Source organism: Citrus sinensis, chromosome 2 (assembly GCF_022201045.2).
Source record: "Citrus sinensis cultivar Valencia sweet orange chromosome 2, DVS_A1.0, whole genome shotgun sequence".
NCBI classification, from domain to species: Eukaryota; Viridiplantae; Streptophyta; class Magnoliopsida; order Sapindales; family Rutaceae; genus Citrus; species Citrus sinensis.
The window spans coordinates 32,277,255-32,328,004 of NC_068557.1; the positions used below are offsets into that span (position 1 = coordinate 32,277,255).

The 50,750-nt window shown below is 35.6% G+C and overlaps 11 protein-coding genes, 1 non-coding gene and 1 pseudogene across 14 annotated transcripts; 7 read left to right on the forward strand and 6 right to left on the reverse strand.

Annotated features, from left to right (window-relative positions):
- The first annotated feature begins 522 nt into the window (after positions 1 to 522).
- LOC102611528 (1-aminocyclopropane-1-carboxylate oxidase) lies at positions 523 to 2,530 on the forward strand. The gene is made up of 4 exons (XM_006467301.4): positions 523 to 854; positions 988 to 1,214; positions 1,308 to 1,641; positions 2,014 to 2,530. The coding sequence occupies exons 1-4, from the start codon at positions 750 to 752 to the stop codon at positions 2,302 to 2,304; spliced, it is 957 nt and encodes a 318-aa protein (XP_006467364.1). The 5' UTR covers positions 523 to 749; the 3' UTR covers positions 2,305 to 2,530.
- Positions 2,531 to 3,562: 1,032 nt separating this feature from the next.
- On the reverse strand, positions 3,563 to 6,538 carry LOC102611248 (hypothetical protein). The gene has a single exon (XM_006467300.4). It carries the CDS (start codon positions 6,154 to 6,156, stop codon positions 3,826 to 3,828), a length of 2,331 nt encoding a protein of 776 aa, XP_006467363.1. The 5' UTR covers positions 6,157 to 6,538; the 3' UTR covers positions 3,563 to 3,825.
- Positions 6,539 to 8,092: 1,554 nt separating this feature from the next.
- LOC112497377 (small nucleolar RNA snoR111) lies at positions 8,093 to 8,222 on the forward strand. Its single transcript, XR_003064175.1, has one exon. It is a non-coding gene; the product is annotated as a small nucleolar RNA snoR111 (small nucleolar RNA).
- Positions 8,223 to 8,605: 383 nt separating this feature from the next.
- On the reverse strand, positions 8,606 to 11,148 carry LOC102610945 (tyrosine-protein phosphatase DSP1). The gene is made up of 5 exons (XM_006467299.4): positions 10,716 to 11,148; positions 10,493 to 10,586; positions 9,351 to 9,408; positions 9,212 to 9,255; positions 8,606 to 9,123 (listed from the first exon to the last, which is right to left on the reverse strand). Exons 1-5 carry the CDS (start codon positions 10,928 to 10,930, stop codon positions 8,938 to 8,940), a joined length of 597 nt encoding a protein of 198 aa, XP_006467362.1. The 5' UTR covers positions 10,931 to 11,148; the 3' UTR covers positions 8,606 to 8,937.
- Positions 11,149 to 11,929: 781 nt separating this feature from the next.
- LOC102610638 (E3 ubiquitin-protein ligase COP1-like) lies at positions 11,930 to 16,818 on the reverse strand (annotated as a pseudogene). Its single transcript, XR_008052254.1, has 13 exons — positions 16,435 to 16,818; positions 16,175 to 16,252; positions 15,887 to 16,042; positions 15,359 to 15,712; positions 15,122 to 15,279; positions 14,961 to 15,026; positions 14,493 to 14,571; positions 13,837 to 13,992; positions 13,590 to 13,688; positions 13,083 to 13,187; positions 12,673 to 12,852; positions 12,430 to 12,540; positions 11,930 to 12,349 (listed from the first exon to the last, which is right to left on the reverse strand). The product of XR_008052254.1 is annotated as an E3 ubiquitin-protein ligase COP1-like (transcript).
- Positions 16,819 to 18,227: 1,409 nt separating this feature from the next.
- On the reverse strand, positions 18,228 to 22,237 carry LOC102578048 (ubiquinol oxidase 4, chloroplastic/chromoplastic). Its single transcript, XM_006467296.4, has 9 exons — positions 21,981 to 22,237; positions 21,721 to 21,898; positions 21,546 to 21,639; positions 20,903 to 21,018; positions 20,306 to 20,414; positions 19,328 to 19,396; positions 18,893 to 18,964; positions 18,761 to 18,808; positions 18,228 to 18,615 (listed from the first exon to the last, which is right to left on the reverse strand). The coding sequence occupies exons 1-9, from the start codon at positions 22,109 to 22,111 to the stop codon at positions 18,383 to 18,385; spliced, it is 1,050 nt and encodes a 349-aa protein (XP_006467359.2). The 5' UTR covers positions 22,112 to 22,237; the 3' UTR covers positions 18,228 to 18,382.
- Positions 22,238 to 23,629: 1,392 nt separating this feature from the next.
- On the forward strand, positions 23,630 to 26,828 carry LOC102610018 (hypothetical protein). Its single transcript, XM_006467297.4, has 5 exons — positions 23,630 to 24,166; positions 25,010 to 25,459; positions 25,553 to 25,850; positions 25,938 to 26,063; positions 26,306 to 26,828. Exons 1-5 carry the CDS (start codon positions 23,762 to 23,764, stop codon positions 26,317 to 26,319), a joined length of 1,293 nt encoding a protein of 430 aa, XP_006467360.2. The 5' UTR covers positions 23,630 to 23,761; the 3' UTR covers positions 26,320 to 26,828.
- A 1,525-nt stretch (positions 26,829 to 28,353) lies between these two features.
- On the reverse strand, positions 28,354 to 29,022 carry LOC107175444 (non-specific lipid-transfer protein-like). The gene is made up of 2 exons (XM_015526855.3): positions 28,633 to 29,022; positions 28,354 to 28,528 (listed from the first exon to the last, which is right to left on the reverse strand). The coding sequence occupies exons 1-2, from the start codon at positions 28,968 to 28,970 to the stop codon at positions 28,516 to 28,518; spliced, it is 351 nt and encodes a 116-aa protein (XP_015382341.2). The 5' UTR covers positions 28,971 to 29,022; the 3' UTR covers positions 28,354 to 28,515.
- A 1,773-nt stretch (positions 29,023 to 30,795) lies between these two features.
- Positions 30,796 to 33,341, forward strand: LOC107175443 (RPM1-interacting protein 4-like). The gene is made up of 4 exons (XM_025094823.2): positions 30,796 to 31,723; positions 32,042 to 32,554; positions 32,687 to 32,887; positions 33,093 to 33,341. Exons 1-4 carry the CDS (start codon positions 31,718 to 31,720, stop codon positions 33,129 to 33,131), a joined length of 759 nt encoding a protein of 252 aa, XP_024950591.1. The 5' UTR covers positions 30,796 to 31,717; the 3' UTR covers positions 33,132 to 33,341.
- Positions 33,342 to 35,078: 1,737 nt separating this feature from the next.
- On the forward strand, positions 35,079 to 39,286 carry LOC102610333 (EH domain-containing protein 1-like). 2 transcript variants are annotated; one of them, XM_006467298.4, is made up of 16 exons: positions 35,079 to 35,325; positions 35,406 to 35,485; positions 35,771 to 35,839; positions 35,924 to 35,981; positions 36,205 to 36,260; positions 36,370 to 36,412; positions 36,495 to 36,562; positions 36,761 to 36,874; positions 37,036 to 37,138; positions 37,240 to 37,289; positions 37,568 to 37,696; positions 37,787 to 38,038; positions 38,131 to 38,210; positions 38,498 to 38,624; positions 38,745 to 38,888; positions 38,963 to 39,286. In XM_006467298.4, the coding sequence occupies exons 1-16, from the start codon at positions 35,241 to 35,243 to the stop codon at positions 39,146 to 39,148; spliced, it is 1,644 nt and encodes a 547-aa protein (XP_006467361.2). In that variant the 5' UTR covers positions 35,079 to 35,240; the 3' UTR covers positions 39,149 to 39,286. The 2 variants fall into 2 exon arrangements, with proteins under 2 accessions (XP_006467361.2, XP_052287829.1); XM_052431869.1 differs by having other exon boundaries at positions 35,087 to 35,305.
- A 2,212-nt stretch (positions 39,287 to 41,498) lies between these two features.
- Positions 41,499 to 43,873, forward strand: LOC102609432 (short-chain dehydrogenase/reductase SDRA). Its single transcript, XM_006467295.4, has 6 exons — positions 41,499 to 41,873; positions 42,027 to 42,143; positions 42,387 to 42,521; positions 42,951 to 43,076; positions 43,186 to 43,287; positions 43,581 to 43,873. Exons 1-6 carry the CDS (start codon positions 41,736 to 41,738, stop codon positions 43,728 to 43,730), a joined length of 768 nt encoding a protein of 255 aa, XP_006467358.2. The 5' UTR covers positions 41,499 to 41,735; the 3' UTR covers positions 43,731 to 43,873.
- A 104-nt stretch (positions 43,874 to 43,977) lies between these two features.
- LOC102609143 (tropinone reductase-like 3) lies at positions 43,978 to 46,400 on the forward strand. Its single transcript, XM_006467294.4, has 6 exons — positions 43,978 to 44,761; positions 44,921 to 45,037; positions 45,309 to 45,443; positions 45,682 to 45,807; positions 45,918 to 46,019; positions 46,106 to 46,400. The coding sequence occupies exons 1-6, from the start codon at positions 44,624 to 44,626 to the stop codon at positions 46,253 to 46,255; spliced, it is 768 nt and encodes a 255-aa protein (XP_006467357.2). The 5' UTR covers positions 43,978 to 44,623; the 3' UTR covers positions 46,256 to 46,400.
- Positions 46,401 to 46,491: 91 nt separating this feature from the next.
- On the reverse strand, positions 46,492 to 49,853 carry LOC102608853 (hypothetical protein). Its single transcript, XM_006467293.3, has 4 exons — positions 48,962 to 49,853; positions 47,601 to 47,756; positions 47,289 to 47,500; positions 46,492 to 47,129 (listed from the first exon to the last, which is right to left on the reverse strand). Exons 1-4 carry the CDS (start codon positions 49,661 to 49,663, stop codon positions 46,937 to 46,939), a joined length of 1,263 nt encoding a protein of 420 aa, XP_006467356.2. The 5' UTR covers positions 49,664 to 49,853; the 3' UTR covers positions 46,492 to 46,936.
- Between the last annotated feature and the right edge of the window lie 897 nt (positions 49,854 to 50,750).

Below are 50,750 nucleotides of genomic sequence, written 5' to 3' on the forward strand. Positions count from 1 at the left end.
TTATATTAGATTTTTTTTTTAAAATTTCATTAGTTCATGGATTGGGGAGAACTAAAAATTTTTAATTCAGAAACTAATACGCAAAATAGTGTATTGAATATGAATTAAGTTAAATCCGCATCCGATCCGCAGACGTATGAATTAGATTTGGATTGAGTTTAATCAATCCGTGGATTGGATTAAATTAGATTAAAAAATTATAATCCATAAAATTGTGGATCGAATATTGATTGATATCTAATCCGTAAAATTCGATCCGCGAACACCCTTACTGAGTTACTGGCAGGGCAGGGCCTCACGTCACAATCACAGTTGTAAAATGTAAAAGAACAAAAACGAAGAAAGACACTCATATTTTCATTAATTCAACAGATCACACACAGCTTCTCAGACAAAGATGGTAGGGGTCCATCAGGATGTGATCTACATACATGCTCCACGAGTCCTTTTTATTTTTTTTTCATTTGGGTTTTATTAAGTTCTAACAGATTCGATTTTTGTTTCTCACTGTTTGAAACTTGAATAAAGGTTTTTTTAATTTCTCAATAGCCCCCCACCTTTTTTTTATTGCCACTCTTGCTTCCATTTTTTTTTTTTTTTTGATAAGCACTCTTGCTTCCATTTTATTGCCTATAAATAGCACCCCTCAATAGGCTCATTTCACACGCAGACACAACCTGGCTAGAGTTTTTTAAGTGATCATAGAGTAAGAAGGGAGATTGTGGGAGTTAAGAAACAAACAAATAACAATGGAGAATTTTCCAATTATTGACTTGTCAAAGCTCAATGGTGATGAGAGAAGTGCTACCATGGAAATGATCAATGATGCCTGTGAGAACTGGGGTTTCTTTGAGGTACGTAGTAAACAATATAACATATATGCTACGGCGTGTATTATCCTGTTTATATTTGAAGTCTTGTTCAAGTTTTATAATTTGCTAATAATGAGATTGCTTTGTTTTTTTGTGCGTTTGTTTTAAAATTAAGTTGGTGAATCATGGGATATCACATGAGCTGCTGGACACTGTTCAGAGGTTGACAAAGGAGCATTACGGGAAGTGTATGGACCAAAGATTCAAGCAAATGGTGGCAAGCAAGGGCCTTGAAGCTGTTCAGTCCGAAGTTAATGATTTGGACTGGGAAAGCACTTTCTTCTTGCGCCACCTTCCTGTTTCAAACATGGCTGAAATCCCCGATCTTGAAGATGATTACAGGTCACGTACAGTATGTACATATACAAAAGCTTTTGATGATTTTGTTGTTAATAAGCATGTATACTCAATATGGCTTCATGTTTTATTTAACAGGAAGGCAATGAAGGAATTTGCCGTTGAATTGGAGAAGGTTGCTGAGCAACTTCTGGAATTGTTGTGTGAGAATCTTGGGCTGGAGGAAGGGTATTTGAAGAAAGTGTTTTATGGGTCCAAAGGACCAACCTTTGGCACCAAGGTCAGCAATTACCCTCCATGCCCAAAACCAGATCTGATCAAGGGACTTAGGGCCCATACTGATGCTGGTGGCATCATCTTGCTCTTTCAAGATGACGAAGTCAGTGGCCTCCAGCTGCTCAAAGATGACCAATGGGTTGATGTTCCACCCATGAAACACTCCATTGTCATCAACCTCGGTGACCAACTTGAGGTAATAAATTAAAGCAAGATGATGATTTCAGAAAAACATGTAAATGGTCACTGTCTTATTTTTTGTTGTTAAAATATTAATTTGGCAATATGCGCGTAGGAAACACAACCTCTCTTTTTTTTTTTTTTTTTTAAAAAAAAACTTATTGCCTAGATGCTAGATTCTAGCTTAATGAGTACCCTGAACCCACTTGGGTAAAAGTGCTTAATTAAAAATATGCAGAGATTTTACTAAGTTACAATGAACGTAACTTACAACCCACTTACTAGGTTACAATATATAGATGTGGGAACGCTATTCTTTTTCTCTTGATTTTTACTATAAAAGCCATGATTTGTTTTGTCTCGTCTTTGTCTTGTCTATTTGATATAGGTGATAACCAATGGCAAGTACAAGAGTGTGCTACATCGCGTGATTGCTCAAACAGAGGGTAACAGGATGTCCATAGCATCATTTTACAATCCAGGCAGTGATGCTGTGATCTACCCGGCACCAGCATTGGTGGAGAAGGAGGCTGTGAACAGCCAAGTTTATCCGAAATTTGTGTTCGAGGATTACATGAAACTCTATGCTGGGCTGAAGTTTCAGGCCAAGGAGCCAAGGTTTGAAGCCATGAAGAACATGGAGACCATTGTGAATCTGGGTCCTATTGCAACTGTTTGAGTTCCCCTATGGCTCTTTGGTGTTAGAGCTGAGTTGTTTGTGTTGGCTAGTGTGGAACATATATAGTTTTTAAAATAAGCCGAAAGCTCGGACTGATCATAGTTCTTGTGGAGTCAAAGTCGACGGTGGTTGTGGTGTTTCAGGTATTTATTGTAGAAAGTGACCAAATGGAATACTGTATTCCTCCTGTTTCATATGAAATTATATAAGATTATATTTGGCCTCATTATGTAGGAATTATGATGTGCTTTATTTTTCTTTTCTGTTGGTCTCCCTCTTCAATTTCCTTGCGCTTGTGGGTTCACATCCGAAACTAAAAGACAAACGCAGTTGGCTCGTGCGTCCATTTGAATCCAAGAGCTAGAATATTCAAACTGAAATAATTGCTCCTCTATCTATCAATTATTGAAATAAGATGACACAAACAATATTTAAAGAAAAGTGTGGATGACCCATTTCCATTTTCAGTCGCTCTTTGCTCTGTCAAGAAGAAAAAAAAAATTTAAAGCAACAAAAATTTGGACACTATTTGAAGCACAAACAAGACGCATGTAAATCAGCTTTCCACTTAATGTTGAACTAGTACTCTCAGTGGTTTATCTCTTCTCCGTTTGGCTATCTTCCTCTAATGGTAATCAACAAATATAATATGCTAATCTCATATACTGCATTATCGTCCACAAAATAGCCTCTAACTTCTGTAAGTGGAACACCAATAAACTCCACTTACTGTAAATTTGGACATGGTCCAGAATGCCAGATCATCATAAAGATGAGTTGATGTATATTACCCGAGGCAAACATACATATACATTGTCATCTAAAATGAAATTCTGTCAGCTTTGATTGTATTAAATAATTGGGAAATGCCGATGTATCACTAGTCATAAATTTGCAATTTCACATTCCAGCATCCACAACCTTCTTCCTATCTTAAATCTGAACTATATAATAATTACCTAAGTTTTCTGCTGCTGCTAGCCTAATCAGAATCCACATGTGTGATGTGTCTTTAGCAGTGTCAAGGGGCAGATGCATCAAACCAAACCTTCTCTTGTATAATATCTTCATTTAAAAATCTCTGTTTTTTCTCAAGTTTCATATGTATGGTCAATGCAAACCAAGCACGCTATTAACATGCAGCATCAACCCCAGAACAATAAATAAGCTATTCCTCATACAACAAGAAAGATAGCTACAAACCATGTGACAGAAAATATGCCGGCGGCAAGGCCAAAATCAAAGCCTACACACAATGTAAGTGTTTTTTTGGAAACTCATCACTGTTGCAAACGATTTATAAAACTTTCGCCCTGGAAATTAACATGGAGACCTTAGATCCAAAATCACAAAGTACACCACTTTAAAGTATTGGCACCAAAATTTTCAGTTCTAAAAAGAAAACCACCTTTGGTTGGGGAAAGAAGTAAAAAACTTTCTTTTCCAAGTAAATTCTCATCATTAATGTGAATGCATGAAAAACAGTCAATGAAGCCACCGTGCACGTGGAAATCAGAGCTATTAATTATTTGATATTTGATTGGCTTCATTGTTCTCATCTGGTTCAATAGTTTTATTAGTGCTTTGATTCTGAACCTTCTTTTCCTCTCCTTCTACAGCATCTCCATTGGAGCAATGATTCTTTAGAACCATTGACACATCACTCTCAGAAGCTCCAGCAAGCTTAAATCGGTCAATGGCAGCGTCAAGATTTTTGTTCCAACCATCCAGCCCCAATTTGCACTCGACTTGGGATCGCTCAAAAAGCATGTTACCCCAGAAGAGATGTATCTGGGATCTCATTACTGCTGCTTGTTCTGCTGCTTCATCAGCTGAAATCTCACCCTCACCAGTTCCTGAGGGGTCTCCATCAGAACCACTTCCTTGTTTCTTCCTCCTCTTCAACAGTTCATCCCTCTTGCTTGGATCTTTCTGCTCAATGGCTCTCTGCTCCTCCAGCTTCTCCCACATCTCGGTTGCAGTTTTCATCTTTTCCTCTGCACTATCAAAAAGTTGAAGGGTTTCTGTAGCATCCCATCCTGAAAGATCAATTTTCTTAGCAAGTGCATAAGACCAATGAAGTTTGGCCATTTCAAACTGCTGTTGCCCCAATGCCAGCAAACCCTCATAGAAATCAGGTTTGATAAGAAGTGCCTCCTCATACTTCTCTTTGGCCAAAGAATATTTTTCCTTTACCCAGTCATAAGCTGTTTGAAGCTGTGCTGCCACCACCTCCTTTCCAGCAGACTCATCTAAGGGGATCCGTTTCCTTGCTGCACACATATGAACATTTCCCCAATTGAAGAAAGCCAAAGCAGCCACCTCCTGGAACTTTAAGGCAGCCTTGTCAAACAGATTTTGGGCTTCTTCACTGGTCACTGTCTCCTCAAGAGCCTCTGAGCAAAGCTCCATCCCAAGCTCATGCAAGTCAATATGAGCATCTGGGTCAATACCAACATGGGTGCGGAAAAGTTGGGCAAACTCAAACAACCAGTCATCCATCTCTACTTCCTTGCTCAGATCCTCTGACCCAGGTTTCTCCTTCGCAGCATCTTTATCTGTTTTATCAATCTCAGTATCAGCAGCTTCAACCACAGACTCAGCAAGAGAGGAATGAGATCCGCTTTCATCTCCCTTAGTTCCCTCACTCTCAAGAGGTTTCTCCTCCTCTTCTTCCAGCAAAGGTGGCTCTTGCTCTGGGCTCACATCAACGATATGCAATCTCAACATCCCAACTGAATCAGATTTATCTGCTTCTGGCTCTTTTGTCATGAGGCTGTCTGAAGCTGATTCTGCCAGTCTAAGTTCCGCCGTGCAGGTAATTGTTACCAAATCTCCATCATTATCCTTATACTTGATCAAAACTGACTTTGATGAAGGAAAACGCTTGCTCACTATCTCCCTTAATGCTTTGAAACTGCAATTCACTGGCATCTGACCAAGCCTTATGTCGTGATCATAAACAAGCTTCAATGGCCTCCATCTTACGGGGACCTCCAAAGGCTGCCCACGAGTGTCCAATGACACTGCTGAAGATAGTGACTGCTCTCTGTGGCTATCCTTACTCGGATTACCACAAGATCTTCCATTTGATGGTTTCAATGCAAGCTTTGAAAATTGGGTTTTGTTCTCCAGACCATTTTCAGCAGTTACATTCATCAGTGGCCTGTCTTGCTTGTAACTAGGAGATACCAACAATCCCCCTGCTGGAGCTCCAGCCTTCTTTCCCACTGGACGGGCAGGTAAACAAGGTCCTAGGCCAGCAATTGGGGCACCACGAACTGCAGAAGCCCCAAGGGCAGCAGGGGAAGGGCGGCTTTGGAGGTCCTGCTGGGCCTCCTGGCGAGGTCCCAAAGCAGTCCTCAATCGCCGAGCAATCTCTAAAGCATCTCGATGATTCGGCTCAACCCCTAACAACACCTGAACATCCTGCATCGCCATTTCATACTTTCCTATGGCATCAAAAGCTCGAGCCCGCCTAAGCAGAGCTCGAACAAACCTAGGCTGAACCTGAAGTGCCATAGTACACTCAGCAATCACAGTCTCATAATTTATAGGTTTCATTTGCATCAAACAAGCAGCCCTATTGCTATGAAACACAGCTCGGTCCGGATGGGTTTTTGGAGTAAGCCTAAGAGCATTATCATATTGTTCAAGAGCACCCACATAGTCCTTATTTTGAAACCTCTTATTCCCTTCTTCCTTCAGCTCATGGGCTCTCTTCAGAAAGATTGAAGAGTCCAAATCAACACCACCATTAGAATTTGTACTTATATTTGCATTAGAATTATCAGCTGCAACTTGGTTTGCATTTGAACCACCCTTCTTTCTTCTACCTCCGGATTTCCCCATATAACAATAAACTTATTTGCTCTCACCAAAAAACAAAAAGCTAAATTATATCTTTATATATAAGCTTGTATCGGATCAAAATAAGATTAAAAAAACCAGTTTCTTAAGTATTTTCAAGGTAAAAATTTCAACTTTATATGATGAAAAAATTAGTTGTACTTACAAATGATAAAGCTTCGATTTGAAGCTTTTCTTTGAAGACCGTGAATTTGGGACTGCCCAGTTAACGCTTTAGAGGCGGATACCGAGAGGACAAGATGGTGATTTGAGGAAATGTTTGAGAGCTCAGTTAATGGGAAGAAGTGACAATGGTAGATATGGGTTCCTGGGGAGAGAGTCACCAGGAGTTGAAACCCTAGATAATCTGTTTATTGATTTTGATTATCTATGCTGGATTCTAGTTGTAATAGTTTTACATTATTGTGGACCGTTTGATATGTTGACTCCTTAGGGAAAAGTCTTTGATTTAGACCTTTCAATTTGGATATTCAATCATCCATGTCGTGACTGATGACTCATTACTGGGCCACGGGATCTCAACGAATCCACGTGTTGCTGTCCAACGTGTGGCACCCAGTACAAATCATCAAAATTTCCATCCATACCACACTATATTTCCCTTTTGCAACCAACAAAGTGTTGACTCCATTGGCAATTAAATCTACTTAAGTAGCTTGATTGAGTTTGTTCCTCAGTTCAAGTCGTAGAGAAGTCGCATTTATTGGGAAAACATGTGTCTCTCGATTCAAGCGGGTACTTCTAATATGGGTTGTGGTACGAGCTTAAAGGTGCCTTCCACAGTTAAGATCTTCCCCAAAATACCTCGTGATCAAAACCAAAAAAAAAATATTTCCCTTTTGCTTTGCATTTTATTTTAATTTTCCACTAAAAAAATCAATTTAAATCAGATATGTACTGTATAAATAGGCTTAATTTTGAATTACTCTTTCATGAACTAACTATCTTCAAATCATTTGGTTATTTGAATGATCTATAAATACTAACCAAAAAAATTAAAAAATAATTGGGCCAAAAAATTTTCAAATAACAAATCCATAAAATTCATAAAATAAATACTGAAAAAAGTATTAGATTACCTTTACAGGTACATATTCGAGTTTAATTTGTAAAGATTCTAAAAAATATAGGGATGAAAATCTAATTTAATTATATAATCAAGTATAATTTCATTTTTTTGTGTTCCTCGTCAATGATTTTGTACCTGGATTATTAAATGTGTTTTTTTTTTTTGGAATCTTCAGAATAAAAGATACTTCTAATAATAGACATGGCTTGCTTTATAAAATAGAATTACAAAAGTATTGAATTATGTTTTATGTATCCTATAAGAAAAGGTAATTTAATGATGCAGCTTGGTACATAACAAGTGAAGCTTTTTTTTAAAAAAAAAAAAAATTATTACTTCTTAATATAAGTCCCACTTTTTTTTAAAAAAAATATTAACCGTATTTTATTTGCAATAAATTTTGAAATTTGTAGCATGTAGGTTTAGTGTTTACTTATTATGAATATCTAATAATGTTAGAGATTTCAATTTTTAAATTTTAATTTGTACCTAATATTATGTATCACTTATTGAAAGATAAATATAAAATTACTTATAACTTCATTATATTACTTAGAATATTTATGTAATTGTAAATAAAAAATTTAAAAAAAGAGTTATATTAAAGTAGAAAAAGAAAATGGGGGCCCCAAAAGAATTGAAAAGCCCAGGTATACAGCTGCAAAGGGCACTGCGGTCATTTCGCTGATGCTAGGGTTTCAGAGAGTTCTCTATAAAATGAAAACCCCCACAGCACATGTACAACGCTTTCAGCATTTGTCGCGTCGACTTTCTTTGTGTTTGTTAGTGAAATTTTTTTTTGTGGGTTTGCTGGTTTTAAGGGGAATTGAAATGGCAGCCTCTGTTCTGTTAAGTGAGTGGAAGACGATTGTGTCTCTCCATTTTGGAAGAACATTGAGGTATAACAAAATCAACGGCCGAGATATCGTTTCAGTCGTTATTTCTGTTGATTGACGATTCGATTGTTGCTCGTCCACATTAAAATCTCTGCTTCCTCTTATTTTAGCCCAACCTTGATTCTTTTTTTTTCCCCCCCCTTAATTTCTAATTTTTAATCTGGCAAATTTTCAGAATGAAAGAGAATAATATAGATAACCATTTTAGTCAGTATTAAATGGAATGGAAGTAATATCTGTCATAATATATGGATTCTTTCACTTTGAACCATTGGAGAGCAAACATACCTCTTTCATGATGTGTTCTTGATTAAGTACTCGATCTCGTTCATATTCATAAATATGTTGCTTACGGGTTTGGTAGGATTTTGGGCAAAAGTTTATGAGCTCCAAATATTCAAAATTATAGTTTACTTCCATTCCCAACAAGCCTGCGACTGGAAACAATAGGTCCTTTTGAATGTCATTAAGCAAAATATATCACATCTATTAACCATGAAACAATCTCTCTGGGAGAAAGCCAATGCTTTTGCCTGGAAAATTAGCAGAAGAAAGTTAATAACAAAACAGGGTGATATATTCGAGGACAAGAGAAAGGTAACTTGAAAAAGTGAAAATCCTAAATGTATGATCTTCTATTATCTAAAGAAAATAAAAGAAAGAACTGTATGCAGCTATCTTCTAAAAATAATAATACTATGTTTATCTATACTCTGCTCTTCATTTGTGTTCCAGGAAAAGACTGCTCTTGTTTGGTATTCCAGAAAAATAACACCATTATGTGCAGCTAATGTAATGTTATCTTGCTGAGCATGAAAATGACATGGGCAAGCGTTTGAAGCTGGAAATATCAAACAACTCTATGAACCTCTGATCTGATAATCTAGCTTTTGCAGCAGCAAACCTCTGGTACTCATCAAAAATAGAAGACAGGCACCATTTTTGCAATTTCCTCAAGCAGCCCACAAGACAACCAGTACGGTGCTGCACAAGATATTGATGAACCATAATTGGAGGAGAATTTAACTTGAAACTTGAGTAAGGAAACAGGAAAAATGACATAATAAAGTACCTTTCCTCGTTTGCAATGAATTAGAAGCGGGTGGTTCCTTTCATCTGGCATGGTATGGCAAAGTACACAATGAGAAGATTGTAAAATTATAAATTACATTCTGGGCTAAATAACCTGTAAGTTCAAGTATCTAAAATACCAAGGACTACTTTCAGTGCTTCACGAATTGTTTCTTCTGGGATGTTTACAAAAGGCTCCTGTCCACATCGATATGGATTTGATAAACAAAATGTCAGTTGGAATAATTCATGGATGAACATTTTGGTGGCTATTGCTGCAACAAATGAACAACAACTGGCTACTGATAAACATAGACCAATGCACTAACAAGTTTGTATTCAAGACTAATACTGCACAAAATTTGGCAGAAGACTAGAAGTTACTAATTGTGGTACGGTGACAGCTAACAAGCCTATTTGATCCCTTTTCTGTGATCTCATGCCTTATCTCTGCCCACCATAAATTAGTATAGATCAATCTAAAATCTCATAGTAGTAAAGTTCTATTTCAAGAAGCTGAAACAATTCAAAAACCTTGAAGGTGATTAATGATTTATCCAACACTTCTATTTTTGAACCTCTAGCGTATAGTCTGACTGATTCCTCTTACTCACTATATAAATATATTTACTTTTCCAATGATGTCATTAAAAAAGCAAAGGAAAGTGCAAATGGAGAAGAAATAAGAGGCAAACATGGGGTAAAAACTAGTGACTTGTTGTGAGTAACAGCAGAAGTGTTGTCAGGGTAGGAAGTTGGAAGGAGGGCAGAAATCTTGGTGGAACTTCACTAAGACAGCAGGCTGGTTCTTACAAAGATAATTTAAACAATAAACTTATTCCAGTTTTCATATTCCAACCTTAATATGGCACTTAATAAATAAAAAAGTTTGCAGTGCTAGACTATGCAGCAATTTAATGTTTAGACATAAAAATCCGACCACCCAACAATTCGGACCTCACAGAACACAAAGCAGAGTAATTTCCTCAATAATAGAGAACACACAGCATAAGGATCATATAGCAGGCATTAGGTTTAATGACAGTGCAAAAGCTAATCTAAACTATTAGCTATTTGGTTACTTGAAGATGCAACAAATATCAGTCATGATCAAAGAATGAACATATATACAGGAGAGATCAGATAATTAGGGAGATAATACACATGATTGTCAATCCAAACATAAACAAGGCGCTTATTAGAAATTCAAGTAATTAAAAGTGTCACTGTTAGCAATAGAACTTCAATATTAACAATCACTATAAATTAATGAAATTTTTACCTTGCATCCATCGATTCCAAACTGAAAAAGCTGAATCCCATTAGCCTTCAAGAACTCTAAATTCGAGTCTGGATAAGGTTCGGGGCACAAATATCTAATAGAACAATAAAATATGTTAAACGTTAAAAGTTTCAAGCCATGAAATAAAAAATTAATATATAACTTGATTGGATTAATAGAATATCTCTAATGTGAATGTGTTAATTTTAGAAAATGAACTCACATGACAGAACGGAGCCCTAAAGACTTCAAGAAGCTGAAATTGGCAGAATCAGGAAAGCCTGACCGGAAGATGCCGTTATCGACAATCGCGAAGTTAAACGGCGGAACGAACAGCTCTTCACCGTCTCTTGAGCCATTCTCGCCTGTTCCATTTATCGGAGCCGGCGATTTCTCCCTTACCGTCCGAATCTCTCCATCACAGCCGTTGACTTTCATTTATTTCCCGCCAAAAATTAAAAAAAAGTAGCAATTGGATTCCAAATTAATATATATATATATGTATAAATATAGTTTTATAAGAGATTCAGTATTATATTGATATAAAAGAATCTCCTATAGGATCTCTTGCTGTGAATCTCCGAAATCCTAATCCTCGCTTTTTATACAGTGAGGATCTCCGCGTCCTAAGAAAGTTTCTGTTTAACAATTTAATATTCTTATTCTTTAAAAAAAAAAATTACTTTATTTTCGCGGTAGATACGCTGACGCAAAGGGTGATCTCATGCCTCATGGTCAATACTCAATAGGGTACCCGAAAAGCAAAATCCTTCAAAACCCGTGTAAATTAAAATTGCGATTACGTTGGGGATTAAGCAGTCAGCAGCTGGTTTCAAAATGTTAACAAATCACATGTAGTGGATTATTGGCGGTGGATGCGTCACTGCCAATATGTTTTATTTGGTAATCCCACGAAAATTTAATGGAAGCTGCCGTTAGTCAGGCCATGGCAAATCCCCGTTGTGCCCTCAAGCCCACCATACGAGCAGAGTATATAATGAATTAGGATAAAAATTTAGGAGGTGTTCTAATAGACTTGATTTATTATACAATGAATAGGATTGGATATTCTTTCCTCTAATATAAATAGAGTAAACACCCCTTCATTATGGAGCGTGTAACAATTTAATTTGTGTCGTAACATCCTAATAATTTTAAGCATATTTAAATTTCATATTGTAAATTTGTAATACGCATATTGATGTAATAAAAATAATCACACAAAAAAACACATAATTTATATAAATTTTCTTTAAAAGTATTTTTCTAATGAAGAAATTTCATTTTAACAAAATAAAGATCCAATTAAAATATGGAAAAATACAATTTTAATTTTACAAAAGATTAAAAAATAACTATTTTGAAATATCTACTTTTTATCTTTAGTTTGATCATCATTTGTCAAAATAAAGGATTCTTCATTTGAAACTATATATATACTGAGTGAAAGCTTCATAGCTCTATAGGTTGGCTCAATTAGAAATATACAGAGTTGATAGTTGATACATGATGGCTAGTATAAGCAAACGTTATTAACAGTGCAGAGGGATGAGTATAAAGACTTCCCTAATCTACCTATTTGACATTTGATGGCATATACAGATTATTAATTACCAAAGTATGGATAAACAATGTTGTAGTTCAGACATCCATCAAGAACTTGATTTTGATTGCTTTTGATTTTACCATTTAGGCTGCAAGAACAAGAACTTTAATCGCTCCTTTACGGTTTGCTGTTAACATTGTTGGGCTATCACTCTTCCAGCACACAGCACTGATGAAATATGATCCCATATCATCGTCAACATGATCCGCATCAGAACCAAATCTATGTGAAGCTGCAGGTTTGGAGATTGCCTATAAATGTACAGATAAAACAAGTTATTAATTGATCTTATGCCAAAATACTTGACCATTTGTTTTAGATGTTTTCCAACCTTGTGATACACAAACACTTCATTTGTTTCACTGCCACAGGCTATGTATTCATTGTTTACTGTAAGACCCACAAAATTCTTCTCATTTGTATGGCCTCTAAAAGTGTGCAGCTGAGAAAATTACAATACATGAAGATAAAAATTAAATTGTTGCATTATAGAAACTATATTTCCATTTATTTGAGGAGTCATAATGATCAAAATCCTCAAGTGGAAGAGATGGTTATGGGCAGATTAACTTACTGGGAGATTTTCCTTTACATCCCACAAGCGCAATGAGCTGTCAGTAGATGCAGAAGCCAGTTCATTGTTGGACAAAAATTTTACATATGAGACAGCTTTCTTGTGCCCATTGAACACATAGAGTGGTTGGCTGATATTTCTCAGGTCGTAGTAGTGAATGTGATGATCTGCAGAACCCACCTGTAAAAAGTTGATTCATAACCTTCTGGGTTGAATTACAATTACAAGTTGTTGAGCAAAAGTTTCAGAATTTTAAATCACACATAGGTCAAAGAAAATATGGACATACATGTACGTTAGACATCAAAAGATGGTTATGCTCATATCCTTTTCAAGGACATGTCTATGAAATGCTCTAGAGAGAAAATGTAAGTGCACTTCCTAACAGTAAAGGATTTAAGGAGACACACCGCCACATAATTGCTGGATATAGGATTATATTTGACAGAACAAATATTTGCCTTCATATCAATGTTGAGAGCACAAGCTTCTTGATTGGTGCACCAAATTTTAACCTGCTCAATACACAAAAGCAGAGAACTAACTAGATAAGCCTCTAATTTTGGGATGGTAGTAATAAATCTTTAAGTTTGTAAACATTCAGCTATTGTAAATAAATAATAAAAAAATTACTCCAACATTGCTGCTTTATATTATTTTATAAACAATAGCAACCCAAACCGTTTAAAGATACAACTAATGATGAAGAGGGCAAGTAGCTATATTCTTAAGTGCTTTGACTGCCACCAAAAGGAGAGAGATCAACAGTCTTTATGGATGAAGTCCCTAATTTCAGTTTCATCTTCATTATTTCTTCCCTTTATATAAATCATAGATCGTCAATATCATTCCTTTTGAGCCGAAGATTCAGATGACTCAGTCCTAAAATATTATGTTTAACAGAACATCCACTCTACCTTGCAGTCATCACTTCCGGATACTAGCATTGAAGGTTCAGTGCATGAAAAATCAACACTCCAAGCTCGTTTTTCATGCTCCTCATATTCCATCACACTCTGGAAGGAAAAGAGGCTCGTTAGTGGTGATCAATGAACAGAAGATAACAGAAATATATAATTTATCACAATAAATGCATGTGAGATCAAACTGCCTGAGAACGTTGCATGCATTGAGGATAAAAGAAATGAAGGGCTAGCACTGTACCTGACTAGTGGTTACATCCCAGATAGTTACTATCCCGTCATAATCACTGCTAGCAATAAGGTTTTTTGTGTACTTGTTCCAACTCAAGCAACTAAGTTTAGATCGAGTAGGCATCTCCACCATGGGATAATGCACATCTCTTGGTTCATTCACCACCTGTAACAATGACAAAAGCAGATGTAACAAATGAATTAGAACAAATGATTAAATTTCATCAGCTAACCATAGGCACGAAACAAGATGCAAGAATCTGCAAGTTAACCGTCCAAATGTACTACCAAGAAACTGTTAGACCCATGAAAACTTATGTTAGGCGCAAATATAAAGAGGCAGGGGCTGTTTAGTAATTTTAAGGGCAGGGGCAATTTAGTAACTTTATTATTAATTAGGGTTCAGCTATAAATAGGAGATTATGGAGTCATTTAGGGTTTATGTTGAATTTTGTCCAGTATTAGGAACCATTAGAGTTTTGGGAGAGATTGACCTAACTCTCGAATTGTAGGTCAGGATTGATTGTTTGTTTTCTTTTGATTTAATCAATAAAAGTATGCCCCAATTTAGCCCTAAGTCCTATCAGAAACATGTCAACTGATTTCGAAAGATTGAATTCACCAATGCCACTGCACAGATAGAGGTTCTATATGTCCACTACGTACCGAGGAAAACTCAAAAATCTTAATGCGCCTTGAAACTCCAGCACTAGCAAACAACTCGTCATCACGATCAAATTCTATACTGCAATAATAGATTCAAAATTATGGAACCTCACAGTATGAGCTTTATGAAATGAATGTTAGAAAGGAGTAGTAGTACTTTTGAAATAGAATTCAATTAATAAGATATATGCAAATTATAGTGAAGATAAAATTTCAGTCCTCCAGTGACCAATATACACTGTAAGATGAACATCTAGAGTAATGAAAGTTGCAAAATTTAGTAATCATTTTACTTTCACTATCTTTAAAACTATAAATACATACAAGGACACTCATACACACATAAAGAAAGCATATTGCCAACGCAATTGAAGGAGTCTCACAAAAAACAGAGACTGGAAATTTTTTTTCTGAACTAAAGATGGTAACTTGAATGAAATTTCTTAGAATGATACCATTTTCACTAACCTGGAGATAATATTGGCAGCATGGAACAGGTCTCCATGCCTAAGTTCAGCAATGACCCTCAGTCGACTATTTGAACAAGAAAGTGGAAAAATTAAGCAACTAAAGCAAAGTGTCAACATATGCAGGCAAAAAGTGATACCCGTAAAAGAGGAATTATTCACCTGTACTGAGTAAAAGTAGCAAGGACGGACCGGAAATCCTCAAGACCAGGATGATAACCTTCTCTACTTACTGCATATAAGTCCCCTTCATCCTCTTTATGCGATTGTGCGGTCGATTGCCGCCGCTTTTGCAAGTAATACTCTTTTAAGTCATTTAACTGTATCAAGTACAAAAATTTAGGGGCAACTAAATCATAGAAATAACAAAAATCACTTTAAATTTACAACATCACTGACCTGAGCACGGACTCGTTGCTTTCTTGCTGCAGTCAGACCAGATTGAGATGCATATGGCGAATCAGGTCCACCGCAAGCATCCTTCATTAGCAGTCCTTGAGAGCTTATTTGAGCCTTCTCATCAGTCTTCTTGCTCTGTGCATCAGATGAACCTTTCCAGCCTTGTATGTTGCAGGGGTTAGAGATAATATCACTGCTGTGTCAATCAACTAGTGAAGGGAAAGGTTTTACTGCAGTGAAATCATCAAAGGTCCTTAATTTTGCTAAGCATCTTCCCCTTGCTCTGTATAATTCTATTTTATGTTTCTCTACAGCATATACATCCTCCTCAATGCATCGAAGATCAGCTTGAATCTACAAACCCAAAAAGGAATATTAAAACTAACAATTACTTGCTTTTAAAACCAAATAAGGGAGATTCAAGAATGAGATTAAAAACGAAAAAATGGAAATTATGCTGAAAACATTTTTGAAGAAGCTATTAGTTTAAGAATATGACATGATATACATAAAATCAAGTCCAAGAACCTCGTTAAGCTCTTCAAGCTTTTGCTTCCTAAGGCAATGCAAAAAGTTGAGTAGAATTTGCATATTGGTCTCTGCTTCTTCTTGCTCCAACTTCCTCTTCTTTGCCACAAGGAGAGACAATAGCCCATCTAGCTCTTTAACTGACACCTCACAGCCCTGTCTAATAATGATCACCAAGAAAGAGTCATTTTGTTAAACGATGCATGCATGCATGCTCAAATAGAATGGTAAGCAAAGTCATACGCAGAACATGCAACCATATGCTCTTATGATCATAATTTAACTGACCTGTTGTAATGCAAGACGAAGATGTTCAATTGGAGACGCAGCATTTGCTACTTGACGAGCAGAAGTTTTCTTCAACAACTACGAAGTCAAAACCAAAATTCGAATACAACAATTAACGAAGAAGAAAACAGAGGCCAAAGAAATTAGGATATAAATTTTGCGTTGCAACTGATGTGATAGATAAAACATGGGGCTGATACTGATTGACTAAATTGCTACATAGTTGGTTACAAAACAATAGGAAATATAAACGAAGTAACCTTATTGAGCAACAGATTAGGAAAAATGTGCTTGCAAGTGAGGTGGCAACCACAACAAGGACAATCACTCTTGTTTCTCAAATGAGTGAATATACACGTGTAACAGAAACTATGCCCACACGCCGTCATAAACGCATCCGTCATCAACTGCTTGCATATCGGACACAAAGTGTCCCTGTCCACCTCCACCTCAGTGTCCCTGTCCACCTCCACCGCCGTTCGCAGAGAAAATGGAGGTTCCGATTTCAAGGGCGGAACCACTGCGCCTGTAGCAGTTGAGTGCTCTTCCATTCGTTCCTTTTACTTCGTTATTTTTTTCCTTTTTATTTTTTTAAAAAAGATCTTGCGTTTCTAGATGCAAAATTGTTTTGTGTTGCGCAGGTTTATAAGTACTGGTCGTTGAAAAAGAGAAGTTTGTGAGGGTGAAACTGAAGACGGACCACGTGGCAAATTCGTGTTCATTCGGTTAAAATGAGTTCGTTTGCAGAATAAAACGACGCCGTGGAATCTTTGACCAGAGGCATATTTCAGTAGAAGTAATTCGACCAGTTTTTTTTTTGTTTTTTATTTTTTTCTGAACCACCTCTCTGAACCACGAGGTGGTCCTGAGTGGGCTCCAATTATGAAAAATACTTTTAAATTCATACTATAACCCAAATTAATTCCTCCTCGTACCGAATCGGTCTGTAAGAGATAAAGTATTGGCTAAAGTGGTGGCTTCATACGAGAGCGATGTTTGAACCCCTGACCTCTCTTAAGGAGTGAGAATGCCAAACCACTCACACCAACCTAATTCGACCATTTATGTGTTACCTAAAAGTTACATAATTTTTAAGAGTGTATTTGTTATTGAGCTCTTTTTATTTTTAAGACATGTTGAGAAAAATAACATGTAATTAAAAATTAATAACGTATAGTAAATATAATTTATAATAATTTTGATAAAAATAATAAAAATATTATAATTTTTTTATCATATAAGTATAAGATGAAATTAACTTAATTTATAAATTATAATAATTTACATGTATTGAATATTTTAAAAAGTTACAATTGTCCAACTCCAATGTCAAATAAGACCTAATTTACATTAACTCAAGAGCTGTATCCAATAACCCAAAAGTATTTGACAATTAAATTACAACCCACAATTTGTGTGGTTCTTGTGGGTTGTGTATGTTACATTAAATGTAACATAGGGACTCCCACTACTTTTATATCAATTTATTTATTTATCTTCCATTCATAAGTCTCATTTTTCATTTCTAAAATTTATTTTTTATTTTTTCCTTAATGTTGATTTATTAACTTTATGTTACATTTATAATTTTTATTTTATTTACTAATAATACATCAATTTATCATTCTTACATTTATTTTATTTACTTCATTTACATCATTTATGTTTTATTTCTTATTTAATGTTGATTTAACTTTATTTTGGTTTAGTTTAGCTAGTGATTTTCAACTTTTAATTTTATAAATTGTCTCTCTATTCACATATATTAATATTGTGAAAAAAATTCAAATAAAATGTGTGTGTGTGTGTGTGTAATATCGCATTACTGTGGTTGCACCTATAAACTCTAGCAATTGGGTCGCCTTGCACGGATAATCTTATTAATGCAGGATTCCTTTAGAACTAATAAGTAAATTTAAGATCCTCGGAAAATAAATGAATGAACGAATAAATTTACGAAATACAATTATGAAGAAATAATTTTAACCAAATATAATTCCCAAAAAAAAAAACCAAATAACAAAATTTAAAATAAAAAGCATAAAGCCAAACGTCCAAATGATAACCGCAGAAAACCCGTGTAGATTAACTTTGTATGGATCTATATGGTTTCTTTTTGTGTATACAACACAGCCCTGTAACTGTTGGTAAATTCTAAGCCAATTTTCATCACATTCTTCCTTCTAAAATAAAGAAAAAGAGAAAAGATTAGTTTTGCTTTACTCGGGGAGTACTAACAGCTACAGCTTTCTTTATACAATCTACAATTCCTTCACAATCTGCTTGAGCAACTATGCAGCCAGACTCATCTTCGCAACCAAAATCATCCTCTGAATAAGAATGAGGTGACCGAAGGTTTCCATGTGTCTGACAAGCCTTCATCGTCTTACAATGTTCAGCTTCATCATCTCTAATGTTCAAAAACACATCATACAAATTCTCTGAAAACAAACAAATCAGAAAGATATTTCAATTTCCGTCAATATGTATTCATAATGTATGTCTGGCAAGTTGCAATTTAGTATTGTTGTATAGAACTTGAGTAGCTTCTTATAGGCAGTGCTAGAAACAGTACACGTTCTTTACCTATTTTTGGTCTTCGAGAATTTGGGAGTCTTGCAGTTTGAAATTCATCTGGGTAGAAATGAAGATGACTCAGTTAAAAGCTAGATCTTGTTTTACATGACAGTTATAAAGGTTGCAAGAAGACAAACTTACCAAATAAGTACAAGTCGCCTCCAGTATAGTACTTAATGGCAACCGCCGGCGCAGGCATCTTTTTCAACTTCTCTGTAAAAAGAGGGGACAGAGCAGGTGAAACCTAGTGAAAATGGACTGTACTACACATGCAGAATATGAAGTTCATTTGATCACACTAATCCATACTTAAAAGACACCGATTATCCGTTTGCATTTGAAAAAATTAACGGCCGATTAACTAGCATCCTCAGAGTAGAGGTCATCAGATTTACATAGCCAGTGTTATATGAGAATTGAACTTGCTTGGTGGCATTATCAGGGCCAAAAAATGTACCATGAGAACTGTAAGCAAGATAGTAATCATTTAACTATTTTGCTTCAATTCAATGTCAAATAGAAGTATATGCGCAAGACAATCAAACTAAGCTTTCCAAAACATTAAAAAAAATTTACCTCCTTGGGCCTTGATAAATTTGTCATAAGTTTCAAAAGCATGGCTCTCCACACATTCCGAAAAGTGATCTGCACAAGCAATAAAATGAATACATTAAAATTGATCTGCAGTTGGATGAAACATAAACATACTAGCTTGTTCTTAAACTAACTTGTTCTATTTGAAATTCAAAAATACCTTGGAGCATTGCATGGGAAAAGCATCAAATGAAGGAAAAAGATTTATAAACATTCAGGGATGACTAAAATAACAAGATTCTAGTAAGCATGAGAAAATCTAGGAATATATGGTAAAACCTCGATAAATTAATAGCCTTGCGGGACCATGAAAAATCTATTAATTTAAGTAATATTAATATATCGATAAATTCATAATTATTAAAAGATAATATTACTTTCAAAATTAGAATTTTTATAAAGTACAACGATAGTATAATTAGAGAATGCAGTGATTCTGTCAAGTTGCATGATACGATTTCGATTTGATCCAGATTGAGCAAATAAGTCACTTGATAATCCTTTGGTTGGATAGCATGACTGGATCACAGTTATATAGTATCTTATCAAAGAAGACTTTTTTGAGGCAATATATTAAGTTAGTCTCTCTCTTATTTCTCTTAACATAGCACGTAAAATACAAAAATGACTTTTTATTTGAAAAGTGTAGAGAAAACAACAATGACAGATGAAATGCGTAAAGCATTATGCTAGTACCCAAAAAAAATAAAATCATAAACCTATCATATGTGTTTAGTTTCAAATTAGTTAATAATTAATTTATGTATAAATTGGGCCCTATAGAAAAATAAGTTTTTTTTTTAAATTTATTATGTAATAAATTTATTGTTTATTGATTTACTACATTGGTCCAGAATCAAGACGAACAAAAATTATTATTTAATCAACGTTATAAATTTATTGAATTTTAATCTAACGAGGTTCTACTTTAATATTAAAAATCCAAATGCAAATACTTACATGCCATTCTTGGGCTTATTACATACATGAAGACTGTCACAAAATAATAAGCAACGGCTATATGTTGCGCAAGAAAGCGATCGAACCACCAAGCATTTCCTCCCAATTCCTGCAACCAAATGACTAAATGACTAAGAAACAAAACAAATGTGCAAGTAATGTCTAAATATTTCAGATTATTTTGGACCTGAATAGGCAAGGTGGTTGGATCAGATTAAGAGACAGAAAACTATTAGTGATATCTTTTGCAACTTAAGCAGAGAAACATAATTTTTTTTTTTGGGGGGAACGATAAGGAGGAGCAACGTAATTTAAAATTCCTCCAATGAGTGTCTCATTAGGTGCTATCCATTTTCCTCAATCCACTCTAGTCTTAAGTCGTTGCCTTTAGTTCACAGATGTTAGATTTCCTGCTAGTTGGATTAAGAAAACTTCAACCAAGATATGCATCAGAGAACAGGAAATAGTAAAGAAATTAACATGACAAGATACAGTAATAGGCTTCCTGCCATAAGTAACAGGTTAAGCCTCTCAGCTAACCTGTTTTATAAGAGTACAACATGAAAGTATTACAAACATCTAATAACAGGGCCTTACTTCCATTATGAGCAAGTGATGCATCTCATTCCAGCTCTCAGCAAAATGAACTTTCAGGTAATCTGCTCTTCTCCACCAACCAAAACTCTCATACATGTGCAGAACAGAAATAAATGCTGCAGTAGAAACCATAAGTCACAACTAATAGCGGCATGACCACAGAAGAAAAATCCTTTAATAAGCAAGTAAAACTGAAATAACATTTAAAGGGCCCCCCCACTTACCAAGATGCTATATCAAATTAAGGCCCAGTTTGGTATTATCGTTGGGCAACTATTGGTTAAAAGCCAACAATACTAACGTATTTGGGTAAATACCCACCTCTGTAATTTGAAAGTTAGGTTGATTTAATCCTACACTTGTAAGATGAAAAATTAATCTTTTCTTATTGTTGTTAATATTATTATTTGAAAGTCATACACACACACACAGTCACACACTATCAACTATTATTTCACAATCACAGCTCCCTCTCCACACACCCCCCCCCACAAAAAAAAAAAAAAAGACCACCTCGATACCAAACACCAAACGGGCCCTAAATCACCTTCAAACAACAAATGCTAAATGATGGATTATGCCAGATGAATTATGCCGTCGAAACCAAATAAGGGTAAAAATGTAAAGAAAGAACAACACTCACCAAAATAAGGAACTCTAGCAATAGTCTCCAGTACAAAGAACCTTGCATAATCCCGGTCACGATACAAGGCATCAAGTACCATTATCACAGATTCCTGAAATGATTAATAGAGTTAATAATCTTGCAACACCAAGCACTGCATCACTTAAGCTACAAAAGACATCACTTGATTTACCGTAAGTAAGATATTAACAGATTGTTCAAACTTGATAACCCATTTTTCCAATGCACTAGCTGACCCAGTCTCGGGTGGCTCATCATCATTTGGAAAATTCTTGAGTGGAGATGACTCCTCTACCACCACTTTCTCCTCTTCATCTTGCAAAATTGTGGCTTGAACTCGACAAAAATTCCTGAAACAAAGTTACAGAAAACAAATTCACTCATAAGTTAAGTTCAAAAAAATTTATTAGAGATAATCGTTTGAAAACTAACCTGGATAGCGATCGAGGTGAAGAGGGAGGATTGAAACGCAAAGTCTTGATGGTGTTGAAAGAAGCTACGCTTTCAAGATTTATTGCTCTATTGGAAAAGACCGATACTGTTTGAGAGAGAGTTGTCATCATTTCTGTTACCAATTCTTTCCCACCAAGACGAAGGATGGAAAGATCGAAGAGCAAGTGCTTTGTTTTGTCGCTGTTCGGTTGACCACACAGGCGGTTTTGGGAGGCAGCATATTCCCTCGTTTGAGCCCATTCTATTGTTAAGCTCGACAAATGACTCCATTTTATAGCCCAATGACCTGACTCGGCCGAATCATTTAAATGGACCGTTTCACATTTCTGGAGGATAATGCAGCCCACAAGAATATGGCCCAACGACGAACAACAATCAATCGCTTGATGTCAACACACCAACATTAAAACTGGATTTAAAGTCATAAATTAAATGTACTTGCTTCACGTATAATATAATATAATTTAATTTAATCTTTGTGGACAACAGACGCTTATTCCGAGTCGGAAAGCTTGAACGGTGGATTCCTGTCGACGTCAACTTCAACCGACCTGTCATCCACATTATTGTCCAGTTGCAATGGTCATCCTTATCTTACGTCTGCAACCAAATTAGCTGTAAACAATTTCTTATCCATGCCTGTTGCCTTGTTCAAAGGTTGGTTTTTTTTTTTTTTTTTTTTTTTTTTTAAATTTTAAGCAGTGAATTTAGCTTTATAGAAAGTTAGAAACAGCCGAGCATCATGTGAAGGTTATCTGGACACGCTCGCGCATATTGATTGTATCAAGGGTTCCCTTTTAAAGTTGCCTTCAAAATGTGGCCATGTAGACATCGCGTCTTAGACAATCACTTACAAGATTTTGATGTGGCGTGTTACATTTTTTCTTTTAATCACAATTATAAAAGGATTTTTTTTAAGCAAAGTGTAAAGATTTGACAGTAGATTTTTTTTTTTCCAAAATCAATTAAAATACGTTGTATCCATTTTTTTTTTTTGAATACTAGTGCATGTCCGATATAATTTATTTGATTGTCATCAATATTTTTTTAGTTTTATAAGTATGTTAATCATTTTAATATTGTTTAGTGATATTTTGAGTATAATTTTTGAGACGAAATAAGTTATTTTGTCTTTATTAATAAAATTTAAAATTTAAAATCATTAAAGATAAAAGTTGTACAATGTATTAAAGAGTTAAATTGTCTTAAAGTGTTCTTAATTTATTTTACAATCTTATTCATTCTTTTAATAATATAATTTTAAAAAAAATTATCTATTAAAATAATTTTATTATTTTTAATAAAAAAAATTATCGACAACTAAATAATTTAATTACTTTTAATAAAAATTCTCCGTATAAAATCTCTTAACTAAAAGTTCTGTTTAAATAAATTTTATTTGTGAAAGTATACTAAACGGACGCAAAAAGGGGTAGAAAAAATTCGTGGTAGGGAAAGAAAACGGCAATAAAAAAGCGGCATCATCGCCAGTTTAAAAACAAGTGGCAAAAACTGACTAGTTGTGGGTCACCTTATTCTTGAAGGGGGTCCCCAAAAGGCGAAAACGGCAATGCCAATTATACACGTATTTTAAAATAAAAAGTATTACTAGATCATATTGAACTTCTATTTATGATTCATCGGAGCGAAAGATTAAGAGAGTTTAAACAACCCACCTGTCTAGATCCTCTCGTGGTAATCCTTTTTTATATGCATTCATCCAAGCCTCTGGTTCTGACTTCAAGAAAGTTTCCAAAGCTATGGAAGATGAAAGAAGGTCTTGCATTTCCAGAAACAAAGGAAAAAATAATAATAATTTTAGCCACCTGGGAGTTGAATTGAAGAGCTTCACATCATGTCTCAAATGGGTTTGTGTTGATCAATCAAATATTTGGAGAGCTGGTCTTTCTTGGTCAATCTTCTTTCTTCTTGTCATCGGTTCTCCACTTGTGTCTCATTTTCTTCTTCTGTGTTCAACGTGTGATAATCAACATCAAAGACCTTATGATGCAATAGTCCAAGTATCTCTTTCAGTTTTTGCAATTATTTCCTTTCTGAGTCTCTCTTCTTGGTCCCGTAAGTACGGCCTTAATCGGTTTCTATTTCTTGATAAATTATCGGATGAAAGTGAAAAGGTTTGTCAAGAGTATGCAGCTCAGCTCAGAGTATGTACTTCTTCTTCCCCTCTTTATTTATTTATTTGAATTTACTAAAGCCAATTGTGTGTTAGCTTCTGTGTTTAAACTTTTATGTGGGATAAGTAACCTGTTGATTGGATTTGCATATGCTTTTGTCAGAAACTTTTTTTTTTTTTGGTGGAGATCATAATCTATCTTTATAATAACAACTTTGAGACCAAAGATTTGCAATTTGAATTTGTAATAGATGAAGAAAGATATTGTTGTAATGTTGTTCCACAATTTCCCTTTATTTCGTAATCCAAGCTCTCCTTTTATAGGCCTTTAGTTGGGGTCTTCTTGATAATTTACATGATTATTACTATGATGAACCCTTTGGAGTATATTCCACAGAATACAGTTGAAGAGGTGTAATATGCTGGATTGTTATGTTAAAGCTGTTAGAATTTACTCAACACATTACAATTGAAGAGGTTTAATACGCTATAAAGAATAGCCATGTGGAATGAATTGGAGTATATGGTTTTGCTTTTGTCCAGAGATCAGTTTGCACATTTAAATTCAGATAGTGATAGTGTAATACAAACTTTAAATCTTTGACTCTTCTGCTTTGTTTACCTAAGAGGCTGTTAATTTTATATTTAAATTACATGTCAATAGATTTAATTTGATGACTTGGTGACTTCTTATTATGTAAATGGTTTAGGTGACTGCTTATATTTATTACACTACAGTTATGTTGCTCCTACTGTTGCATTATTTCCTGTTCATTTCCAAGAATGTCATGTGCATGCGAGAAAATTTGATCTTGGTGATTGAAAATGCACTTTTAATGTAGTAATATGAATGTTAATTTTCCAACTTTTGCAGAGGTCAATGAAGCTCCTCTGTATTTTTGTCCTCCCCTGTTTTGGCTTTGAGTGTGCCTACAAAATCTGGTGGTATATCACAGGAGCATCAGAAATACCATATTTCTACAACACGTATGCAAGCAACATCATAGCTTGCATATTGCAGCTATGCTCATGGCTATATCGAATATCAATTTACATTCTTGCTTGCATTCTCTACCAACTGATTTGCTACCTGCATCTTGTCAAAATGGAAGACTTTGCTCAGTTTTTTCAGAAGGAAGCTGAGGTGGTTTCCATTTTGCAAGAGCACCTCAGAATCAGAAGAAATCTTCGGATCATAAGCCATAGATACAGAGCATTCATTTTGTTGTCTCTCATTCTTGTCACTGCAAGTCAGTTCGTTTCTTTACTTACAATTACCCGGTCCAGTGCCCATAACAATATATTTGAGGCTGGTGAACTGGCTGTAAGTCTTCTTTCACAGGCCTTCAATCATAATATACAATCTCAAAACTTGCCCGAAAAGTTTAGTTGATGGGTTTCACTTATTTTGTCACAGTTGTGCTCCATTAGCCTAGTGACAGGACTCTTCATCTGCCTGCGTAGCGCGGCAAAGATCACACATAGAGCACAGTCCATTACAAGTCTTGCTGCAAGATGGCATGTGTGCGCCACAATCAACTCTTATGATGACCTTGATGGAGAGACACCAACAGCTCAGATTACAGCCCCACAGGTGTTCCCTGTCACTGATGATTGGGAATCGGATGAAGAAGTAGATGGAGATGATCTAGACAACACCAAGATAAATCCAATTTATCCTCAAACCGTTTCGTATCAAAAGAGGCAAGCTCTAGGTGAGTGAAAACACATTGCTTATAATGTACTTTCTGCTTATTTTGGTGCTTTGGAAGTAATCATCAGATTGTTGGCTTGCGTGGCAGTTACTTATTTGGAAAACAATAGAGCAGGAATCACAGTTTTTGGGTTCATGATGGATAGAACATGGCTTCACGCTATATTTGGGATCGAACTAGGTCTATTGCTTTGGTTGCTCAACAAGACCATTGGTATTTCTCACCCTTGAGTAGATGTCTTTCGCTTTATGACTCATTTATCCTCTATTATTTGAACAATTTAGTACCATTTACTTCAAGAAGTTCAATTTTGAAAGGACTACTAATGATTTAATGTAAGTCTGCAGCCTGATAAAACCAACATAAAAAATTTTAAAAATTCCTTATTTCACATAAGTTAAATGAAAAATAATATTCTTCGCACTCCTAACTCTTTTATCCTTTTTTTTTGTCAGCAAAATTGACTTGAGAGTGTTTAGATTGAGGTGATGAATCTCTACCCTAGATGATCACCAATATTGGCCTGTGAGCATCATTCATAAAGTTGAAGTTGAACGCACATGATTTTAAAGGGAGCAGAGTTAAGGTCCCTCGTTTCGAGCAAAAATTGCTGGATACCATGGCTGAAGTTTCCAATAATGCAAAATCAAAGGTTATAGCGCCCCCCCTCCCCCTCTTTCTTCATACCCCCCACAAGAATCATGCGGTTTGCCTGAACATCGCAAGCTGATATCATTCAGTTGTTTTATTGTAGCAGAGGGAATAGGTATGCATGACTTCGCATAGCATGTATACAGAACTTTCATCTTTTTGGGTGGATGTGCAATGACGAGTCCTTTTTTTTTTTTTTTTGAGTATCAATAAATGAAGCGTGGTTTGAAGTTGTCTCCTGTGTAGAAATGTATCGTTCAATGATTTTGCAACAGGGTGTAGTCGTGTGGATGTGGGATTGGAAATTATTTAATGACTTTTCTCTGATTTTAGTTTACTTAGATTTGATTGAGAAATGATCGATACATTCATTTTAGAACTTTCTGATACACAAGAAACAAAAGCGCCCATATCTATATATACATATATCCTCTAATCAAATAGTTAAGACCCATGTCCTGCATGTTATTTTTAATATTTATTTATTAAAAATAGTCGTGTAGGTGTGGAATTGTTGCCAGCCTCAGTCAACTCTGCACAAAATATAAACAAAAACAGGACAATGTCAATAAATATGAAAATCATTCTAAATTAATATCCTAACAAATAAAGAGAGAAATTTGGCTTGGTGCAATCGGCATCGGGGCCAAAGGGGAACCGAATCGAGTATGCCGATTGCAGGCCGGCTTTGTCGGCCTTAACACTCCCATGTCCTGTCCTATCCGAGCTTCTTAAAGCATTCAGGAAAGTACTTGCGAGGTGATTTTTTCTTCGGAGACAGCGCAGTTACTACCCAAAACAGCAAGGATACAAGCACAAGTACACCCATCCCCAGCACGCGTAAATCCTAAACAGACATTTTCTTCGCCATTAATCTTTTCTTCAGTATTGTTAAGTGCTAACTTGTATGTATGTATATACATATACATGAACTCGACATTATGGTCTGTTTGCATGTCTGAATTCTATTTGAAGGATAAGTCTCCATTTGCGACGAGCAGATGCAGTCATTACGTAATATTCTCGGATAAGTTCATTAGAGTCTCCATATTCCACTTTTAGTACACCTAATTAAGGGAGATATATGTAAGATACTTCGTCCCTTTAACTCCTTACAATCAAATCTCCCATTTTTATATACAAGCAAAAAGCTCATGTTCAAGGAAATGCAAGATACTTTTCATTATTATGAAACTATATGAAAACGATGTACAATGTTAGGTGTTATTTTTAATATTTATCATTAAATTTTATACGATTGATGATTCAAAATTTGTATTAAAATTTAAAAAAATGATATTCACCCCACCGATGAACACCATCAAGACAAAATTTTAAGGTAAATTTGGCATAAGTTCAAAAATTAGAGAAAATTTATTATAATTTCAATTTTTATTTACTATTGTGTGGGGTTGAGGTGAGATTAGAGTGAGCTCTCTATCATTACTCAAGGTTTTAAGTTAAAATTACCACATCCAAGATTATAACAATTAGCTTTTGTTAATTTGAGGGGTTTTTTTTTTAATTATTTATAGTGTGTACGAGTTCAGGCGGAACAATAAATGGAATTTGAAAATAACAAACTTGATGGGGTTAGACACCAATGGGCCGTAGTCCCAATGCAGGGTCAACGCAAGGATTTGACTCTCTTGTATAATGGAGTTAGTAGGCTCCTCACGTTGGAGTAGAATCGATCTCCCTTCAATATTAATATCAATAATGTTCCGATTGTAATATATTAAAAAAAAAAAAAAACTTGATGGAGATAGACAATATTGGAACAGTATGATTTACTTATAAGATTTAGATAGACGTATCATAAAACTGCAAGTAAAAGAAATGATTGATGAACTGATCATGAACTATTCCATTAATTTAAATCTTTGTCATACATAATAAGTTGGCGAAGACCGGCAATCGATCTCTAGAGCCCAAATTATTCTTATAGCCACCCTTTCACTTCATGTTTCTTTTTAGCAGCCAAAACAACTCACACCTCGGTGAATTCCACTGCTTATAAATCGATTCTGCACAACAAAAGGATTAAACAAAAAAAAAAGTGTAAGATCACTGTTTACAGTCATGAGAGAAGCAATATGTAAGAGAAAGAGAGCGATCAAAGAAACGATACTTGTTGCAATCGATGTTGGGGTCAATAGGCACGGGCACTTTAATACCGCACAAGCCAGGGAGTTGCTTAGCTTTCTCAGGCTTAGCCCCCAGAGCTGGCCCAGCCTTTTTCAAACATTCGCAAAGAGCCCTGCGATCCTCTTTGGTGGTAGCCTGATCGTTCACTGTCTTTACACCTAAACAACAAGAAGCTGTGGGTCTTGGGTCGCTGCCCACTACGAACGGAACGCATGGCATCAATGTTGTCACGGCCTCGCTGCAACTCATTGCATGCACACGGCTTGCACTCACTGCCAAAACCAGAATCACTAACCCGAAAGCCAATAGACACCGAGCCATCTTTTTCTTCTATTCAATTTTGATGAACCAACTATTGCTTCTGTGGAGAAGATGCCTGGTTTGAGCTTCATTTATAGGGCTATACAGGGTAACTGTAGGTAATGCACTTCATTACTGACAACTACTGCTGAGATATCAATTTGCAGTTTTGTAAAGACTAATTTGGAATGTTAATTACCGCCCTCTTCAAAAATTGGTAAGCTTTTTATTAATCATTGAAGACTGTCAGATTTCATAATTAACATACTTCAGTAAAATTAACTTTATTTAGAAAGAAATTGAAACTTTCATCACTTTTTCGCAATTTGAAAAGTAGTACTACTACACAATCTAAATTTTTTATCTCAAAAAACTATCACAAATGATATAGTATTCATCAATTGAATGGTATGTATAATACAATTAATTCACTTGAATTTTGTAAAACATTACCAATCAATCAATGAATGACATATCATTTGTGATGAAATTTTATATATCTATCATTACTCTTTGAAAAAGAGCACAAATATGCTGATCTTAAGGGTTGAACTATTTGCATTAATCTAAAGTTTGAACATCCATATTTTAATATAACAATTTATCACAAAATAAATACCTGATAAGATTTTTTTAGGACAATTTAATTTGAGCAAATATAACATAATTTCTTCAAAAATTCATCCAAAATACTTATTCAATGCATAATTCTCCTATCTTAAATCCTAATTTTGTTTAATAATTTCTAATATCTTAGCAATGATAATTAAGTTGAACAAAAGTGTTTAATACTTACAAATGAGTAGATCAATATTTAAGAAGATTATAACTACAATCCTTTAAATTTTTCAGCAATAATAAACAAATGCTTGATGCAATTTTTCTTGGCAGTTAATTAATTTTTTTTAAAATAATAAGATTGTAATTGCCAGAAAACTTTGGAGTTTGAATTATTTATTTATTCTTTGTTTGTTTAAGAAAATGAATCAAAACTTTTTATGAATTTATTCAATAAATCCTTTTCTGATTTGAAACCCCCCCCCCCCCCCCCCCCCCCCCCCCCCCCCCCCCAACAAAAGCAAATGTCATGCATGTTATTGATAGTTAAGAAATGAGCGTGAGAAAAGAAGTAGGAGCCGAAATAGCACCGCCAATGGCGAAACCACTTGGTGGGTTAGTTGGGCAGTACAGTGGATATTCGGTTCAGTTTTTTTTCGAATTGAGTTGAATTAAAATTATCAGATTCGGTTTACTTTAGTTCAATGGACAGAAAAGTAAATGGTTCAAAAACGTGAGAATCAATTGTTTCATATTCAGTTCAACTCTGTTAAATTGTAAAGTATTTGTTTGGTTTCTAAGAAAATTACAGAGAGAAACAGAAGGAAAATGACAAGAGAAAATGAATCTGAATCATTGAATTAATTCGAACGGTTTACAAGAATGTATTTATACATGTATCTCGAATCTTCTACATGCTGCTTGTGTTTGAGCTAACAGCATAACAACCTTCCTCCAGCTCAGCTGCCAAGCCAGCAGTCATAACAAACTTGCTTAATCAAATTAACTAAGCTTAACTAACTAAACCATCTTAACTAATTCTATTATCTTAACAAACTCAAAACCAAACCAAACCGAAGAACCGATTGGTTCTTTACTTTATATATTAGATATGTATATTCTATCTCACACACCACAGCCCTCCAACTTCCGTTATCTTCCCTTTCACTTCCACCGTTTGTCTGACAGCCGTATCGTCGGCCATTAGCAACTCCTTGCCGTGTTGCGGAGATTGTGCTATCATTGTCGTTCACTCATTCTCGTAGCCTGTCACGCTGCAAAGTTATGCCATTGCCGTTGCCGTCTCCATTAGCCCATCGCAGAGTTGCTTCTTGCTTCTTGTTCGCAGAATTGAAGGACTGAAGATGAGTTTTTGATTTTTTGTGCTCTTTTAATTGGTACTGAAGTTGATTTTTCACTTGTCTGATATGTGGTGATTCGGGGACTGGGATTGTTATTCTGTCTTAACCCTGAATGCTTTTGATCATATTATTTTCTATTTGTCGTAGCTTTTTTTTTTTTTTTTGAATTGAACTATACTGTTTAGCCAAATCTTAACACAAATGAGAAAAATAATCATAAATAATTTTATTATAATATAAAAATAAGAGTGGTGTTTGGTGTAAGAAAAAATAAGAAAAATTTATCCTCATTTTTTACCTACCCACTCCCTCTCTATTCTTTTCTTTTTTATTTTTCTAATTTTTCTCTTATCTTTTTCTACACTTTAACATTTTTTTTTAAAATAACTCAAAACCAAGCCCAACTATTCCTAAAGATGAATAGAAGACTTGCGGACAACATAACTTTATTTTTAATGCATGGACGACTTATTTTTATTCTTTACTTATTAACGCATGGACGGAAGATCATGATCATGGTTTGGGTCGGGGAATATGAAGAGTAGGACAAGCAAGATAATGTCTTAGAGATGAAGACAAAGTGCCTTATTCATGCCAAATCATGAGATTGTCCATAATGGGTGTCTCCAAATGGAGACTACGGAACAAGGAAGTCACTGCCGCGACCTCGTAATCATCGAAATATTGTCAGAATGGCAAGCCCAAGTCCTTGGAGTTTCCGTTGGGTCAAAGTCATGAACCTCCAAAATGGTCCGAATAAACCTTGGTTATTAGATTTGATTTCCTTCGTCAAGGATTTTCTCCCACTGTTGTTGAGTGGAACAAGTACATCTTGAATCTCCCTCGTTAATGGCTGTAAGTGTTCTAATTTTAACTTCTTTTAATTTGGGATTGTTGGCTTGTAATTTTTGTGACATTGCTATTTAGCTAATCCACGCGATAGATATGGCTCTTAATTTTTTTTTTTCAGTAGATTCAATTGTCCTGTGAGAATAAGCATGATCTTTAAGGACATGTCTAACACACATAACGTTGTCGTGTGGCTTACGTGCTGGTTTTTTATAGCACCCAGTTCCTTTTTATTCCAATCAAGTCTCTTCTGAGTTCTTAGGGTTTTGTATTTGATAACTCATCATTATTAATAAGGAACCATATGCATTGATTCGGCTGCAGAAGAACTCCCGTGTCCCAAAATTCGGCGACTGGGATAATGATAATATACCTTACACAACCTTCTTTGAGAATGCACGCAAAGAGAAAGCCGGAGTGAGAATGAACCCAAATGATCCGGAGGAGAATCCAGAGGCCTTTATGCGGATGAGGGGGATACTAGGCCGGGGAACCGACGGTGATTGCCAACCAGTTCGGGCTTCTCGCCATGTTGGTTCTTATAAGTCCAAATCAACAGAAAAGCGCCACATTGAAGAACAAATGGACATGGGGCATAACCCTCGAGGGAGAAACACTTTTGATCACCAAAGGAGTAGGAGCCGAAAGAGCACAATGTCAGAATTCAGCAGTGATAAAAGCAGCTCTGTCTCTGATAATTCACTTCCACAGCCAAGTCCCCGACGTTTAAAATCTGATAAAAAGAATGGTCTTGGTGAAGGAAGTAATAGCTACACTCCATCGCTACCACCCGGTCACTCTAGACAGAGAAGTGGGAATTATCTATCTGATGAACATGTAAACTTTCCTTTATATATATGACAACTTATATTTTGTGATATCTTGTTATGGACATACTCAGCATTTTCATTAATTGTCAACATCTTTTTATGTGACATTAATTGTTGAGTTTAATTTAATGGATGGCAGTATCACAGAGCAGCTTCGGTACCCAAATTTGGAGCTTGGGATGAAACTGACCCGACATCAGGTGAAGGTTTTACTGTAATATTCAACAAAGTGAAGGAGGAGAAACAAATTGCATCCACCCAATTCTCAGTCGTGCCAGAACAAACAAGCAATTATTCAGATGGTCAGAGAAGTAACGAAGGTTCTTGGTTTAGATCAAAGGTATGCGTTATGCCCACAAGTAATGGCTGTGCATAATGTTTGTGTGTGTGTGTGTGTGTGTGTGTGTAATGGTTGTATTTTCTCTCTTCAGTTTGTAAATGACAGAAGAGATGCCTAATGTTTTCTATTATCATTTATTCTCTTTGTTATTCTTTTCTATCTTCTTGTGTCTTAAAATTAGGCATTTGATTTTTCCCCTATGCAGATATGTTGCTGCCTATTTTCACGGGGAAGAAATCGGTGATCTACCTGACGTCGCTTTAGCTAAGGCCAAATTTTGTTGTTCATTTTTTTATCAATAATATTGCCTACAATCGCCAGATATTATTCTTATTAAATTTATATGTAACTTTTTTTTTTCCTCTCTTTGGTAAAACTAGAGGGAACTATTCCTGCATACTACTTGTTTTAAGTATGCAGATTCTGTTTGGCATTTTGTTAACAACATAATGCATTTGGGTTAGTTTTAGAAAACCTTACATCTTATTTTATTTTCGTAAATTGATTTGTAAAATATCAATTTTGCCCTTTTTTTATTTATAAACAATAAATTATTTCATTTATTTTTTGTTTCGTTTTTTCCAATAAAAAAATGATTCATATGGGTTAAAAAATTAGTAGATTTATAGTATTTAGGATATATTTATTTGAGTGTAAAGTCATTTTTATTATTGTAATGTTAGCATGATGTCGTTGTTTCGTAAGGACATACTATTAAAGTGTTACGTCTCAATAATTTCTTACACTTATTTATTATTTCACAATTCTTCAAGGATCTAAATGAAAAAAATCGTTTATTGAAAACTTTTTGCAATTCTGTGTCTTACGCTAGGCCAAGTTGTCTGTTGATTCGTACTTCAAATTTAAGAACGATTTGTAAAAAATGATTCATAATGCTTCGACTGGGGGAAAAAAATTGAGTGGTGCCGTTGCCCCATCCCAAAAATTAAAATATTCGATTTAAAAGTTTTTGAAATTATAGTACTTCTAATAACACCTATTTTTACAGGTGTCATTTAGTGGATATAGTAAGATTTTCTTGTATATATATAAAAAAAAAAGTATCGGATTTGAATTAACTCGATACTGTGGGAGCAAATTAAAAAAGGAAAAATGATTGATGACGGACATGTCGTGGGCCATGGGCCTGGCTTACAGCTTTACACAAAATGGCGCTCGAATTCAAACAAGTGTAGTACTATTGGTACCATCCCAAAAACCTCTTAAAATCCCTTGTGGAAATATTTTAAAGAATAATAAATTTCCTACAACGCATTCTTAAATGTCAAAAATAACTCCAATTAAAACTATTACTCATAAATCCTTATTCTATTAATTATTAATAATGTTCAAACCTTATATCAAAAGTTTTCTTTTTGGTTTTTTTTTGTTTTTTAAAAACTTCTATTTTCTCTTCTTTAATCTTTCAACCTCTTCCACGCTTAGCCCCCATTCCCCCTTAATTTTCTCCCTGTTCTTTTTCCATTTAAATTTTAATGCTGGTGAATTACAGCTTAAAATTTTTAGATCCCAATCGGCTGCATTGTTATTCAAGACAACTTAATAGTTTTGAATTACAGCGTATTTTTCTGGATTTAAATGAAAAAATCATGTCCATTAAACATACTTAAATTAGTTCTCTATATTGCAATTCTGAAAAGGACTATAACACCAAGCTCTTGCCATAACATTCTTTTTTAGAATCTAGATGTGATGTATGGTTTAAAGTGAATAGAAAGCATGTACGATTCATGAATGTTAAAGATTATTAAAAATAGTAGGTAGTTTGTATAAAATATTGCACATAATTTTTAATAAAAATAAAATTTATTTGTGCTTAATATATAGATTTAATTAGATATGTTTTTGTCTCTTAATGTAATTTCCGTGGTAGCTAAAGTTATAAACGGCTTTTGGAGGGATGCCGCTCCAAACTCAAAATTTGAAAAAAAATATGAAAGGGGCAAACAAGGGTAAAGATTCAGTGTGGAAACCGTAATTAAGTATCCTCTTCCAACAATTCCGTCAACCATTACTGGATGGGTCCCCCAGTGTGATTCCGAAAATAAGCGAACACGATCACCTCATTGCTTGAATCACAATCACCGTGTGATGGCATCGGTCAATGCTACGATGATCAGATAAGTATAAATGAAACATTTCAAAAAAGCGGCAGCATCAAAACTTCGCCGTTTCACAGCAGCCTGCTGTATTGGCATTGGGCGAGCCGGCTGCCGAACTCATTATAAAAAGGAAAAATTTATTAGTTAAATCTTCACATACTCTCTTCCATATTCATTTCTTTTTGAATTTGAAAAGAGATTAGGAGTCCAATTACTACAGTTCCAAAGACATGGAGATAGCGCCATCTCCCATTACCTTCTGCTCAAAAGAGCACCAAAAGATCTACCGTGAATGGTTCGATATCGCTGATTCAGGTTCATCGTCGTCATTGAAACGCGGAGTTTTATTAGGAATAAGTTTAAATTATTAATATTATTGATTATTTTGTTTATAGATGGAGATGGCCGTATCACTGGAAACGATGCTACAAAGTTCTTAGGTCTTTCAAAACTTTCTCGGCAAGAACTCAAGCAGGTTTTAATTTCAAAACATTATTGTTATTGAATCTTTTTTTTTTCCTTATTTTGCTTGTTCTTGGTTATTTTATCTTTCGAAGATCATATCAATACTTCAAAATATACCATTGTTCAGAAATTTTATGCTATTGTTTGTCAGATTTTTTGTTTTTCCTTTAATATAAGTTAGCTTTTATGTTGTTCGCAATATGTTTGTAGCGAACTAATCAGCTAGAAATATATGGATATTTTGATAATATGGACTTTTGGACTGATTGTGTTGTTCTGTATCATGTTTGTCAAGATTTGGGCGCTTGCAGATTCAAAGCGACAAGGATTTTTAGATTTGGCAGAATTTGTTACTGCCATGAAGGTTGTTGATCGAATGTTGTTGTGGATTGTTTTTTTTTTTTTAATTATGTAATTTACGTGAAACTTATTTGCAAAGTTCTTACAGCTTGTATCTCTGGCGCAAGCGGGACGTGAAATAACTTCTGATATACTTAAAAGTGGAGGCAAGTTCAAAAATCTGATTTGTAAAATTATTAGTTCCACTCTTTCTTATTCACATAATAGAAGGCATCATAAATGAATTTTTAGTATTCGGCTTTCTTTTTATGTAATTTTTTAAGAAACTTTTTTAGGATAAAGAAAGTGAATCATGAAAATCGAAGGTTGATATTGAGCATTAATTCCCTAATGACATTGGATTATACTTCTCTTGGTTTCCAATCACAGGCCTGATGGAGAATACTGAACCTCCATCGATGGAAGGTTTGGAAACCTTTGTAGCTGTAAGGAATCTTCCTCATCTTGTTTTTTGTGACAATTGTTTAGTTGCCAGTCTCAAAAGTATTGTGCTTTGTTATAACTGATACTGTTTCTGTGATTTTCTATCTCCAGAAAAATAAAGGTTTGAAAATGGATAGCAAGCCTGCTGTGAATGGTAATTTTTCTTCTATCTTTCATTAGTTTAATTGATGTTATTGAATTAGTTGTGACTAGATGATGTGTTGGTAATGATGTAGGGTCTGCCTCTGTCCAGTCACAAATTTTATCATCTGCTCAATGGTTTACATCAAAATCAGTAAAGAAGGTAGAATTTATGACACTGTCTGTACGCACTAGAAAATTTTGCAAGTTTTGTTTAAACTCTTATGTCATGAGTGAAGCTCGACTGTTTTGAGTTTTTTTCCCTTTTCTTTTTGATCATTTCCTTCTTTCTCATTTCCTGAAGGAGGTTTAGTTTGATTTTTGTATGATGAGTTTTTCCTTTCTCGCTGTTAATTCCCAGACACCTCCAAGTGCAGTTACATCAATCATTGATGGATTGAAGAGATTGTACAGTGAGAAACTAAAGCCATTGGAAGCTACCTATCGTTTTAATGATTTTGTCTCTCCTTTTCTGGTAAGTGACTTGATCAAGCTATATGATACGGATGGGATAAACAGATAAGTACAGTTTGCTATTTGGGAAATGAGATGCGTAATGCTTTCTTTAGCATGTTCTAGGCTTAAGACAGAAACCTCACTAAACTATTTGATTGGTTTGTGTTTCTCTTCTTGCAGACCAATAGTGATTTTGATGCTAAACCTATGGTAATGCTTTTGGGTCAATATTCAACTGGAAAAACAACATTTATAAAGCATTTGCTGAGATGTAACTATCCAGGTTTGTAAAATATCGTGTTTTCTTCTCTCTTTGTTTTAATACGCATATGACTACTTGATGAAAAGCTTTTATAAAACCTTACCGTGTTTTTCTATCTGCAGGAGCTCACATTGGACCAGAGCCTACAACAGATAGATTCGTTGTTGTTATGGTATAGAGATCCATCTTCATGTTCCCATTGAATTGACTAATAAACTATGCCTAATCCTTCCATTTGATGACCTACCTATTTCTCATGGCAAATTAGTTGTATGTGCTGGATAATTGAAAAATGTTGTTTCAAATTAACACTTGCTGCTCACATGTTTAATGAACAATCTAGTTGCATGCCACCTAAGCAGTCTATTGTCTGTTGTTTGATCCTGTTTCATTTTCATTTTAGTTATGTTCATGGTATTTTCTAATAGTCCATTCTATTCTCATACTCAGTCTGGACCTGATGAAAGAACCATACCTGGGAATACAATTGCTGTTCATGCTGATCTGCCATTCAGTGGGTTGACAACTTTTGGAGGGGCATTTTTATCAAAATTCGAGTGTTCTCAAATGTCACATCCAGTGAGTTAAAAAGTTGTCTTATTTTAATTGTTATCTATCCATCTATGTGTTCACTTATTTTTCTCATCGACTTCATTGCTACACTTGCAGCTACTAGATCAAGTTACATTTGTGGACACTCCTGGGGTTCTATCAGGCGAAAAACAGCGAACACAACGGACTTATGATTTCACTGGTGTTATATCATGGTTTGCAGCAAAATGTGATCTCATTCTTCTTTTGTTTGATCCTCATAAACTCGACATCAGCGATGAATTCAAGCGTGTCATTGCATCTTTACGGGGTAATGATGACAAGATACGTGTTGTTCTTAATAAAGCTGACCAAGTTGATACTCAACAAGTAAGCTATTTCATCACTCTGGTTATAATCATCTTAATTGCAGAATTTGAGCATTTATTGTAGTTGACTGACACATCAATGCTATGTTTAAGCTGATGAGAGTTTATGGAGCACTGATGTGGTCTCTTGGAAAGGTCCTGAACACTCCTGAGGTTGTACGCGTTTATATTGGGTGGGTACATTTTTCACATTTATTATTGTTATTATTTTTACAGATCTGCTATTCTTTGTTCTATTCTTATAATTTGCTTTGTCATGGTGGAGAGGGGCATAAATAATTCTGTATTCCTTGTGTTTATTTTTTTGGTACCACAATTTGTCTAGTTTTCTGATTTTGCATTAGCTTGTGATATTTGTCAAAGAACTTCCAGAACAATGATTTGTTTGAGCAGTTGGTGTTCAAATGACCAATAGGTACTGCTATCTACTAAACTATCGCTTCCCTTCTTTGCTTGGCAGCTCTTTTAATGACAAACCTATTAATGGAGAGGTTGTTGGTCCAATAGGGCAAGAGCTTTTCGAGAAAGAACAAGATGACCTCCTAATGGATTTGATTGATATTCCAAAGAAAGCCTGTGATCGACAAGTGTGTTCACATTTCATATTTTATTTACTCTAGTATTTTGTCCACACATTGCATGAAAATCTGTATTTGCTAAATATTTTACATTGTTTTAATAGTTTTAACAATGTTTGCATAATGTAGATCAATGAATTTGTGAAGCGAGCTAGGGCTGCTAAAATCCATGCATATATTATCAGCCATCTCAAGAAGGAGATGCCAACCATGATGGGAAAAGCTAAGGCTCAACAACGCCTAATTGATAATCTTGAAGACGAATTTGCAAAGGTTTCTACATCCCTCTCTTCTTTCCTCTCTTTTTATCTTTTTCTTGCCTACGTACTAAAACGGCAACAAAACAGGTTCAAAGGGAATTCCATCTACCAGGAGGAGATTTCCCAAATGTGGAGCACTTCCGTGAGGTCTTAAACAGTTACAACATTGACAAATTTGAAAAACTGAAACCAAAGATGATTCAGGTTGTTGACGACATGCTTGCTTATGAAATCCCAGAGTTATTGAAGAACTTCAGAAACCCCTATGAATAGAATCCTCCCAAAACCCAGTGAATGTTGAGCGAAACCTGAAGAAGGATACTGAAGTGAATGTATTTTCAATGCCCTAATGCATTTGGCTTCTTATTATTTTGAGCATATATATATTTGTATGCCGTGATTTTGTCTTTTCTTTCTTTTTCCTTTTAAAAGATGCTATGAGCTTAGGTTGTCCTAATATTTCAATCAGGTAAAAGTGTGAATGCCATTCTTGGCCGGCAGTTTGTTTTTGTCTGAGAAATTTTTCAAGTGAGCATGTTGGTCAGGTGATTCGATGAGGCAAAGGACGACAAAGCATTGTAGATTCTTGAAAGAATCGAGGATTCCGTTCACGGTATACGCTTCAGTTTATCTGCTGTCATAGGGTTATTTCCACCCAACCCCCAAATCTTTTGACATTTTCTACCGCGCACCCAAACTTTTTGACATTTTCTACCGTGCACCTAATTCTGTTAATTTGACTGTTGTTTTTAACGGAGCTATTTGAAAGTTAATGAAATGTCTGAAATACCCCTTATCTTGAATTAGAAAAGAATTAAATAAGATAAAATGTTAATCTAATAATTAATATTTACATTAAAAATTCTTAATTAAAGGTAAATAATAATAATTTTATCAATTAATTTATCAAATAAATTTAATTTATCATCATCAAATAATATTTAAGATATGAACTTATAAATTTGTCCTTTGACCGTTAGAATAAACGGTCAAATTAACGAATTTAGGTGTGAATTGAGTATTGTTAAAATATTTGGGCGTGTGGTGGAATATGTTAAAACATTTAGGGACAGGACGTAATTAACCCGCTGTCATAGTAAGCAGAACAATATCGTCAAATTAATTTTAAATAAAGTCGAATATATATATATTAATAAAAAAGGGTTGTTTTTGGACAGGTCCAAATATTTAGAGCATATTTGACTGCACACCTGTTATTTTGACAAATACCATCAAACACCCAAATCGCTACTTTTTGAGTGTCCAAGTGCAAAAATGTGATTTAAAGCAGGCGTTTCGAAAAAAAATTCAAAATACTAATAATATTTTCCTTGAAGAAACGATTGCCAATTGCCATGACATTAGAAGCTGAAATTCCAGCACAGCACTGTTCAACTTGTAAGAAAATTAAAAAATTAAAAAATAAAGTAAAAGAAACCCCTTGTACCAACATGAGTAAAAAGTAGGGATTTTGGGAGGGAAACGAAGGTTTATGAGTATCTTTGGCGCTAATTGGCTGAATACTCACCCACCGCCTGCACTGATAACAAGAGGATGAGCTGTTGTAAGCTCATTTTGAGATCATTTGCAGGTAGTGTATGCATGTGAGAGTGGATTTCGCGTCTCTGGTGCTGTAGAGGTTGAGGAGAGTGGCAATGTTATATGCATGTATTATACACTCTGTTTTCATTGTAATATATGTTAGATTTTCAACATGCTTATCTTTTGGCCTTTGATCTGACTGGATTTCATGTGTGTTTGTTCCAACTAATTATTTCATGTGTGGATTTCGCATTTGGTTTGCCTTGAGAAACCTTTGGAGCGGTAGAATCTCACAATCTGTCAATTGCACGTTCTAACATATATCTTTCAGCTTGTCATATTTAGCCAAATATAAGTCAGTGGTATTAGATCAAACGAAGAACGAAAAAATCTTTGTGAATGCGGAGCCATACGGGGTCCGGTGGGGCAGTGTTCCTAATTTTTTTTAGAAAAATCGTTTTTTAATTTCAACAAAAAAATATATATATTGTGTTTTACTAATAAAAAGATACTTACTAGTCCCTGTTGCCTGTAAATAATATGATGAAAAGTAAGTTATATTTTCATCATCATTAATTAAAACTACTTTAAATTAGTATTTTGAATTCAAAACTAAATAAAAGCACTTGAGAAAATCCGTTGTAGGCTACGGGGGGGTAGAGGTGCCTAATCATGAGGAGTGACTTGATGATATAAGGTGTTTGTCAGGGGGTTTATACAGATGATATTGATTTTGGGGAGGCTATAGTCTTAACTCTTACGTTTTAGTATCCGTCGAGTTGGATACTCTACGAGTGGTTAAGTTGGTTCTGAATCAAGACAATACTCGTAATGAGTTGTTTTGGCTTATTACTAACATCGAACACTTGCTTATATAAAAGTAAGATTTTTAAATTCATCATGTCTCCAGAGTTTGTAATTAACATCATCCATATGAACGATTTTCCATCTCACTTAATATATCGTACGTCCATTCAGTGTATGGGTAAATTCATCTTTTTGCCATGTAACTAAGTGCCAGAATCGTAAAATTCACCCCCCCCCCCCCCCCCCAAAAAAAAAAACCGATGGGGGGTCAGTGGGTGTGGAATGATAACTGGTAAAGCAGCTGGGCGCACGCAAAAATATGTTGAAGTATTGAGGTGCTGTCAAAAAAAAATAGATCGACGTAGACAGAGCGACAGACACTAATGCTCCGACCTTGGTCGGCCAGCTGTCGTAGATGAAGTTTGTACTCACGTTTTCTGTTGCTGATCTAAGGGTTATTCAGAACTGAAAACCCTCATCACCAAAAACAGTAATTCATTGGCTTATCCAAATGGAGAAGGTGAACATGGCAAAAAGATTCCAAGGGAAGGTTGCGGTCGTGACGGCTTCGACTCAAGGCATTGGCTTAGGCGTCGCTGAAAGACTCGGTTTGGAAGGCGCCTCTGTTGTTATCTCCTCTAGAAAGCAGGTCTGTAATTTTGTTAATTCAGCCTTGAGCGAGGGGATTAAAATGACTAACTGCTCTAAGTGTGTGTGTGTGTGTGGGTAGTTGATGAATTTTTTTTTTTTTTTTCAATTGAAATTTGCTAATTTTAGGGGGCTTTTGCTTTAATTGTTGCAGAAAAATGTGGACAAAGCAGTTGAGAAACTCAAAGCTCTAGGAATCGAGGTTATTGGAATTATTTGTCATGTATCAAACGAACAACATAGGAAGAATCTCATAGACAAAACTGTTGAGGTAAGGAATTGAGTTTTATTCTTTAATCGGAAGATGAAGTTAAAGACAAGTAATTGAAAGAAATATGTTCAGTTATCATTGACTAATCACCCTGTTGAATTTTTTAACTCGTGTTTTGAGAATAGGGCTTGGTTGTTTTGCTTGTTAACCTCTTATTTCAGTTATTTTTACTAGTACTGGTATAGCAAATTGTATAATCGCTAACATGGGTTTTTTATTAAATCTTGGTGAACTGTTTTTCAGAAATATGGAAGAATAGATGTGTTTGTTTTAAATGCTGCTGTCAATCCCTCTGCTGCTGATCTTCTGAAAACCAAAGAATCTGTACTGGACAAGTTATGGGAAATCAATGTCAAATCCAGTATACTTCTTATGCAGGTAACTATATTGTTTTCCTACGATTACCCCCCAGGAAATGACAATCTTCAAAATATTCTAAATTATTATGAAAAATCTTAAGTTATCCCTCATTTTTATTAAAAGAAAAAAAAATCATCAATTTCCCTCCATTTTCCCCCTTGTCCTTTGAACAGAAACAAGGTAAATTGAAGTTTACAGTAATTGGGGGTATTTTTAAAATCATTATTTCAGAAGAGAGTAATCCGCCCTTTTCTTAAAGATTCAAGCTGGAATATTGCATTGTGCTGTAGATAATTAGCACAAAAGTTTTCCATGGCCGTGTTACCATAGATTTCCCAGTGGTAATCCACACCAAGTGCAGCCGAAGTAACCTTTATTACTGATCACTTAAATTAGCGCACTTCCCAAAATCTTCAGGTTTGTTTTCGGCTTTCTTAATTTCTGCAGGATGCTGCACCTCACATGCAGAAGGGTTCTTCAGTCGTTTTCATTTCCTCCATAGCTGGTTATCAACCACCGTCAGCCATGGCTATGTATGGAGTGACTAAGACAGCCCTGTTAGGTTTGACTAAGGTAGGTGTTAAGTTGGTTCCCCGGTTTAACATCTTTTACTTAATGATTAAAGAACACCCCAAATGGTGTTTTCTTTAACTAATGTTTAACCTCTACGATCTTCAAGTAGGCCCTCGCGGCTGAGATGGCCCCAGATACTCGTGTGAATTGTGTTGCTCCTGGTTTTGTGCCGACACACTTTGCTCAGGCCCTTCTAGGCAATGATGCTGTTGTAAGTATCTTTTTAGCCATAAGTTTCCACCCCATTGCTCAAGTGATGACTTAATTGGCAATAAAATAAGGTTGTGTTTGCTATTATGGTTGGATGGTTGTGGTTTAAAAGTTAACTTAAAGTTAAGTTAATTTGATCTCGCTCTTCTATGATAATAACCTATAACATCTTTAATTGTTGTTTAAAATCAATAGTCAATTTTTATTTATAACTACATTTTTTTTAGATGTAGCTTAAAGGTCTCAGCACCTTAACACCAAAAAGAGCTTAAATTTGGTTGTCCTGTGTTGCAGAGAAAGGCCTTGGAGGGGAAGACTTTGCTCAATAGGCTCGGTACCACTGGAAACATGGCTGCTGCTATTGCCTTCTTGGCATCTGATGATGCCTCTTACATCACCGGAGAAACATTGGTGGTGGCCGGAGGAATGGCCTCTCGACTCTAGCTCTTCTATTTATTTTTCAAAAATTTTCAACCACAATATCTGTGAATGATTCTATTTGAATCCCTGATGAATGTTTTAGATGGGATTTACTTTTAAACAAAATCAGCCAATGCACATGTGCTTTTTTTTTCAAATGGATTCTTTTCCATGGTCATACGGGCCATGACAGAAACTATCATGATGAATGTTCAGATAAATCTTTTTTAATTGTAAATAGCAAAATATATAAAATAATGAAGTTTTAAAGAAAAAAAAATTATGAAAATATATTTCACTAGATTTAGTAAAAAAAGAATCATAAATATTGAAGTTTCGTAGGCAGATAAACAAAAGATGTCATACGTAGAAAGGTTTGAAGGGATTTTTGATATTTTTGATATTTTTGAATCCATTCGTTTCTGATGAGGAAAGGAAACGACGAAGGAAGCTGTTTTTCCAATTACAGTGAACGTTTTTGCTTCCGCCCATGTGAGAAAGACTCTCCTTTTTATTAGTCTCAGTTTGTTTACAGCCATGAGAGAAGCAATATGTAAGAGAAAGAGACCTGACCTGCAAGTGTTGCGGATTCCCTCGATCTTTTCTAGTTGAAATTGAATATAAACAAATTTGATTTGAATTTATTCCACTTGCGAAATTGCCCCTTCGATGGCAAAAATAAAATAAAACCAAACTTTTTTTTTAATAAAATTATTACTATTATGTGTGGATTAGTGAAAAATATCGTGGTATTAATTTCACTTTCCCCCAAAAAAAAAAAAAAAATCCCACCGGCCACTATTTTATTAATAATAATGATGTGAATATCTAAAAGAAAAAGATGATTTATATATCCGACGGTTGCCATTTACAACGTTCATTGTTCAACTAACCTGCAAGAAAGCAAGCCGAACCTAATGGAGAAGATGAAGATGGCAAAAAGATTCCAAGGGAAGGTGGCGATCGTAACGGCTTCGACTCAGGGCATTGGCTTCGGCATCGCTGAGCGGCTCGGCTTGGAAGGCGCCTCCGTGGTTGTCTCTTCACGAAAGCAGGTCTCTTCAAACATTTTCAATTTTGCCCGAATTCGATTTTGACTTTGATCAGATTAAACTCAAATCTTTTTAATAAATTGGGCTTTATATGGTAGGATTTTGACTTAAATTGTTCTAATTTGAAGAGAAATGTGATTGTGACTGGTAAAATCGTTGCAGAAAAATGTGGATGAAGCAGTTGTCAAACTCAAAGCTCGAGGAATCGAAGTTATTGGAGTTGTTTGTCATGTGTCAAATGGACAACAGAGAAAGTATCTCATAAACCAAACTATTGAGGTGAGGAATTTAGTTGTACCTTTTTTATTATCACACAAACTACCTGATTAAATGGAAAATTAAAATTAAAAAATGATCAGTAGTTGAAAGAAATTTTGTCAACTATAGTTAACAGCGCTCTGTTGATTTTGGTGAACTATTGTTTGTTTCTATCTCAACAATCTGTGGATTTGTTTCAGTAATCCCATCCCAAAGATACACTAGATATGTGGAATTTGAGTTATTTTCCCAATTTCGGTTTCATGTTGTTTTGCTGAGTGGTCTGTTTCAGAAATTTGGAAAAATAGATGTGGTTGTTTCAAATGCTGCTGCCAATCCCTCTGTTGATTCCATCCTGCAAACCAAAGAATCAGTTCTCGTCAAGTTATGGGATATCAATGTTAAATCCAGTATACTTCTTCTACAGGTAATTGCTTTCTCTTAAGATTCCTGCAGGAAACACAAAATGAAATGTTGCCATAGCATGGACACTGCATTGTAGATACTCACCATTACATAGTCTATGGCTTCATCTCCATGTGTTTTCCATAGCAGTCCGATGGAAAACGTAATTTTTTGTGGATTTCTGCTTTACTTAAATGTACAGTTATTGTCACGGTTTAAGCTCTTTATAATAGGGTTATGTACTTCTGTATGTTCTGCAGGATGCTGCTCCTCACTTGCAGAAGGGTTCTTCAGTTGTTTTGATTTCCTCTATAGCTGGCTATCAGCCACAGTCATCTATGGCCATGTATGGAGTCACTAAGACGGCTTTGTTAGGTTTGACCAAGGTAGGTATTTGGTTCCCAGGTTTTATATTAGTTTGTTTCTTTAAGAAAACTCTATAAACCCAAAATACTATTTTCTTAGTCTTTCTCTTAATCTTCCTTCATTCCTTTAGGCTCTTGCAGCTGAAATGGCTCCAGATACTCGTGTCAATTGTGTTGCTCCTGGTTTTGTACCAACACACTTTGCTGAGTACATCACAAGTAATGATGGCGTTGTAAGTAGCGTTTCTAGCCTTAAGCTTTCACCACCTAGCTCACTGACCCTTGCTGTAAACTGAACGTGGGTTGGCCTCCATTGCAGAGACAGACAATTGAGCAGAACACTTTGCTCAATAGACTTGGTACCACAAGAGATATGGCTGCCGCTGCTGCTTTTCTGGCATCTGATGATGCTTCTTACATTACTGGAGAAACTCTGGTGGTAGCTGGAGGAATGCCCTCCCGACTGTAGCTTGCTTTTCTCTCTCCTTTTGTGTTTTTCCAATTTTACTTGCACAAATAGCTTATTCCTGACATGGTCGAATGCCTTTGATGACCCTTGAATGGGGATGTGCTTTTAAACCAAACCAATAAATGCATAACTGCTTTCTTTCAAATGGAATTTTTTTTTTTCACATAGATAATCTGAACAATGCAGATGTCGTGGCAACATTACAGAGTTTGAACGTCTCTTAGTCGCGAAAGGGATGAGTAGCTAAATTAGCAGAGTAATTTTCATCAATCAAAATGCCATGCTTTGGTATGAATATCCAAAAGTTCCTTACAAGTAACTGACATAATCAAGTGGAAGACGCATACTAACTGAAATACAGATAATTTACTTTACATGCTAGAATTGATTGTATCTGAAGAAGGCATTTCTGGGCCCTTCAGAGTATGTGTCTGTGGACCTTATGTACATAAAATCAGGCAAAACCAGAGGTGCATCGTCTTCACCATGCAATAATGCCTTCTAGCTTCTATCTGTGGTGCTCATTTTTTTAATCTCTACACAACATATTAACTGTCCGGTGATTAATACATGATCCTCAGTCTTTCTTTCTCCATCTTCTAGGCATTTTAATTTTTACATACAGTTAAGAGCCATAGTTTTGTAGTGGTATAAACAAAATCAAGATGATATGCAAGATATTTACACAGGAACTACATCACCATCCTGATTATCCTCACAGGTCAAAATCAGACCTTCAACATAAGTCGGGAGGAGGCAGCGGCTCCACTGACAGCCTGTTGAGACAGGCTCCGTTGATGGAACGATCATAAGAACATTATCATGGCGTCGGACAACCCCCATCACACTTACGGTGCTCCCTTCTTTGATATAGCTGAGATACAACACAATCCCATAAGAAGCATAAAAGTAAAATAAGAAAAACGTTGGTGCAAAAAGTTGAAGGAATCCATTTCATTAGTTTATCCCCAACATGTCGCTGATGAATACAAGGCATTAATAAGGGCACAAAACAGAGAATAGGGGGGCAAACCCTTCTTTGAGGCGCATTATCCGGTCATCACTAGAGAGGTTTCGATCAGCAAGCCAGCGTAGAAAGCTTGGAGACAAGTCTCTGTTTCCCTTGGTTATATTAACTACAGTAGCTGGTTTCACAAATGGAGCAACCTTAGCTCCATAGCCTGCTTTTACCAATGCTCTTAAGCCAGACCGGAAGTCTGATATGTAGAAATCAGACACATATTTCTGTTCACAAGTATCACCAAATTAGACAGAATCACATACACAAAGCATTATCCTCAAACCATTATTAAACAGATTGACAAATATCATTCAACAAACTAACCTCCAAATGTCTAGATCCCCAGGAGAAGCAGCGATGCTTAGGATTTGCAGGCTTTCCACCGCATCCTTTATATTCATGCAATTCTGTAGAAACATACACACATCTAGGTACCCTCTGGTAAGAAGACTCCAAAGGAATACTGCCACAGGTGACAACCTACAATAAGAGACATATATGATAGGTTGCATCTGAAAACATTTACAAGCAGAAAAAAAAAAAATAGTAAGGCACTCTAGAAAAATTGAATCTTCAGACTCAGAATACAAAAGTAGGAAAATGCTCTCATAATGTATTGAACAGGTATCTTACGCTACCATACACTGGATATTTATCCAAGATGAGCAAGTCAACAATTCATAAACAATTCATATGTTCTACATCACATTGGTCTAATTTTCCCAATGATGAGCAGTTTGGTTTCATGAATGAATTGAGATAAAATTATCCTCTAGCAGACCTATATAATCGGAACTGAGCACAATATATCTTTTCCAGCACCTGTTTACTAATAGCACGTATATTTCTGACCTCTAGTAGCACACTTGTGACTGAAGTTTACAGTGCAGTGCATGATCTATTCCCTGCTCAAAAGTTAACATCCCATAAGCAACATCTAGTGTCTCAAGGAAACTCTTAGAAGTCATGAAGCTTAAGACTCAACCACTATTCTAAAGACATGAAAAACATTCCTCAATCTTATTCCTATACAAAAGTTAGAAGTCACCAAACCAAATCCTTTAACCCTTCAAGAAGCAAATTTTGATCCATGGAAAAAATCAGGCTAACACAAACCACCAAAAGTTGATATCAATATCTATGCTTCCGCAACACCACCAATCACCAGATCGAAAACCTTCAATAAGCACCCAACCACTCATGAACTTGCTAATGTGATTCTGCACCATTCAAGGTTTAAATAAGTATGTTTACCTCTAAGGCGAAAGTTGTTCCTAATGTCTGATTATACATTTTCAGAGACCACTATTCTCTCATTGTAAACTTATCCTGCTGAGGAATCCATACATCAAAAATATCAAGAACAAGACCCACCAGCTGTCCAAATTAAAGCTGAAAAATAACCCATGCGTCAATCTTTCATTTCTTCTTCATTGGCTAATTAACCGATACTATCAAAACATATGAGTTCCTGGTATATATCACACAATCCACTACAATATTAGAAATGAAACACTCCAATTCCTGGTATATCAAAAACACACACAAGTACAAAATGAAAAATATGTAAATAAACTAGAACCCTGAGAATATAAAAGGGGGGTCGGGGGTAGGGCGGGGGGAATCAAACTTTAAAATTTTAAACCAAAAGTCAGTTAAAAAAAATAGAAACATTTAAAACTTACCCCAGTAACCTTGACGTACTGACCATCAATGGCACCTCTAAGTTCGGTATCAGGGTACTTCTTAACAAACCCCAACAACCCTCTCCTTCCCCAAACACAATTCCAAATCATACCGATGAAAAGCGGGCCCACCACCGCAGCCACAGCCACCAAAACCACCGCCTTCTTAACCGCCACCATCAAAAACGCCCCAACCATCACTCCCATCGCCACCACCACCATTACCACCCATGCCACCGCCCTCGAAACCCTAAACCCCACTTTCACGTCTTCCCCCAGACTAGTCACCGCCGACCCGTACCCCGCCTTAACCGAACCGGAACCCGACCCTGAATAGTCCAGCTGACCTGAACGCCGATTACTCAGTGGTCCTGAGCCTATCGGACCGGAGGTGATGAGCCCAGTTGGTTGTAGTGGCAAGGGTCCAGATGTTTTCTTTACGGGACCCGAATTTGAGCCGGATCGAACGGATCCGCTATTGGGTTGAGAAGAAGAAGAAGGACGTGAAGGAAGTTTAGTATTAGCCTGATCAGTCACTTGGATATCGAACATTTTTCCCAGCTCACCGGATTTTTTAACGTCACCGCCGGTGTACGGAACGGCACGTGAAGCCATTGTGGGTTGGCGCTCTTTGAGCTGTTCGGGTCGACCCGAAACGTACAGACCGCTGCTGAGCTGGTGCGACGGAATTCTTGTAGTCATTTTCTCTTTGAAACAGAGTTGAGTGAGTGAGAGAGTGAGGGAGCGAGCGAGCGTGAAGATGGAGGGCAGTGAAGAGCGTGGAAGGGTTTATGCGGTAGGTGAAATTACTGAAACGGGTAAAGGGTAATGCGATTATGACATGTGTGTCCTGATGCCTGATGGTGTCTTTGAGGGGCGGAACAGTGTGTTGTTTGTCTGTGGTTTCAGTCTCTGGGGGAAGATTGATTTGATTGGTTTCGATGGTGCGATGTTTGCATTTTGAATTTACCTTTTTATCCTTTGGACTCTTTTTCTACGCACCAGCTTCCTGCCTGCCTGCTGATGACACTTACTACTGAGGAAATAAGGAGAATGCTACCGTGTGTTTGATCTTATCTTATAGGTTTTGAGCTCTTGTTCCTTGATATAGGGATGGGCAATGTATCCTTTCAATATCTTCTAACAATAATGTCAGCGCCATTCAAACTCTACTCCTCTTATCCATTTTTTAAAAATTTTATGGAGAGTGAATATTCGCATGTTTCATTCAATCATATTGTTCAATTAAACTGAAACTTCAATTATTTTTTGATAGGAAATTAAAACTTCAATTAAATAATATATTTTGTAAATTTTGACCCTTGACTTAGACCTAACGTACTAAATTATAATTTGATTAATTAGTATACACATGATCAATAAGATTCTTTTTTTTACTAATAATATTAATTTATTAAAATTTTATTATATATCACAAAGGTTCAATAGTGAAAACTAACATTATCCTTCGCACAAATGTGGATGGGAATGTATATCTCCACATATTAATGTGAGGGCAAATTTCTAAATTAATCTCAGGAAATCTATAGACTTTATCATAAATAAATGTTTTTGAGCTTCAAATAAACTTTTATATTGCAATATTAAACTTTAGATATAAATTTATATTTTAAAAGATACCCACATGCATCACCAAAAAAATTATTATTTGAGTATGTAGTGAGCATCCTCTTAGGTAGTAAATTTTGCTAGTTAAAGAATAATGCTGTACGCTCATGTGTCTCGATCAAACCGATTAGAATCGGTCCCAAATGCATTTGTGGGGGGC

Excerpts from the sequence above, each read along its gene's own strand:
- LOC102608853 (XM_006467293.3), bottom strand. The coding sequence starts at position 49,663 with ATGACTACAAGAATTCCGTCGCACCAGCTCAGCAGCGGTCTGTACGTT. Across the intron at positions 47,757-48,961 it reads AGTACGTCAAGGTTACTGGG|GTTGTCACCTGTGGCAGTAT; the intron begins GTAAGTTTTAAA and ends CTCTTATTGTAG. Across the intron at positions 47,130-47,288 it reads ATAATGCGCCTCAAAGAAGG|CTATATCAAAGAAGGGAGCA; the intron begins GTTTGCCCCCCT and ends GTTGTATCTCAG.
- LOC107175443 (XM_025094823.2), top strand. Across the intron at positions 32,555-32,686 it reads ATTATCTATCTGATGAACAT|TATCACAGAGCAGCTTCGGT; the intron begins GTAAACTTTCCT and ends AATGGATGGCAG. Across the intron at positions 32,888-33,092 it reads GTTCTTGGTTTAGATCAAAG|ATATGTTGCTGCCTATTTTC; the intron begins GTATGCGTTATG and ends TCCCCTATGCAG.
- LOC102611528 (XM_006467301.4), top strand. The coding sequence starts at position 750 with ATGGAGAATTTTCCAATTATTGACTTGTCAAAGCTCAATGGTGATGAG. Across the intron at positions 1,215-1,307 it reads GATCTTGAAGATGATTACAG|GAAGGCAATGAAGGAATTTG; the intron begins GTCACGTACAGT and ends TTTATTTAACAG. Across the intron at positions 1,642-2,013 it reads ACCTCGGTGACCAACTTGAG|GTGATAACCAATGGCAAGTA; the intron begins GTAATAAATTAA and ends TATTTGATATAG.
- LOC102609143 (XM_006467294.4), top strand. The coding sequence starts at position 44,624 with ATGGAGAAGATGAAGATGGCAAAAAGATTCCAAGGGAAGGTGGCGATC. Across the intron at positions 44,762-44,920 it reads TTGTCTCTTCACGAAAGCAG|AAAAATGTGGATGAAGCAGT; the intron begins GTCTCTTCAAAC and ends AAATCGTTGCAG. Across the intron at positions 45,038-45,308 it reads TCATAAACCAAACTATTGAG|AAATTTGGAAAAATAGATGT; the intron begins GTGAGGAATTTA and ends GGTCTGTTTCAG.
- LOC102610018 (XM_006467297.4), top strand. The coding sequence starts at position 23,762 with ATGGAAGATGAAAGAAGGTCTTGCATTTCCAGAAACAAAGGAAAAAAT. Across the intron at positions 24,167-25,009 it reads AGTATGCAGCTCAGCTCAGA|AGGTCAATGAAGCTCCTCTG; the intron begins GTATGTACTTCT and ends CAACTTTTGCAG. Across the intron at positions 25,460-25,552 it reads TTGAGGCTGGTGAACTGGCT|TTGTGCTCCATTAGCCTAGT; the intron begins GTAAGTCTTCTT and ends ATTTTGTCACAG.
- LOC102609432 (XM_006467295.4), top strand. The coding sequence starts at position 41,736 with ATGGAGAAGGTGAACATGGCAAAAAGATTCCAAGGGAAGGTTGCGGTC. Across the intron at positions 42,144-42,386 it reads TCATAGACAAAACTGTTGAG|AAATATGGAAGAATAGATGT; the intron begins GTAAGGAATTGA and ends ACTGTTTTTCAG. Across the intron at positions 42,522-42,950 it reads CCAGTATACTTCTTATGCAG|GATGCTGCACCTCACATGCA; the intron begins GTAACTATATTG and ends TAATTTCTGCAG.
- LOC102578048 (XM_006467296.4), bottom strand. The coding sequence starts at position 22,111 with ATGATGACAACTCTCTCTCAAACAGTATCGGTCTTTTCCAATAGAGCA. Across the intron at positions 20,415-20,902 it reads ATCACTTGCTCATAATGGAA|GAATTGGGAGGAAATGCTTG; the intron begins GTAAGGCCCTGT and ends ATTTGGTTGCAG. Across the intron at positions 19,397-20,305 it reads AATAAGCCCAAGAATGGCAT|ATCACTTTTCGGAATGTGTG; the intron begins GTAAGTATTTGC and ends TTGCTTGTGCAG.
- LOC102610945 (XM_006467299.4), bottom strand. The coding sequence starts at position 10,930 with ATGAAAGTCAACGGCTGTGATGGAGAGATTCGGACGGTAAGGGAGAAA. Across the intron at positions 10,587-10,715 it reads TTAGGGCTCCGTTCTGTCAT|ATATTTGTGCCCCGAACCTT; the intron begins GTGAGTTCATTT and ends TTGTTCTATTAG. Across the intron at positions 9,409-10,492 it reads TTGGAATCGATGGATGCAAG|GAGCCTTTTGTAAACATCCC; the intron begins GTAAAAATTTCA and ends CGATGTGGACAG.
- LOC107175444 (XM_015526855.3), bottom strand. The coding sequence starts at position 28,970 with ATGGCTCGGTGTCTATTGGCTTTCGGGTTAGTGATTCTGGTTTTGGCA.
- LOC102610333 (XM_006467298.4), top strand. The coding sequence starts at position 35,241 with ATGGAGATAGCGCCATCTCCCATTACCTTCTGCTCAAAAGAGCACCAA. Across the intron at positions 35,486-35,770 it reads CTCGGCAAGAACTCAAGCAG|ATTTGGGCGCTTGCAGATTC; the intron begins GTTTTAATTTCA and ends ATGTTTGTCAAG. Across the intron at positions 38,039-38,130 it reads ACCAAGTTGATACTCAACAA|CTGATGAGAGTTTATGGAGC; the intron begins GTAAGCTATTTC and ends GCTATGTTTAAG.
- LOC102611248 (XM_006467300.4), bottom strand. The coding sequence starts at position 6,156 with ATGGGGAAATCCGGAGGTAGAAGAAAGAAGGGTGGTTCAAATGCAAAC.